This window comes from Amphiura filiformis, chromosome 14, assembly GCF_039555335.1.
Source record: "Amphiura filiformis chromosome 14, Afil_fr2py, whole genome shotgun sequence".
Lineage (NCBI taxonomy): Eukaryota > Metazoa > Echinodermata > Ophiuroidea > Amphilepidida > Amphiuridae > Amphiura > Amphiura filiformis.
The window spans coordinates 26,509,517-26,581,605 of NC_092641.1; the positions used below are offsets into that span (position 1 = coordinate 26,509,517).

At 36.1% G+C, this 72,089-nt stretch overlaps 1 long non-coding RNA gene across 1 annotated transcript; it reads right to left on the reverse strand.

Annotated features, from left to right (window-relative positions):
- Nucleotides 1-44,236: 44,236 nt before the first annotated feature.
- On the reverse strand, nucleotides 44,237-45,156 carry LOC140168985 (uncharacterized). The gene is made up of 3 exons (XR_011861310.1): nucleotides 45,011-45,156; nucleotides 44,653-44,726; nucleotides 44,237-44,322 (listed from the first exon to the last, which is right to left on the reverse strand). It is a non-coding gene; the product is annotated as an uncharacterized lncRNA (long non-coding RNA).
- Nucleotides 45,157-72,089: the final 26,933 nt, after the last annotated feature.

A 72,089-nucleotide genomic window follows, 5' to 3' on the forward strand; every position in this document is an offset into this window, starting at 1 on the left:
CTTGGAAGAGTATGCTGTATGCTAGCATACGTATGGTCACGGTGTATCCCGTTGTCAAAATACCACGTACTTTAGTACAGAAATAGCGCCCTCTGTTGGTCATAATTCACTTTAAAACGTATTTTCAACGTAGTGAAGAAATATTTTAGGTAATATAACACTATAGAATATAAAAACTAGTATTTTTAGAAGTTACATTTCAAGGTCGTTACATTAAGGTTACTCAAGGTTTTAACATTAAGGTTAGAGACAGCCCGTCACCCTTAAGGTTACTCATTGTTGTTTGTTGATGCTGGGGCCCAGTATCAACCAAAAACATCAAGGCCGCAGAGTCGGCAGGCCCGAGGCCGGCGACTCCCATACGACGACTAAACACTCCAAGTGGGACCCCAATATAAGGGCCCCGCAGGGCAAGAAAGCAAGAGTAACCTTAAGGATGACGAACTGATAACGAAAATTCTGTTATATTTACGGACAGCTCGTCACTCATTTTTTTTACTCTTTACCCCACAGTTTCCCTCATTCTTCAGGCCTATTTTTACATTTTTTTTAACTCTTTACCCCATAGTTTCCCTCATTCTTTAGGCCCTGCCCTCTATAGGTAGGGGGGTGTGTTATTTTGCGAAAATGAACTTTTTATTTTGGGGCCCCCTTCAAAATATGGTATGACCATTGGGAAACTAGAATATGAAAAAAAATGTGAAAAAAAGTTGCAGAACCCCCCTGTACATGCCCCTTGAAAATTTTGTGACAAGGTTTCCGAATTCGGAAGCCTTGCATATACATTAGCACAGAGCAGATGACATATGAATGGTAATATGATGTTAATTTGGCATCATATCAAATGATGGTGTTTGTTTATGTTTTTTTACTTAAATTTAGGTGTCTTTTAGATCAAGATATATTTATTTGACCTTCTTTGTGTTTGTTTAGAGGCTTCTATGAAGCTTCTATGAAATATAGGCCTATATTACATGACCATAATTGTAGTTAATAGGCCTAAGTATTCATTGTATACTTAATTTTTTGCAAATTTTATGACCAAGGTGTATGCTAAAACTCTCTATCATCTATATAGATGACATTGCATCATTTCTATGTATGATCCATCCAGCTTGCCTGTACTGTAGGCCTATTATATGTGTATTTTGGATCTATAAATAGGCCTACCCTACTTGAAATTCTGCTGAAGCACTGATTGGATCATTACACTTTGCTTAGCGGGTCATTCCTGCCTTTAACAACATCAACAAGCACCATTACTCCATACTAGCTCATACCAGCTTAACAGCAACTATAATATGATGGTTGTTTCATTTTGATCTAGAGAATCTTCTGAATGTCTTTGCACCTGCTTTCTCATAGCCTATGCATGGAAAGGGTCCTGCAAGTCAGATACATTTAAGATGAGGATATATGTAAAGCTAAGATAATAGGCATACATATATAGAAGCATTAAAACCTGAAGCTACTACAGGATGCTACATACAGGTTTCCAGAAGCAAAATATGATATCTTTGGCTTTGGTGAATGTAAAGATAAGCCTGCTCTTTCTCAAATGGAGACACAGGGGCTTGATCAGGTCCCAATCCATAATACTACAGCTAAACGTATAGCATTGGGTTTGTGAACTATATGAGCTATCAAGGAGAAGGGCAAAACAACTTGCCAGTGCACCATCCGTCTAAGTCAAGGGAAGATCATATGATCTCATATAGACAGATGACCATGAAGAGACAAATTTCCTGAAATAAGAGCAGCATGAACTCTTATATGAAGAACTCAAAAAAGAAGGTCTGGAAACCAAAGAGATCACAAATATCACAGTAGGCCTAGATGGCAAAAAAGAACCTAAATGAGCTCAAGACCATGGGAGGACCATTTACATCAGCTGCAGGTTCAGCAGGAGCCCTATTTGACAGTTACCAGGCCAGGTTTTGATGAATCTAAAACAGCCCGTCTGTATTATAGCCCTGCAATTATTGATGAATCTGAAACAGTAGCCAGTCTAGCTGGAGATCTCATGCTGAATCGCTGTCCCGCCCTAAAATTGATGACATCAGACTTGCAATAAGCTTTATGCTACAACACAATCATTCAATATGAAACTTCTCCTTTAAGAATGTGACCTCAGAGGTATTCTAAATAACTTGAACCAGACCATGGCTTTAATTCATACTGAACAAGTGTGAAGAGTCCTTTTCATGTCTGGTATAGCATACATACATAATAGGCCTATATGATAATTTTGTTGTTACATGGACTTAATTATACACAAAAAAAGGGTTAAATTAGCATTTGTACACTCAAAGAAGTTAGCTTTTATTCAGGTTTAACCTTTACAATGCACAAAATTGTCAAATACACAGTTATAATTTCTAATTCATCGATTTTTCTCTGACTGTCCGTATTAAGCATTATGCAAGGCTGCCGAATTCGGAAACCTTGTTTAAAAATTTTCAGAGGGCATGTACAGGGGGGTTGCACTACTCAAATTGGATTAAAATGATTATATTCTTGTTTAGAGGGGTCAACACCATATTTTGAGGGGCCCCAGAAAAAAATGGAATTATCACACCCCCCTACTATAGGGGGCTAATTTATAGTTTAAGCTTGTTTGCTATTGTTTTTGGATCAACATTGTTTCTTTATAAGCCTGCGGTGCAACCTTGAACAATATTGTCTTAGCAATATTGTCTTTTGAGATAACGCCCCGTAGCCACCCCCAGCCAGCCCCATATCTCATTTTGATTTTTAACATACCAATATTCTGCTTTTTATATTCTATGGGGTCGCATATTACCTCAAATATTTCTTCACTACGTTGAAAATGCGTAATTATGACCAACAGAGGGGCCAACCAAAGTACGTGGTATTTTGACAACGGTATACACCGTGACAATACGTATGCTAGCATACAGCATACTCTTCCAAGCACGGTCTTCACCGTGACAATACACTACGTATTGTCACAGTGTTTTCCATGTACATACGTGAGGATCAGGTGTGATGGATTAATCGTTGAAATTGCTATGAACAGTGGAAATATTTAATATTCTTCTTCATGAAACATTACAGTATTACATAGGTCAAACTATTAACCTACATCTTAACATCCTCCTATTTTGGTCAATACATCATCTTATAATCAATATGATAGGTTTTGTGGCAGTTCGTTATCGATAAAACAAATTAAGTACACTCTCATTTTCACGATATAAAATCATTAACCAATCTTATACGCGCTGGTTACGTGGCCCTCTTTCCTAATACCCTATTCTATTACCCCTCACCAATTTCGTGCAATATGGCACGAAATCGCTTAATATGCATGTACAAATATTTACACAAATAAGGTCTTATCATTTGATCAGGTTTGAATAAAAAAAACTTTTTTCCAATATAACTACCATTTACACATCACAAGTTTCAAATGTTTTGTAAAAAATCATGACCATATCTTGAATCAGCATGAGAAATGTATTACGAAGAATACAAACAAGCCTATTATTGGCTCAGTGGTTCTTAAGATAGCTCTTGAAAAATATTTCAAAACGACTTTTTATGTTGAAGCCTATGTCTAACACGCAGATCAAGCGCATGCCATGTTCATTCAGGCTACACCTTTCCAACAGTCAATCTGCTACTCCTTGTTTCGTTTTTTTAAGGGGACTCAATCTTTTGTGCGTAATTGTAGAGGGCCAGGGGATTCACTCTATCATTTAAAAAATTATTTGAAGAAATTAAAGAACCCTAAGAATAAAAAACTGCCAGACACAATTTCTTTATATGACAAAAATTAATTTTTGTAATCGATCAAAAACAAACGTAATTTTAAATTTAGCCTGAATCGGTAAATATGGTACCTCTCGCCCTTTTTTAGGCCAAGGCTGTTTTTACCATTATGCAGCGAACCATTGTTGAAGCTATTTCACATACATGTACAAAACATACTAGAGAAAGTATGAGGCCATATACTGTTGAAATATCTTTTGTTGATTTCGAATGATAATGTCATGAAGTCGTAAACTTTAAGGTCAAATTCCTAAAACCAAAACAAAACATTGCGACGCAGATATTTCCCGACTTACGCAATTTCATCATCACATCAGTATCTTTATTATTTGTTTGAAACCTTTCCCAAACGTTCGTGCTCTTTATGCATAAAACGGCTAATCTATCTTTACAAAACGCGTCTTTTTTTAGTAAACAAAAGGCTAAGATGGCATTATGATATTTATCATTTATCATTACACTCCTCCACTCAACTGTCATCGTGGCCGAGCGGTAAAGCGCTAGACGCGTAATCAAAGGAAGTTCAGAATCGCTGGTTCGAATCCCAACTAAGCCTGTGGAAACTTTTTTCTTCTTAATTCTTCATGATCGCATTCCGAAATGAATCACTTGTCGGTAAATCATGTATCGTATCCTTAATGCATGTTGTACAACATAAAATATGAATACGACACAAACGTTTCCAAGAAACTGAGCACTTTTATTAAACACAAAATACAACAATTTTCACAAATAATACCATCTTGTTCTTTATAGTCACAGCAATACATTTTATTTCACAATGCAACACTATTCACCAGTGGTAACATGTATAACAGCTTGGTACTCTTTGATTAACTGATAAAAATGTAATTGATTGTTCAAACCCATCATGATCTCAACACAAAATTAACACGTATCTGAAATTTTTGGTCACAACTTTGACCTTCATCTGGAGACTGGCAACCCATATTCGGGGTCAGTGACCTTTTGGACACTTGACCTCAAATCTCGGTCAAAGTTAAGTGACCGATAATTTGAGGAACTTCTTAATTTTTTGTTGAGATCATGAGTTTAAACAATCAATTATGAAGTTTACCAACCCAGATGAACTTTCATGCTAATAAAAATTTACTATACCAGACTGCTTGATATTATGCTTTCCAAATATACAATATCATTGTACCACATAACATTGGACAATATGTTTGTGCTCATTCAAATGATAGTCATATAACGACTAATACTCTCAGTAGCGTAGCGTGGGTCATCACATGGGGGGGGGTGCAAATTTCAGATCGATTGGGTATATAGAGAGTATAGAGTATACATATACCACACATTATTATATAGTCATTAGTGTCTGATGACAGTATGCATTCCACTATGCACAATGTAAGCCTATTCGCTTGCGATGATGTAACAGGATTAACTACCATGGTAATAGGTGGATACAATTTTGGAATATATCGCACTGCACTAGTACGTTACCGCGGTACCTCTGTGTTTAATAGCTCTGTCACACTACGACGAACTGGGTTAACGAACATCACCGTATACAAAAATATTTTATCCGTTGGAAAAATCACCAGTCCGGCAGGAGATTCGGTGGGATTTGTGGTCCGATTCCCGTTCGTCTCTCTATGCGTTGTGGCCGCTTATAATCCTGCAGGCGTCTCACACCGACATCGCCTGGCTAATAATTATTTGGTGCAGCAGTGACATTAAAATTAATACACGGGATCGATACACGTGAATTGCTATGCACGATTTTGATATCAGACGAAAATCTTCGGATACTGAGTTAGAAAATGATGAATATCTCCCGTAAATAAATTTTTCTCAAGAAACCAGATGTGGTCTCATACACTTGAAAATACGTGTTGAACAGATGGTGGAGAGAGTATAACCATTGACCGCAATGTCGTATACAAGCTTGCTCACAGAGCGAGAAATCAATTACCCCGTCTATGTCAGTAGCCTTAGTCAGGTCACTTCGCTAATAATATGCATCTCATAAGGTCCGAATAAAATGGTCATGGGTGGCTGTGGATTCAACCTACCATGGCGATTTCTACTATGAAGATATCGGGGCGATGTCACTGTGCGTCTTACATACGATCGTTCAACGTCCGACAAATGACCGGATTTGGGGGTCCGATTCTCGTTCGTCTCTCTATGCGTTGTGGCCGCTAATAATCCTGCAGGCGTCTTATATCCGATCGTTCAACGTCCGATAAATGACCGGTGAATCTGTCCCATGTGGCACCAGCAGGGACGTCGACCCTATCAGAAAAGTGGGGGAAGAGAGGGTGTTTGAGAGGGTTTGAGGCCCCTCAGAGGCAGTGGCGTAGCAAGCACGTTTTCAGAGGGTGGACAAAGTGGGGAAAGACAACTTTTAAGGGGAAAACTTGAAAATGGCCAAAAATGGGCTAAAAAGTACAAAAAGGGCTACAAATCTTACATATCAGGGCAACAGCGTCCGGGGGACAATAGAGGTGAGAAACCTTTGGACAATGAAGGCCCAATTGAAGCCATTTGTGGATCAATTTTAGCACTAATATTGGATACTATTTTAGTTTGAAAAAGCCGCAAATTGGTGAAACGAAAGCCTAATTGAAGAAATTGAAAAGTTTTCACCATTATTGTATAATATAAACAATTGTTCTAAACATAACACGTGGATGTCCAAAGCAGAAGCAAAAAGACAGATTTGTCCATTTTTCAAAATGAAGGTCCAATTGAAGCCATTTGCATGGGGACTGTATTTACATTATTAGGCCTATTGTGTAAAAATTTAGTTTTAAAATGGAACATTTTGGAAAATTGTTCTTTGTTGCATCATTTTTACACTATTATTGCCTTAAACAATAAACAAATAAGGCCCGAATTGAATTTGCAAAATTTCAAATGTTACACGGGTCCACTGACACTTCGATATAAACTTCAGACTCGTAATTTCAGGTAAAGCATGCATGGATTGATATGTTAAAGTCAGGAATAGACCTAAGTCCGTCTTAAATAATGACTTTGGTGACAAAATATCACGGGCCCTGCATTTGACTGGCCGGCAGTAATTTTCACAGGCTTTTGGGCCAAGGAACCACATTTAAGCACTGCCTATATTAATCACAGGCCTATACTTAGGCTTACTACTATCCTGGGCCTACTCAATAACGTACAATTTAACCTTTTCCATGTTTTCTCTTCTTTTTTCTTTCTTGTCAATCACTAAAACTGGTAGGAATTTGATATTGCGTCCTCTACCCTTCAGAAAGTGCCCCTCCCTCAATACCACTTACATGCATAGGCCTACTAATTTACGTGCAATTTAACTTTTTCTCTTCTCTTCTCTCTTCAACTTTTCTCACTTTTTTTTTTTTTTTTTCTCCTTTCCCCCTTTTTTCTACTTGTCAGTCACTAAAGTACTGGGGGAATATGATATTGCGTCCCACACCCTTCAGAAAGTGCCCCCATGTTCGCCATAGGCCTACATCCGGCACAAGCGCCTGCGAAACCTTCCAAACACCTGCGGTATATAAACGAAAGAATAACGAACAAACCCAGGGTATATATACAGAACAGTACGAACACACATCGGACAACTTCCGAACATGTGTATTCGGCACACTCCGTTTCAAGTTTTGTACATGCACAAAACTTAAAACGTATTGTCGACGGACTAAACAAACATCACCTAACACGAAACGCATTTGGCGGATAATAGCAGGACATATGAAGAACATAAAACGAACACTGACGAACACTAACGGATTTGCTAAAATACCATCCGTTTCTTATACGGAAGACCGATCCGGTGTAGTGTGACACTAAGACGGTCTGGGTCAACGTACATCACCGAATGCAAAAATATGCTATCCGGTGGCGAAATCACCAGTTCGGAAGAATATTTGGGGGTGAAGGCCTCACAGGAACGTATTTGCAACGAACACGGGCCGAGTGCAACGAACAAAGAACGAACATGCACGAAAGGAGAGCGAACAAACTCCGGCAATATGCAGCACCATACGAACACACATCGGATAAATACCGAACATGTGTATTCGGTACCCTCCGTTGCCGACGGACTTAACGAACATCACCTAACACGAAACGCATTTGGCGGATGATAGCAGGACATAAAAAAAAAACATAAAACGATCATTGACGAACAACAACGGATTTACTAAAATACCATCCGTTTCTTGTACGGAAGACATATTCGGTGTAATGTGACAGGCGCATAACCATAAATATTAAAGAACAAGGATAAAGATCTGGATCTTAATTTACATACCATGTTGATCACTAGCACATGTAAGATTATTATTTTTGAAAAGAGCGGTATTGTATTCAATCTATGATTGCAGACATACACAGGTGATTAGTGCAACATACTTGAAGTGCAGGGCGATATATTCAAAAATCGTATTCTCATACTACTATGGTAGTTGATCTTGTTACATCACCACTTCTACGGCGAATACACCGCCAGTTTTATTTCACTGAAACAAATCCCAGAAATTGCTTAGCACAATACGCCTTCGCGACTAGCTTGAATGATTTATATTTAATAGATGCGCTTAATTCCAGCTTCTCTGGCACAGACCTCACATCACATAAAAACCCTATAACGCCATCTATAGTACAGACTTGACATTTAGTATGGAATATTTTTTTCGCAGAATTCTAAGACTGGTCTGGAATGGGTCTGCATAAACCGCACGGGTAAATATTGATTGGAGTGTGTCGGGAGATGGTGTAAAGCAATTGTTTGACAGAAAATGGGCTTTCCATTAGTTTACATTATGGCGCTCATAATGTAGTGGATTAGCCTAAAATGGCGGATTTAAGAAGACTGAATTTGATTTTCGTGGGGGTAAAATTTCTGAATTTGGGCAACATTATTCTGACATTATCAAATTTATTGAGGTTTGAGGTGATTTTGCTGAACCTAAATACCAATAAGTTTTCGTCAGAACTGAAATGCACCTGTGATCTACCAGTTTTGAAAGTGGGAGGCGCTTTACAAAATATGGCTCTGAAAAGTGGTACGCACTCAGAAAGTTTGAATGGCCCCCCTGTGGCCAAATGTTATAAACTTACTGTACACAAAGAAACAGCATGAGTTCATTGGACAACCAATAATCCGCGCAGTTGCTTTGTACCGTAAGTTTATAACATTTGACCTCAGGGGACCATTCAAACTTTTTGAGTACGTACCACTTTTAAAAGCCACATTTTAAGCTCCTCCCATGTTCAAAATAATGATACATTACATGTGTATTTCAGATGTGATGAATGCCAATTGAAAAAGTAGTTTAGGAAATATCACCTCAAACCCCTATAAATTTGATAATAACAGAACAATGTTGCATAAAGTCGGAAATTGTGTCCCCCACAAAGCTCAAATTCCGCCTCCCTTAATCCGCCATTTTAGGCAAATTCACTAAATTGTGAGCACCATAATGTAAACTCATTAAAAGCACATTTTCTATCAAACAATTATTTTACATCATCTCCCGACACACCCCAATTAATATTTAGCCCGTGCGGTTAATGCAGACCCTTCCAGACCAGTCTTGGAGTTTTATGAAAAGATATTCCATACTAAATGTCAAGTCTGTAATATTGGATAAGTCAGTGTTCTGGTATTTAAAGAATATCTTTGGCAAATTCATCAATAGTCACATCATAACTACTGATATTTGAACACGCAACCTATAATTATTTATTTTGGTACTGGGTTCTGGTATTTTAGCACGTTAATTTTAGAGTATTTTGACAAATAACCTTGGCAAATCCGTGTATAGTCACATTATAACTTCTGATCTGTTAACACAATTTTTAACGCATCGCCGCCTATAACTAATATTTGATACATTTTCAACGTAGCGTCACCTATGATTATTTATTCCGCTACTGAGTTCCGGTATTTTAGCAGGTTATTTTTGAGAAACTTATTTTGGGTCCTTTGAAATTGGAACTTGAAACTGGAGGTATGAGAATAATTATTTCAGTACAATACTGTGTAAATGCTACTTTGGCGCGCAAACTGCTGCGAGATTTGTACTTGCCGAGCGCACCACGCTCTTTATGTGTCGCGATTTGTGAAAGTGGACAAACTGCAGCTGTGTGCGACTGCGACGAATGCCACGGACCAAACATCAAAATAGACAAATAAACGTCACATTATGATATTTCCTCTTACCCTGTTTCTTTGTAAGTCCTTCGGGAATGCCAACAGCTATTTTAGAGTCACCCTTACATCTTATCATTTTCTCACACTTCCCTTCGACGTAGTTTTTCTTGTCAATTTTAGAGACCTGCTTGTTTAAACGCTTCCACTGTTTCAACCATTAGACTTTGCTCTTTTTCTATCATCAGCTGGACTGCTTCTGTCATGTCCTCCCACAGTTTATTCACATTACTCCTAAAACCTTGTGTGAGTGCATTTAACAAAAAATGTTGGGATTTTTATTCGCCACGGTTAGGTATATAATAATCCCAGGTGTGTTTTAATGCTGTTGGCCATCCCTGATTGACGATGTGATGACGTAGTTTGGTCCGTTTGCGAGTTTTTAGGAATAACCACGATGTTCTTCTCCACACACCACGGAGGTTTTAAAGGTTCATGAATAAGTATAGTCCTCTTGCTCTATGAAAAAGGATGTTTATCCAGGACCAATTACTAGTAGTTATTCCCTTTGGCCAATTTCACTCCCAGTTGGACAAGCCCACCCCAATGATAAACCACAGTAGAGAAGCCAAAAAATTGAAAATTGTTATGTAATAATGGTATTATGGAATCTGTTGGCACACTTTTCACACCATGCTGATAGCTCTATAATATGATTTTAGCAGGAGCTAATTGGAGGGATTAGTGGCTTTTCGTAGAGCAACCAGACTATACACAAATGTACTTTAAAACGTATAAGTTTTCTGAAGTTCTACATAACCTCACACCATTTACACATTTAAACACCATTAATACCTACTTACAAAAATTACACTGCCCTAAACGTCTACGAGTTAAATACTTCGTAAAGGTGGATCACTGGACATTTTCTTGAAATTATTGAAATTGAGTATGTTTCAACAGGCTAAACGAGTGAAACAAAGTATACTGATCAATATACCTGTTTTTTGTATTGTTCTTATCACTAGCAATATAGTTAATGAGCTCAAATGACTAAAACACTCAGGACTATTTCAGGGTAATTATGCCAATATTTTGCATCAATGTATACATGTTCTTGCAGAGTGCATTTAGTATGCAGCATTTTGCACTAAAACTTGGTTTAAGTATTTTAATGTATACTTATAATCTCTAGCCGCCATCTTATTTGCATATTTGAATATTAATGCGGTAATTTGTATAATTATAATAAAGTATGCATATTATGGCGACTAGCTAATAATTATTAACTATATATATGTACTATCTTAAAGTCATTTTTGCTTGGCTTTTAATTTCATCTGTTTCAAAACTGCGAGTTATCTTGGGATGGAAATCGATGATTAAAAAGAATTCTATCATCAACCTGACAATGATGTATAAAGCCAGGAGCAAATATTTTGTAAGCATATTTAAAGCATAAACGTGTATAATTACGTAACACTAACCATCACAATTTTATACATGATAAACATTTTAACATTGATATCAAAATATGATTTTTTTAAAATTCTTAGACGCTTTCTTTACACTCTACGCCCAGTTTCAATATACAACGAACAGTTATCAGTCTGGTCCGACTGCATGCCCAGGAAACATTGGCGGACCAGGCAGCATGTTGACTGCGCAGGCAACATGGTATTCCTGAATGTAATGGTTTATTGCAAATTTCTTGATTTAGAGTAAATAAGAAGGTAAAATACATAATATTATCAATGGATGTACAATTAGTGGTATTTTTTATTTTAATTAAAACATTTTTATTGTTTAAATTAAATTTTCAAACAACGGATATAATTCAATAAAAACTGTCAAATTATATGTAGCTGATATAAGAGTGTAAGAGTAAAGTTTCCCCGATCTTTTATAAAGTCACGGTAAACAATTTAGGGCTTTAGTATACCAACTTCGGAAGAGAGGCCAAAGTATATGTTGCCTGCACAGGCAACAAGCTACATGGACCATCAATGTTTCCTGGTCAGGTAGTCGGACCGGACTGGTTCTTTAGCAAATTATTATTGTTATTATTATTATTAGTTGCACATTTATATAGCGCTTCTTCCAAAGATCAATACGCTTTACATCGCATAAAATACAAAACAAAAGTTTTTAACATCAATCCAAAGCACAGAACATTTTTAAACATTACAAAAAAGACCAACTAAAATTTACATGTATATTAATAATAATCACACCAGCACATTACACCAAATTATGCATCTAATTACAATTCAAAATACCACATGTCAATAACGTAACTACAACACACGGATTGAGTTAAACATTTCAAAAATTACCATGTTAAAACATGACAACAATGCTGATACAAAGTCATGTATCACACAATAATTATCAATCAAAACACGTCAATACCACGATCTAATACAATTTACAACATTTGCTAATACTACGTATCCTAGATTATTGAGATTTCCGCGAGAAAATTGCCATGTGCAATAAAAGTTATTATCCATCATTATTGGTTCACGAAAGCCGATCGTTCCATGACGTGCGACAGACAAAAACGCTACCATGGCCACGCCCTCTTTAAGCCTGTTGTGGCGTATTTGTCAAAGCGCAGTCTTCTATCGGTTAAATTATAGACAAGGGTGATACACGGTTCCAAAAAGTCCCCCATACATTTGGGCATAACTAAACAAATTGTCAAGCTCCTTAAGTTGACTAAAACTTTCAGTCTACGTTTCACACTTTAAATCAACTTAAGTGGCCTGGCAGTTTTTTAGTTATACCCACATTTATGAAGAGGCTTACATTTTGGAACCGTGTGTAATGAATGCATACAATTTCAAAGCACGGGTTTTTGGCTACTTGGTGTTCTATGTTTCTATGTATTAGTCTAGGTGCACTTTAACGATGCGATGACGTAAATTGGTTTCCCTTGCAAAATATTTTGGGCATTACCAAAATGTTCTAATCCCAGTATCAGCATATTTCTAGCGGCACATTTACATTTACAAGAGATAAAATGCAATTTTAAGCACCAGGACAAAACACAGATTTTTTTTGTAAACATTAAAAAAATGTCAAACAATAATATTACACATACATGTAAATGTGAATACGTTAATCAGTAATTCATCAAGCGTTAAAACCTTACAACAATGCAAATACACATTAATTTTTACCATACCATCAAATATCAATAACATGCTCTGATACATCTACGTAATTTGTTGGATACTGCTTATTACGAAAATTAAGATTTGGCGTAAGACACTTGTACTTGCAATGTGTATTACAAAGTTGTGCATTATGTGCTACAAACTGAGCTAAACGCATCCCAAAAAGAAAGTATCCAGTTTGATTTTGGTCCATAAGTCAAAGATGTGGTCTTAAATCAAGACCTACCAAAAGTATGTTACAGATCAATTTATGTCGCAGAGTTTGATACCCTATTTGTCCAAATCTATGCAGAATTGATGACACAATGACCTTTTGAATGCAATCACTTCAATTTCAAAAGTTGCAGTAAATTCCTATTGATTTGGTACTGCTACTCAATATGGACAGCGATAGATCAAGGCCAGGGCGCATCAGAAGTCTCGCTGAGAGCATGGGCCGCAGATGTCTGGCAATTATTGATGCAGCAGGAGGACATACGAGATATGGACTGTGAAGATTGAACGGGAAAACATTGAGGAAGGAGTAAAAGAGTATTTGTATTGAATAAAACACATGAAGTGGAGTCAAACAGCAGACCGTCTCTGTTATTGTGTACCTTTGTGAAGAATCTTGAGAAGCAGGTAAACAACATGAATAGGAATTACTGCAACTTTAAAAATTGAAGTGACTACATTTAAAAGATCACTGTGTCATTAATTTTGCATCGATTTGGACAAATGATTTGGTAGGTCTTGATTTAAGACCACGTCTTTGACTTATGGACCAAAATCAAACTGGATACTTTCTTTTTGGGATGCGTTTATATGTTTTGATAAATATTTCATTTGGAATTCTAGAGACACCAATATTGATATACCAGAGCACTTGACGGCAATAAATATCTGAATACTTAACTTTAACTTTAATACACATTTCTACAGTTCTGCGAGAAACTGTAAGCCTGTTATATTGTTATGCCTGATATTACAAACTATAACTACTTTCCAAATCATACAAATTAGACATTACCGGCAAATGCGGTAGATACCATAGCCTTTTAAATTCTTTCTTATTACATCATTTTATGTTTTGTAACTTCAATAAGCTCATGTCCCTCCTAGGTGTCGGTTGATTTCTGAAAAATTAACAAATTAAAAACCCAATAATAATACAACTATAATAACCTCTGATATTCTAAAAACTCGTTAAATTCGTATCAACATTTTATAACTTTTCAATTAGAGAATTTGCCACAACGTGCTAATTGTAATATAGTGTTCGTTTTCTAGTGTTCGATGCGTATTCATATAAAGTCTGCACAAAAAGTAACTCAGCTGTTATAAATACGCCTATAGATTCAGAACTAATAATTGTTTTCACAATATTTCAACATGAAAAGAGGGATGATTTATTTACGCGCGTTTTGATATCCCATTTGTCCAATTTTGTTCAATATTGACAATACAGCAGGGTTTTGAAAGAAAAATACCCCAATTTGAAAGTTGCAGTTATTTGTATTGATTTGAAGTAAGCGCGAAGAAAATACGTCTTTATAGTGCTGGCATTATAGCCATTGATCGCTGTAAACTGCAACTTTTAAATTCGGGTACTTTTCTGTAAAAGCACTACCGTGTTGTTACAATTGAACGACATTTGACGAATGGGGTATCAAAATGCGCGTAAATAAATCATCCTTCTGTCTATGGTGAAATATTGTGAAAACAATTATTAGTTCTGAAGCTATAGGCGTATTTATAATGGCTGAGTTACTTTTTGTGCAGACTTTACTTTCATATAATGGTTCTTTGAAATTACAATGTAATAGTACTGTATACCTCCCACACTATACCAAACTTAATTATTCTGAAGCCATACTGATTAGACATCTTTAAACCTTTACACAACGGGCTCTGTTAAAATTAACAGTAGTTCCGTTACATTAGTTCGGGAGATAAATAATTGCGCAAACTGCATCAAATAAGGGTGTAGATTTATACGTGTTGGTAGTAGACATCAAAGAGAAATTTAAAACAAGTCAACAACACTCTCGTTTTAGTCTGAATAATTTCAGTAACCATACTCCGTCATTCACCAGTATCACACCGCTGATCACGGAGAATGGTGAGTGTTGTTGACTAGTCTTAAACTTCCCTTTGATGCATCAAATAAGAACAGACATGCATGGTATTAACATAATGGTAGTAAATATTATTTTTGCAGTGATTTACACGATGACAACAACTTACCGAAACGCTATTTAACGGCACTACTTGGTTGGTATGCCTCCCATAAGCTGTCATGATATGGCCTTTTACCTTTTAAAATGAGAAATAATCAAATAATACTAAAACGCAGGAATACTATTTTGTGTTTGCTAGGTAGCTATACCCAAATCAATTATCATTGGAAGAATATTTAAAAGTAGTGCATGAATCGTTGTATATTAAATATCTTTAAACTGACATGTACACTCTGCTGCGAGTGCGTTTTTAGGAAGAAGAATGCGAAGAAGATCAATGAGGAGAAACTTCAAACAGGAATTGTCTTTAAAAAGACGAAGTTCATAGATCAGGTGTACAGGCTGTATCAAAATGATTGGTACCCATCTGTTTTCAGTGATTATGAACTTGACTACCACATCAAAATGCAACATAGGATCCGCATACTTTGTTGATTAATGTTATAAACAGTGATATATACAATATACGAGGGGCAGTCAGTATGTTTTAAGAGTTGACTCGTGACGTCATATGTGGATTGTTTTCATGGCATTCCTCAATGATTACATAAACACTGTACCTTTGTCTTTCAAACAACACACGTAAAAAATATATCATACACATGATTACGTAACAGCATCAGCATAAAATCAATATACTTGGGACACTGCCATACAAATCACGCAAAAAGGCGGGCCTTTTAAATTGCAGGAAAAATACGTGTTTACAATGTCCGAAAACAGCAAAAGTACAAGGTGCATATGGCTAGTTTTGCGCAGGAATAAACACTAGGTCCTCCGTTTGCATGTGGTAAAATATGAGACTTGCTATTAAACTTTGGTGGAAATGGGACGTCTGGAAAAAACTATCAAAACTGCTGAATACCAATCTTTTTGATGCAGCTTGTATAGTAGTTTGCACTAAAATTGCACAGATATCACCATAATATTCAATTATACCATTCAGATAAGGCCCTGATAAGATGCTTACTTATGCCACTATCATATCTAATTGTAACATGCATGTAAGGCATTGATAAGATATATATTCATACACAGCGTAACAGTGACATTTATCATAGGCCCATACTTTCAAGTTGGGAGATGATAGAATTAAATGCCCAAATTCGTCATTATATAGGACTCCTGTTATATAGGGCTCGAGAAATTATAAGCAAGCATTACTGGGTAGATATGTATTCAAATTTAAATTTAAAAAAGGCACAGGTTTCTTAATACTTATATCGTGTTCAACAATAGGAACTCAGTTTTATTTGACCCGGCTGTTGGCAGTAAATTGGATTTAGTGAAATATCCAGTGTATTTTCCCTAGTAATGCTCAGCCTTATCACTTGGTAAACAATAATGCTCACCAATCAGTAACGCCTGTTATAATCATGTGATGGTTAGAATCCAATAGTAAACATGATTAGAAAAAGAAAGGCTGTACAGTCTCATTGCCAGATTTAATGCTAAATAGTCCTTGACACGTGGGGCAGGATTAAAAACAAGGCATACAAACGAGGATATGGTTTTATCGTCATAGTTTACCTCTTTGTTCAGAGCACAAAATAACAAGCAGATAAAGAATCCTTGCAGTGAGTTGAAGATAACAAATAGGTATTGGAAAACTATGGCAGCTCCAGTAAATGACATGTAGCCAAAGGCCCACGTTGTACCTAGTAGAGGTGTTAACACAAGCGATCCTCTCAAAGATGCCCTGTAAGTACATTAAAATATTACAATTATCAAATCATGTGGTCGATTTTCCTCTCTCTCCTTGTCAAATACTGATTTTTTTTCATACATGTAATTATACTATCCATGCAATTGGTGAGGCTTTCAAGTAATGACTATTAAATTATCCGTCCTCTTCGATACTGCATTTGGACGGTTGACAACGATGACCTCGCAGCCAATTCCGAGTTAGTAACACTGAGCTGTTCTCACACCTTGTCTGGGCATCATGGGCAAATAGTATCTGAATAATGAGCACGGAATGATTAATACTTACCTGACGCCATCAGTTATCCCGACGTTTACTGCGTTGGACGCCTTGAAGATAATGCGCCCAACAAGCACCAAGAGTACCGAATTAAGCTAAAATAAGATTGAATAAAATGATGTCCTTATTTTGTCCTTAAGAGTTACTAACTGTGGGTTGCACCAATCATAACCAATATTCTGTACATGAGGTCACTACCAGTGCGCCCTTGCAAAATTAAGAATTCTGGCTACATACAAAACATATGCCGCATATTGACTTAATACCGTATAAACATGCAATTTTCACCGGATCTGTGGCTTATAATCGAATTATTAAGGTTGAACTCAATATCACTAGCGAGAGCAAGAATAAAAATCATTGGATCTCAACGAAAATCTAAATTTCTTAGTTTGATCGATCAACTTATCTCCTTAGTAATGTAGTAGGACCATTTCTTTTTTCGCTTAAATGAGCGCTAGGGTTGGACGTACGATTCAGTCAGGGGCGTAGCCAGCTTTTTTTGGTCGTAGAGATGTATGGCTTCGAGCTTCATTGGGACGATGTGCGCGCGTGGATTTTGGTATTTTACACTATTTTCGCTCAGGATGGAAAGGGCTTGATCTTTACAATTTTATATTTTAAACCATTTTGGCCCATGATCGGGCTGAATTTTGGTAGAAAAGGGGCTCCTTGCCTCTTTTCTTTTCTGATTTTTTTTCTTTATTTTTTTGTCAGAGGGGCAATTGTTTCTTTAATTTTTTTTGTCGTGGGGGGGTCCCTGTCACCCCTCCCCCATTGGCTACGCTATTGGATTCAGTATTTAGTTGAGATTCAGTAACATTCAGTTGAGCATTTTATTACACCTGTAACATCGGTTAGGAAGACTAGAGTTAACATCTAAAATTACAATTATTATACAATTTTAAATGGTAAAAGTATGTTACCGGATTTTGCAACATCCAATTCATTCAATTACTAATAACACTATCAATATCATAGCATGAATGTCGTTCATCTGATAGGCCAGTAATTTTCAGCAAAGTGAGTTGATTATCTACATTGAGCTATTCCAGTTGAAATCCACATACCCTATGGAAGACATGACCTTAATCTTCCACACAAGATGTTTGCATATTAAATTGGGTGACTTGAATAGGTGACTATATTGAAATCTACACCCCCTGTGTGGGTCATGTCTTAACGCTTTATGGATTTGAACCGAAATCGCCTATTTTTGATAATCAAATTATTATTATAGCAGCTCATTCAGAGTGCATCACCACGTCATTTTATAAAACCATCTATCCAGTCATGGGCGGATCCGGCGGTCCCTCAATTAAAAAAAAAAGGATAAACTTCAACATTGTTGATGATTGTATTGACGATTCTGACCTCATTTTTGCTGAAAAATATCCCGATAGCCAAGGGGTTACCACTTCGCCCCTCCCTAGAAGTTTTTAATAGGCACTGCCTTAAAAACCTGTATGTGCCCCCACCCCGTATTCACTGACGACGGTTGAAGGCATTGCTATGGACCCCATAAGGATATAAGAACATATTTTTATCATGTTCACACCATAGACTCACCAGGATAACAGCTGCAGCTGGTGCACCAAAGGCCCATATGAGGCCAGATTGAACGTCCAACCAACAACTTGAAAACAAACAAACAAACAAACAAAGTCGAAGTAGCATGAAAAGCGCTGTTTTTGCAATACTGGCTACGATACGAGCCAGGAAAAAGGATTTGCACTGATGCCACTCCCCTCTGTAGTCAATAAAATATAAAGGTTTGTTTGCGAGTGACAGGGTGGCTCAAAGTTTTCTGCTATTATGCAGTAATACACGACGACTATAATATAGGAACAAAAGAACAATAAATAAAACAAAACGAACCAAGCAAAAACAATATTAATGATTAATATTATACATTTCGGCTTTCGAAGTGAATATTTACCAACCATAGTAAATGTTTTTTTGTTTGTTATGATACAAAAGATGAATTATACCTCATGGTCTCTGCTGCAATCTACTGACTAAACTCCAGTTAACAAAGAAGTAGTAAAGCAAGAAGTCAATACTGTGTAGTAGAGTGTCAGTGGTACCCCGTATTTAATACAATGACGGATTCGATTCTTGTGTTTAGGTATGAGAGGGAATTTCTGCGTACCTTGTTGAAGAAGTGTAGTTGTTGTATTTCACAGCGCCACTGATGGTCACAATGACAGCCGGTATGCCATATCCAATGCCAATATATAAAGGCATTCGATTCTTCTCTGATCCATAAACAATGATGATCTTGTAAAACAGACTGATACCTTCCACCAACATCCATCCAAATACAGAGAGGAACAGAAAGTGAAGAATCATGGCAATCACTGTACATACAATCTTCAGGGAAAGAAACAATAAGAATGACACAAGTAGACAAAGCGATGCCGCTATACATATGTAGCGTACAGTACCTACCTAGTACCAATACCCAGGCCTACATCAATTACGCCTGTTTACATTAACCGCATAAATGCATCTAAAATAATGTTAGGAAAACAATAACGCAAAATCTGTGCATGCAAGAAAATATAGCAAACAGAAGTACAATTATGTTTTGTGCATTTGATAACTTATAATTTTTTTTGAATTAATGTATACCGATAATGCCGTTGGGAGGGATGGTGGTCGATGGTCCTGTTTGGGCTTTCAGAAAGAGAGAGAGAGAGGGTATATTCCTGATTTAAAAGAGATTTATTGGTCAATATGCGCCATACAGATTTAGGCTTCTTTCCGTTTTATTCCCCTATGTTTTCCTTTCTTTTTTCCCTCCTTCACCCTTTTCTTTTTTTTTCATACGGTACCAATTTTCTCCTTCGAGTTAATGTCAGGTTTACTCTATCTGAAAGGCTACAACATGTACAGTCAAGCATTAAAATGATAGTGATAATAACATTCCTACCAATATATACCTTGTTGTTTGTCATGTCGATACCCATCGAAAACAAACATAAGGCTACCATCAATGTAGCTGCTAAGTTGATGTGAATTTGGTATTGCTCCGAGTTCCTCAATGTCCTGCAAAATAAATAGAGTTATTTACGTTTAGCACTTTCTCTACAATAATAGTCTTCTTTGGGATGTATGACGCCTTGTAATGTTTTGTATTTATATGTTTTTTAAATTTAGATTATTAACTGAATTTCATAGAACCATCATAATCACCGAATGGACCGAATTAATAAATAAATAAATAAATAAATAAATAAATAAATAAATAAATAAATAAATAAATAAATAAATAAATACATAAATAAATAAATAAATAAATAAATAAATAAATAAATAAATAAATAAATAAATTAATTAATTAATTAATTAATTAATTAATTAATTAATTAATTAATTAATTAATTAATTTATTTATTTCGGCATAAATTGACAACAGGACAAAAAACATCATCACACAATGAAGTCAATTAGCCAGGATAATCCATAAGTTGGCTAAATATGTCAACGTAATTGGGTGCATAAATGAAAAGGTGTCTCAAAAGGTGAAGAAAACAGGTTCATAAGTACTGCATATTAACTCGATGCCACAATTAGGCCCAATGTGATACAAGCAACAAAATTAGCCTAAATTTTCCTTAGGGAGACACATTAGCCACTGTTAGCCCTTTGTGCAATCCCAGAATTTGGAGGTCAAATGTCAGAGTTGCCAAACTTTTGCTAAAACTTATTTCAAATATAAGGATTCAGAAAATGTATAATGTATAATGCTAATCTGCAGTACTAAAAGTGTCAAATCGAAAATGACGATATTTCTTTAAGTTTAACTGCAGCTATATCTAAAACATTAGGTATATATTATCAACCGAGTGGGATAATATGTTAAGGAGAATACACGAAGAACTGTTGATTCTTGAATAATAATCCACGAGGCGTTAGCCGAGTGGATTATTTTCAAGAATCAACAGTTTTGAGTGTATTCTCTGACTTAAACCATTGCTTTAAATACTAACAACTTAATATTTTCTAAAACTGTGGATTCGTAAGTTACTAGTAATAATAAATGGAAAAAGCAAACATTACATTGTTCCATTGTAATTTCTTTATCTGTTGATTCGTATTATTGATATATTACATTTACAAAGTATCTCACACCTGTAATTTCTATATCTGTAGATTCGTACATAATTAGACAATCAATAGTTGTTTATATCATGCACTTCTGATGTATAGTACTGAAGTAGATGCGTTTATAGGTCTCTATTTTGCATAACAAGGAAAATTGCCATAATAGTCACGGGTTCATATCAAATGGCCAATAACAAAATCATTGCAGTGTTACACCTGAAGATAGCTAGACCTGTGCTGTGTTCTGTATATTACTACACACGATTTTATTGAAGATGAAGGATGTCCTATCTTCATGATGATTTGCAGTTATTTACCATATGGAAATTATCGAAAATACTCAGAAGAAAGGATACAAAGCAATGAAACTCTTCTTCCGTAAATCGAGTGTTCGGTTTAGGAACAACCATGCAATTATGGAAATTATTTGTTATCTTCGTTGAAATGCATCCCGTATTCATAGTAATTTGGATAATTGCAATTTTTCGATGGAATCATTCAAAGGATATATTGTTGATTCATGGGATTTGTTTTGAAGATGTCTTTCAAAAAGGGAAAAGGACCTAAAACATGATTCTACATTTAGCCGAACAAAGGTAGGCATATGTCCATTTTAAATGTGTAAACAGAGGAAGAATTCGTTTTATTTGGTTGGTCCTATTAATAATACCTACTGTCCCTGAATTTCAGCAGCAGCAAAAAAACAAAGAAACAAAAAAGAAACTACAACAAAACTTCGCCGCCTTCGACGCGGAAAAAAGCCTCGACCTCAACTTCCAGCCCCCTGGAAATCAAATGGCGTGTCCCTATAACCATGCTAACATTATAATATTTAATTATCGGATAGGCCTACTGATCGATATAAGTAAATATTCAAGCGTGCCAAAATACCACCAGATGAAACAAAATGCAGTTTGTACACGAAAGACAAATAAAAATTAAACAGAAAATAGATCTACAATGGCTTTTATCATTACTAAACATGTGCAAAACAAACAAATAAATAAACAAATAAATAAATAGGCCTAAATGCATTGATACAGAATGTGTATTATGTAGCAAAGTTTCCTAAATAAAAAAACATGTAAGCGACTGAAATGAAAAGGAAGAAAAAGAAAAAAGAACATAAAAGAAAAAAAAACCGACAAAAGATAAATTTTTAATTAAAATAAGTAGAAAAAACAGAACATATAGACAGCGACTGCCTTTTGAGGAAAGCAAGAGCAATTACTCTCCTAATGCTCTCCTTAAATCTGATATTGGAGAGTGTTTTAGCTCTCCTTAGTGAATCATTCTGTCCCTACATTCTAGTATAAATGCTCCGAACAGCTCTCCTTGATGGCCCAGAAAAAATATTTAATGCTCTCCTGAAAATTTCAAATGCCAGTCCCTGCATAGGCCTATGCAAATCTTGGTGGAATAATAGATTTATAACACAAATGAAAGTGTAATGGCCAAGTTACACTAAAAATGCAAAATTTGCGTTGTTATTTTGTCATGTTTGTAGGCCTATACAAAAGCTCGGTAGGCTATATAATTTTGGAAAACGTAAGATTAGCGCATGTACAAATAAAATACCACGGTATTCATTGTATTTTTAGTGTAAAATGGTTTCATAATTTTTGAATGTCGTTCATTTTATTTTATTTGTTCATGATAATGTTCCTTTTCCTATCACTTAATTTAGAAACAGCCGTAATTCTATTTAATAAACTGTAGATTACATGTTCAGTACGAATCCACACTTCTCTGTACGAATCCACACTTAACTGTAGATTCGTGCAGAAAAGTGTTGATTCGTAGAAAATAATCTACAGTTTATTGAATAGACTGACGTCACAGCAATGGTTTAATGAAAGGTAGAACCTACTCGAACTTAAGAAATATGCATATTGTAATGAAAAGTGATATAATTGATATTCCTATAAAAGCTTTCGTCATGGCGTCCATAACACGGGCGTGAACTTCAGGTATCTGAAATGAAAGATATGTTATGATGATAATGATGGCAGTGATGCTTATGATGACAATAATAATGATGATTAGGTTGATGATAATGATGATGATGACGATGATAATGACTATGACTTGATGGTGATTATGATGATGACAATGATGATGATGTTGATGATGACAATGATTACGGGAATGATGTCGATGATGATGACGATGAATTGATGGTGATTTTGATTATGATGATGCTAAAGATGATGATAATGATGATGATGATGATGATGATGAAGATTATGATGATGATGATGATGATGATGATGGTGATGATGATGATGATGATGATGATGATGATGATGATGATGATGATAATGATGATAACAACAACGTTTTGTCATAACAACAGAGATCATACCGGGTCTCCATTGAATTGCAATAATACAGCAAAGCTTGTAGTGTGATTAGATTGACATGAGACGAAATTATCAGATGCCTCGATTTCAGTCTGACCAGTTACAGAATACATGCTGGAATTTTAATAAAACAGCAGTCAGTGATTGTTGAACCAGAACGTCCTAAATCAAGTGTTGTGATGGGTAACGTGTTGGATATCGTAAACGACAAAGAAATCTAATACAAACATCTGACAACATCCAGGTTTGATACCACTTTATTTACTACTCTGCACCTCTCAAATTTGGGCTAGATTAACTATAATTATGATCAGTAGATTTCACACTTTCCGGATATCCTTGAAAACGAGAGAGATTTGAGACATACATATACACACACACCTGCTGGTAGGCGCCTCCAAACGAGGACTGAAATTGTGTAATCGCCAACCAAGGACACCGAGTTTCAGCAGTGAGTCGCCTTACCGTGGAGATACTGTGACATGGTACTATCTAATCGGGGACATACCCTATACCTACAAGAGAGGTCGTGATATGAGCATGCACTAAATAGCCTTTTTACGTTATTTTCATCATACTGCACCCCTTAGAAACCGTGGACGTTCACGGTTGGAAGTGTAATCCTCGGTTGAAGGTGTGTAAATTTAAGATTTGGCTCGTTTGAAGGCGCTTACAGGCTCACACACTCACAGACAGACATATGCACAGACAGCAAGAAAAAGAAAGATAAAGAGGGGTAGAGAGAATAGAGGACGCTACAAAATCCAGGGACCGACACCAGACTACTTTACCTGATTGAAGTATCCCAAAATGAACATAGCTTCTTCCATTCATTATCTTCATTTATTGCCCCGTTTGACAAACCATATTTTGGTGCCTGTTGGTAAAAATAATTTTTCACCTATCAATTAACAAGTGCTTGAAAGAAGAAGAGTGCCAGAGATGTCCATAAAAGATCAGTACGTATCCATATTCTAGGTTAATATTTATGTCAACAATTTTGGTAACATAATTTATTATGTAAAACAGATTAATTAAATTTGAAATTAGAAATTTTAAAATTTGAGCTTAGTGAATCATAAGATATATTATCTAATCTATTATGCATGATGCAGTTCTTGTAACAATTAATCAATCAATATCATAGCAAAGTAAAAAACCTCTCCTGGTTCCAATCTGTCAGATCGTCTTAACCCAATGTAACCAAAATACACCTCAAATTTGATTACCATATCCCACAATAATTCAAACACATGTCGAACACTTTATAAAAGATAATTGGTGACAGCAATTACATGAATGTTATCACATGAGTATCATACTAAACAATAATATCATCAGAAAGAATAATGGGAAGTTGTACTCCCGAGTGACAGAATAAATTGATACTTCCGGTTTATACACACCTGAATAGGCAGCCCATAGATGGCTGGAATAGACATGATAGAGTGTCCATCATGGTTGATGGTCAGCCGTACACTCATGGTTCCGCTCCCTATCTGCCATAATCTATAGACAATACTTATCTTGATAAATAAATTTCATATCAAGGGAGTATTTCGTGATTCTAGTATCCTCTTTTGATCCACGAAAAAAAACCCACCGTATTCCCAAAATGTCAGTTGATTCCGATTTTGTGTTTTTGAGTTATGCATGGTTATTATGTATTATCACTGCTCCATAGGCCACTGTTTTAATTTCGTTCTGGTACACATTTCGTTCTGGTACACCAGAACGTAATTTAAATTTGATAATATTTTTGCTTAATGAAGTAATCTGCAAGAGATCTGTTTTGTATATAGCCAGAGGTTTCTAGCGGCGTAATTAATTTTGTTCAGAATAGAGTGGGGGTGTGTGGGGTGTGTGTGTGGGGGTGGGGGTGTGGGTGGTGGGGTGAGACCGTGTATCACGAAATGAACTTTTAAGATTATGTTATTATTATACTCAACTATATCTGTTTGCTTATATACGTATGTGTCCATGCATTCAGTATGTTCACTTTCTCAAAATTATATAGTTTAGTTGGAAGGAGGGCCTAGCGTGCACCCTGGGAAATATACTTCTAATCAACGTTTCTAGATCACAAAAAATGCGTAGAAAAAGATAAGCTATGGTAACAACTCCAAAAAGTGACTCTAGGGGTCAACAGGGGCCAAAGCTCATACAACAGGGTTTAAATTTAAAAATTGCTCAGATTATGTCCAATACCACGCCCAAGTATTCCTCTGGTCATACCGATTCAGAAAAGGTATAGTTTGACCTATTTGTGACTTAACGCGCTTATGAGTTACAAGCAGAAATGTCAAAATTGGGTGGTAGTCAGTTTGTTGGCCACACCAGGGTCAAAAACTAAAAATGATTTGTGAAATTTCAATCCTGTTATATGAAAGTTGACCCCTGTTGACCCCTATGGATACTTTTAGGATATTCCTATGCCTGTTTTCTGAACAAGAAACGTTGCGTAGTAGTATAATTCCGAGGGTGCATACTAGGCCCTCCTTCCAACTAAACGAATACCCTTTATATGTTTATTCTAAAACAAGAACATATAATTTACACATTCCGATTGCTGAGATAATTAGATTGGTTCGATGTTATTAATTATATGATTGATGTCTAGTTCAGTTCAGCCCCTCATAATATTCCCCAAAGAGCAAAATAGTCATAAATAAAGGAGCAAAACAGTTACAGCTTCGGCAACTAAGGTGTAGTTAAGTTCTAAAATGGAAATGCTATCATTTGTTAATTCTGCACATATTGGGGAAATCAGCCTGAGGCTGATACCGATCTATGTGAAAAGAACAAAGTCTTGATAATACACCCAAAGTCGTGGACTTTGTCTTTTTAAAGACTTTTCTTGTTATCAGATAACAAGTTGAGCAACTTACCCCGTAGCACCTGTCACGTTCACGGAGACATTCATCTTCTCGTTGCGAGGCTCAATGTATGTTATTGTCAGAACTTTCTTTCCTTTTGAAATGGAAGAACAATAAGAATAAACCTTGAAATGTATGCCCCCATACAGAAAATCATCAAGCGCCGAACCTTACCGATAGCGGAGACTAGTAACCTTGGTTTACTAGTCTCAGCCGATAGTAGGCGTGAATTGCAGATGAACACATTTAGGACTGGTATAGACGAATCCAACGAGCCAAGTGATAGTCAGAATTCATTCGGTCATTACTTGGTCACCGGCGCACCAAACTGGTGTTGCGACTGCCCAATTGGGTGGATTAAAGCCGCTTAAAAATCGACGTTATTTTGTATTGTGTTGTAAACTTTCATCATTATTTTGTCCACGTGTAACACGGGTGATGGAATGCAGTTTAAAATTCCCGCCAAGGACATTTCACATTTCTGGTGGGATAGACTCAGGGGGACCCACCTATGGCTGCCATTGAGGTGTAGGAATGCGTGACATTGGATTCGTCTATATTATTTAATAAAGCTTGCACAGTTGGTATGAAGCTTCCCATTCTGTATAATCATATAATTTCTTCCACCCACGTCCATGACACCTTGGAATTACGATCATTGCATCGCATATATTACAGTCTTACATTTCTCTCTGTGGCTGAAGTATTTAGGCCGTGTACTTGTTCAAAGAAGTCCTTTATTTTTTCCTTACTTTACTGTTAATTAGCACAAGTAAGTAATTAAGTTAAGTACGTAAGTAAGTAAATGAATAAGTATTAAAAAATAGATAAATAAATATAATTCGTTTAAAAAATAATATTAATGGCTGGATCAGTACCTTGTGGTAAATTTGTCAGTGTATCTCCAGCAATAGTAACATATGCATCAGTGGTGTTTTCGAGGTCATCGCCAAAAGACCATTTGAATCCACCTGATGTCTGGCGTGCTGACATACGCATTCCAGTAGTACCTTGGACCAGACAATATCATTGATAATATCAGAAAACATATATGTGATGCGATCAAGCAAAATCAGTCGGAACTCGGAAATATGAAATTTTCAGTTTCTTATAAAATAGTAAGAGGCATTTACAGAATTGTGCAGAAAACCCTATTGAAATTGAACAACCTGTTCCAAAGATAGGAGCGATTAAAGAGTTTCCAAAACAATGGGAAACAAAATGAAATAATTAGACCTATATCCTTTGTTTAGCTATATCTCAAAATCGATATTTCCGAGTTCCGACTGATTTTGCTTGATCGCATCACAAATATAATTTATTTATTTATATATTCATATCTATGATAATGATCATAATTATTATCGTCATACAGCTGCCACCACCACCATCACCGCAACCGTCACCGCCATCCCCGCCGCCACCACAACCAACAATAACAACAACAACAACAACAACAAAACTAACAATAACAATACCAACACCACTAACAACACCACAACATCCACTTTCAACAACAAACCCAGAACCAACACCACCGCCATACCTGCCACTACCACCATTACCAGCATTAGCATCATCAACGTCATCATCGTCATCATCAACCTCATCATTATCATCATCAGCATTTTACTACCTTACATTATCAGCATCGTCTTTTATATCATCATCATCACCACCACCACCACCACCACCACCACCACCACCACCACCACCACCACCACCACAACAACAACAACAACAACAACAACAACAACAACAACAACAACAACAACAACAACAACAACAACAATAACAACAACAACAACAACAAAAATAACAATAACAATACCAACACCACTAACAACACCACAACATCCACTTTCAATAACAAACCCAGAACTAACACCGCCGCCATACCTGCCACTATCACCATTACCAGCATTAGCATCATCAACGTCATCATCAACCTCATCATTATCATCATAAGCATTAGCTCGAGATACTCTAGCTATAAAGACAGGTTTACATTTTACTACCTTACGTTATCACCATCGTCTTTTATATCATCATCATCATCACCATCATCATTGTCAGCGGCAGCAGCACTAATGTTGATTATCCTCATCAACATCATTGTCATTACCACCACTAACATCATCAACATCTTATGCTTGGGGCTTACCTATTCCTGGTCTGTTAATGTTGACCTGCAGCCAGTCTTCTATTTCTGTTTCACCATTGCTTTTTACTCCGTTATATTCTGGGATGTGCTGCGAGATTGCTGCTGTGACATCTAAGACTCTCTCCGATAACATAATCGGATTTATCGACTGGAACTGAGCCTGTCGAATTAGAGTTTGTTTTATGAGAACTTCGTGTTTAATTTTTATAGTTCCACCGTTTTACTGCATTAAGGCTACGGGTATTTTTGTCATGTGTCCTAAAATTGGATGGGATTTACTATTCGCTGTCGAAGTTATGTAATAATCGCATTGACTACCATAGCAATAGATGGATACATTAGATCGCCCTGCACTTTAAGTAGGTTACACTCATCACCTGTGTATGTCTGCAATCATAGAATGAAAACAACACCGCTCTTTTCAATGATTCTAAACAAGTGATTAGCATTTCTTTGACATGGACAATGCATAGGTACAAGGCGATCTATTCAAAGATTGTATTCATCTATTGCTATGGTAATTTATTCCGTCACATCATCACAGCGAATTAAGTTAAATATCAACTTTTGCCTAGAAATGAACTTCGGATATGTTGCGTCGTAATGTTTTGTGCAAGTTGACCGGAAAATACACGAATCCATAAAATTATCATTTGGAATCAACAATAGATATTTGAACAACATATGGCCACATATTCTTTGGAATGTTTGGAACATGTTTGGAACATGTGATACCATCAACATTATTGTTAGCGGGTGCATAGTAAAAACGGTCTTGACTTAAAAAGACTATGGAGGGATTTTGCTTAAGGGTCTTATTTTACTTAGGCAAAAGTTAAAGTTGTTAAAAAAGATTTGTTTTATTTGTGATGGATCCTCACCCCTGGCTACCTACACTATCATCCTCTTTAGTCTAAGCTTGGAATATTTATATCACTTTTACCTACCGTTGATTTGCTTGCCTTATTTGTCTCATTACCACCATTACTACCACCATTACTACCACCATCACTACCACCATTGCCACCACCATCACCATTAGTAGTAGTCGTACCAGCACTTTTATCATCACCACCACAGTGCTCATCACTCGGAGGCGCAAATATGCTGTCAAAGATTTTCTGCACAACAACATAAATGAAATGTTTTATTGTAGCAACAAATTTGTTGGTCAGATCAACTTTCAATGCACATAATTGTAAAAGTGACATTGAACATATACTTTTTATAGTCAACGACAGCATCGTCACACATACGACAGATACGTGCGCGTCTAGTATTATCAGGTTTAACAAAATAATAGTTATGTTTGTTTTTCTCTTTGAATGCAAACGAAAATCTTTATCTCTTGATAACGTTTTAATAAAACTTGGAAAAAAGACTTTTCTTAAATTAAAGACACATGTAATATGAATCAATAATTTTAAAAATCTAATTAATGTGTTACACTTACTCCACCGATCTCTTCAAGTTCGCCGATAAGTTCTCCGTTAGTAATGTTTTTATTAAATGCCAGCGCATTAATTACTCTAATTGCTTTGGCCACTCTTTCATCCAGTAATTCTTCTGGGGACTTGTGTGCTGAAAATTAAACATTATTTAGACTCTTGAAGAACCTGAATAACTTTTAATGGTCACTTTTATGAAGGAGCCCTACCCGTATATGGTTTAATAATATAAATTAATTGGTAAATTTTAGGTAAAACTGTGTAATTTTGTGCATGCCGTGAGACTAAAAGCTTTTTTGAAATGTCGGTGTTGAGAAAATGGGGGAAAAGTAGACTGCTGCCCTCACACGTCAACTGTCTGGGTTGACGACTAAAAAATCTATTTGGAAAAATAGTGACCGACTGTGCAACAAGATTCTTGTTGCATAGAGACTGCGCAGTTGTGTTTGCTGTTTTTAGAACGTCAGAGCGCGATCTTGTCACAACGACGCGGTACACTGGCGTGCCGCTAGTCAGCCGCGCATAAACGATATGAACTGTAAGATAATCATTCTTCATTACGAAGCATATCACAAATACATAGTCTTAGTTATAGGCCTAAATTGTTTAATGAAGGCTTAATTAAGTGAAGGGGGTACTATACCTCTCAAATAAATTTGTGTCTATTTTTACAATTTTCTCAAAAACTAATACCACAGTGGTAACAAAAGTTATGTATATTACAGGGGCAATAAATAATATACATAACTTTTGTTACCAGTGTGTTATTATTTTTGAGAAAATGCCAAAAATAGTCACAATTTTACCAGAGGGGTGTAGTGCCCCCTTAACGTTAGTGTTATCAATTTTATTTTCCCATTTCACAACGCAAAGTGTAATGAAACACAATTTCTTTTTTGATTTTTCTTCCTTCTCATTCTCTTTCCCCTTCCCTCCTATTCCCGCTTTCCTTCTCCATATTCTCCCCTCCCTCACCCTCCATCTATCCTCGTTCTCTTAAACTTTATCCCTCCTATAATACACGACACACACTCACTCCAGTATACATTCCCTCAATGACGTTGTCAGGGTTTTTTCTATTAGGAAGGCATGGGGCAGGTTACTTTCAAGGGGTAAACACATAAAATATCATGACGGTTAGGATCCACCCGCGGGAGGGTCAAGAAGGAAGACATGATGTTCCATTGGGGAGCTGTTCCTCCTTTTTGGCTGCCGGATATTGCACCTCCATGTCCACTTCTAAAGCCCTCCTCTCCTCCCTACCCCTTTGTTACCAGGCGCAACCTATGGCATGTTCTATGTACTTGCTATACTCTTCCAGAATTATGCTACACTGCTCACTGCAGTAAAAGTCGGTCATTTGTACGGAAACTTAATCCGATTGCCGTTGATGTTTTTACAGAACGAAATTTTGCAAACTAATTTCTTTACGACATGATCACACACACAAAAGTATATACCAAGCTTGACGTTTGGAACAAGAAATATCTTAACCTAATTTTCAACAACAAGTGGTGTTTTTTTACCCAAACCAAACCAATGATTGGTATTTTAACTAGATAATACATAACGGGTAATTTTGCAGTCAATGAGGAAATATAGTAAGTATTGTTCACAAATTGACGTATTTTCTTTCAAAATATAATGCTCACTGCCACTATTACACTTCTAGAAGTGTTTTTTGGCAAAGTGGTTGTATATACAGTAAGCCAAACAATTAAGGTACGAGTTGTGTTCACCCCTTTATATCCTAAATAAAGACAAATGTGTCAAAATTAAAACAAGCAGCCGATGCCTGTACTCTTTAGCTCTGATTTAAGACCTTATTGTTGAAATTAGTTGAGAATTAAAGAAACGGTAGTCCAAAACCTGATGAAGATACCAAATAAAAAGTTGCACTTTTGTGTTCTAATCAATGAAAGCACGACGCTAGTTTTTCGTGCTAATCAATGAAAGCACAGCGCCAGTTATCTTGTTCACGAACGCTGTGGTACAAATCAATAGGGCATGTAATGTGGCAAACTGCAGCTTTTATATTAGCATTTTCCTTGGGTTTTTGGATCATCGTGTCTTTATCTTTTAAACAATGTCAACCAATGAGATCTTAAATTCGAGCTAAAAGATGCAGCTATTGGCTGTTGGTTCCAAATATTACATATCTGCCTTTGTTTAGGATATACAGGGTGAACGTAACTGGTACCTTAATTTTTGGCTTACTGTTTATAATACTCTATAATCCTCTAGACTTAGAAGTTTGCGCTTCTGAATCGCATTTCGCAAACTCTCTAATATGTATCAACCACCAGAAACAAGAATTAAACTTGTCACATATTGAAGACTTTTAGTGGAGAGATGTGATACATGGAAGAGATCAAGAGAAAGGAAGAAGAAATCAGGAAATATTTGATGAACTTACGGACAGTCGTATGTGAATTGTGTAGATGGGAGCAGATCACGGACGAGGCAGAACACTAAAGTATTGAAGTAAAAGTATGTGATTGGGATGCCTGTACGATTACCATAACTGATAGGCTAAAAATACATTTAAAGCAGTAAATAGAAATAAATAAAGCAGAAGTGAAAGCTGTCACTGTTTTAGAATGCCAACATAATGTAGGCATAATTATTATATCAAATAATATTGCTTGGATGGTTCAATATTCGTTATTTGTGTAATAAACACTTACAATCATCGTCCAAAATCGTGACTTTGACAGTCCGAATTCCGTCCCCTACATCCGTCCCGTTGAGCTGCACTTCAAACTGCTCCTCTCTCTCTATTACTGAATCGTCGTAGATAACGATAGACACGTTCGTGGATTGTCCGGGCACCAAAGATATCAAGACGCTGTGTCGAGGTTCATAATCATCATTTGCCTTCGTGCAAATGTCTTTTGTCCGCAGAACTGTCATGTAGGAAAAATATCAATAACGTATTTATCGACGATTCATAACCTCATTAATAAACGTGATGCGTGCGATCCAATCATATTTTATTATTTGTGAAAACGCGAACGCAAATCGAGGTCATTAATATCTCACAATTGACCGCAAAATGCGTAATTGTTCCAATGTCGCACACTATTGACTTCTGCGTGGGCCGTATTGTGCGTCCAACGAACTGCGCGCGCGCTGTCTGCCGTATTTGGATTGCGCGCTACCATATTTGCACAGATTCGTTTTGTTTTAGCCTGATCGATTTTGGGAAAGGGAAGATGTAAAATTGTTTATATTTTACAAACTTGAGGAAAATTTTGTGTTATTTTGTAAAGTTAGAAGATCAAAGTGACGGTTATGAATGAGGTTAATAACTTTGCATCGGTTATATACCGGGCATTGTGAAAAATCTAAACATTTGCTTTGGACCTCGGAATATCCCTCGGGGCTGCGCCCTCAGGATATTCCTCGGTTCCAAAGGCAAAATGTTTAGATTTTTCTAATGCCTCCAAATAACCGATGCGCAGTTATTAACCTCTAATTAATGGTAGTGTTCCTTGAAAATATACGTTTTGAATGCCTTGCATATATCTGGTTACCCACTGTGATAAAATCTGGAACTATAAAGTATAATGTCGTCGGATGCATTACACATTGTTCTAATTATTATGAAAACACGAGAAAATCGCGTGTGAAAATCATTGTGAAAGATTTTGCTTTAAAATACCTGGTTATACCACGAAAGCTCTTGAAAAAAGAAATTTAAGAAAGACACATTAAAGATTTAATTTATCACAGATATAAATCCTTATCATCCCAGTAACATTGTGTAATTTCCACAATAATAAACCAATAGATCTGTATGTAAAACAATATTATTTTCGAATACCTAAAACGTTTTCTAAAATAATACGTAAATAGATCGTTATGTGAGTCGCGTCCGCGAAGTTTAAATAGCACATAATATACCAACCTGGTCCCCAACTAAACTGCCTTATATAGTCAGTTTACAATTGATCGTAAACTGACCATATACGGTAGTTCATGAGAAAGCGTGATATCACCCCCTGTTGTTATTAATTGACTTTAGCACGTAGTTTAATGTTGTGATTAAATATTTAACACCACAGAATATAAAAACTAGTATTTTTATAAGTTAATTAAGTTATTACTTTTAGACACAGCCCGTCATCCTTAAGCTTACTCCTTGCTTTCATGCCCTGCGGGGCCCTTAAATTGGGGTCCCACTGGGAGTGTTTAGTCGTCGTATGGAAGTCACTGGCCTCGGGCTTGCCGCCCCTGTGGCCATGATAAGTTTTGTTGATACTGGAGCCCATAATACTCACAAGCCGTGCCATTTGCAGATCCAATATTTTGAAGAGTTAAAGTCACTATTCCAGTAGGTTCCGCAACAGTTACTGCTGACTTTGCAAAATTGATGGAAGCTGATTATATTATAAATAAAAGTAAAACTTTTGGATTTATATAGTCGACGGCTGTTAATGAATTAAAGGTTAAATTGTAAATTAATGTCACAAGTTAATTTTCACATGAAAGCGATGCTGCATCAAAATCTTAGCACGTTACCACCTTACTACGCGCGCTACTTCTTTAGTGGGTACTCCACAACACTTAGGTACTGCTAAGCATCTTGCTTAAAGCTACTAAAGTCGCATTTCTGGGACTTAATCTGACGAATAACGACAATTGTTATTAGGGCTACACTATCTTTTGACAAAACATCCTAAAATTTGGTGCAGCTAGCCTCATTAAAATGATTTTTCTTTGTGTTTAAAAAAGGAATATAACAGGAAGAAAATTTACAGTGCATCTTAAAGGTAAAGGTCTAAGGATTCATGTTTTAACGTTTTATTCTGAGCGAAAGGGAACATTATTTTGTTGCTAGTGTTTGAATTTATACTTTTTAGATTCAAACACCATGTCCTTTTAAAATTAATTTTGGAAAGCTTACTATTAACGAATTTTGTTAAAATTTTGAATACGCGTTGTTAACACAATAGAAAAATAATGTTGATGTGTTAAATGGGAGTACTGACTTCATGAACTTTGTGATTTTCAAAAACCGAATTGGTTAAGATGATTCTCTTTTTAATATTGAGCTATATTTTGCAAGTATATTGTATTCTTCATCAAAAATGCAAACGTACCTAAAATAAAAATGTTTACTCACCATCATCATCCTTAATGGTAACCTCCATGACCTTAATCCCATCAATACCCACATCATCACCAATTAGTTCTACTTGAAAAAAATTCGTCAAACTCCACAAGGTTGTCGTCAAATAGTTGGATCGAAATAGGTTCACTGCCTCCTGCTTCAACCGTCACGGACATATTTTGTGTAGAGTTGAAATCTTCGTTTGCAGTAGCAGTTACGCTTAAAGTTGAGAGATCTAATGGAAAGGTAACGGGTATAAATGAGGGGCAATTCGATTTTGAAGGGGCCGCATTTGACAAAAATGGTAAGAAAATGGAAAAAAACCCACTAAAATATCACAGCTGTCAGCATCCAATAGGGGATAAGATGTCCCAAACGAAGGACAGCTTATTTCCCCATACCCGTTGGATACGCTACTGGCTATTCGCTAATAGGTCGGTTACATAGAATAAACAGGTTCGTCCTTCAACATTTTATCCTCTGTTTATACCTTTTTATGAGGTGTCCCACACGAAGGACAGCTTATTTCCCCTACCCGTTGGATACGCTACTGGCTATTCGCTAATAGGTCGGTTACATAGAATAAACAGGTTCGTCCTTCAACATTTTATCCTCTGCTACCTGTTTATGAGTCTACTTACAAGTTATTCCAATTTCAAGGTATTTCATATTACTTACAAGCGATTCCGGTGACGGACCCATTATTGGCGACATAGAGCTCGACTACATTCGCTGATTCATTTATGGTAGAACGAGCCTCCACAAATATAATGGAAGCTGTCGGTACATGTTAAGAACAGAAAATACAACGTCATGATCACAGTATTTGATTATTTGACGACGAATCGCGCCAGACATTTCAAGGTTATATATGCATACAGGGTGTCTCTTAAAAACCTAGGCCGTCGGAAACTTTAATTTTGGTATTTAATACTCGAATTAAAAATTACAGAGAGATATTTTGTTTGTAAAAATATAACTCTTCATGAAAAGTACAAAACCAATGTGTTTTCTAGCAGTTTATTTAAAAACATCCGGGCATTTTTGCAGAACTCATCATCACAAAGTATACCATGGGAATATCCTATCTTTGTCCAGATTGATTTGACATGTTTTGGCAAGTTATTGTTGAGTAATACACTTTTAAACAAGGTCATAGCAAAAGGGGAAAAGGTGAATAACCTTTGTCCATGACTAGTATACATTCGGAAATACTCAGACAACAGAACACTGTCTGCACTACTCAGTGATGAAGTTACATATCACTAAAACACACTGCAGTCAGCACCACGAGAACAAATTAATAAAGAATGTAAATCATGATCGTCAGTTACCCTTTGTAGGGTAGTGAACTGCTATTCGGTGTTATGCAAAATTCCGAATTATATTAGTCAATCATCTTGACTGCTATCTAAATAGTAATCCTTAATTTTCATTGATTACCTACAAAAGTTTGATAGAAAATACAGGATTTTTTTTTTTCATTTTATAGTATACAAAAATTTAAAGCAATAAATAAAACAATGTGAATAGATAAATATATTTTTAAAATACGTCGACAACACTTTTCATTACCATCAAACTGAAAGGGATTCTTTAGATCTGTTCTTGTCAATTTTTTACGAAGATCCATTATCACCATTGAAATGATAATTATTTCCTTTGCTTGCAATGTAATGTTTACTCACCATCATCATCCTTAATGGTAACCTCCAATATCTGAATCTCATCAATATTCACATCATCACCACTTAGTTCTACTTTGAAAGTTTCGTTAAACTCCACAAGATCGTCGTCAAATATTTGGATCGGAATAGGTTTGCTTTCTCCTGCTTCAACATTTACAGAAACATTTGTTGTGGATTCAAAGTCTTCGTTTTCAGTAGCAGTTACGCTTAAAGTTGAGAGATCTAGTGTAAAATTAATGTTATCGCTAACGTCTTTAGGCAGATCTTTAAGCTCATCACTTCTGGTGCCCATTAATTACTGACCAGTTTATTTCTACATCGTGTATTTCCTTCCATGCATCAAACGAATACATTGTCGAATGAGACTTAGATTGCACGGCATTTATTTAATTTAAAAGAAATTCAGTAATTTTATCATAACTTAATTGCAACACATTATAAAATACGTTTTCTATGGTGAAGAAGTAAATCACTTACAGGCGATGCCAGCGACAGGACCATTGTTGGTGACATTGATCAGGACTATATTAGCTGATTCACTAATGGTATAATGTTCCACTACAAACCCAAGGGAAGCTGTTGGTAGGAGGTGTGAGAAAACAAAAAGTGAAGAGGCACAGGCAAATACACATAAAGAAATCGTAAAATATTTTGTAAACGGTAACATAACAGTAATATTTGTTTGTTAGACGACCAGAACCGACGGCTTACAAATGGAAGTTAAACGTTTTCACAATATATTCTTTGACAAGAACCTACAACAAAGTGCTTAACACTCACCATCATCGTCCTTAATGGTAATCTCCATTACCTTTATCTCGTTAATACCCACACCATTACCATTTAGTTCTATCAGGAAAGTTTCGTCAAACTCCACAAGGTCGTCGTCAAATATTTGGATCGAAATATGTTTTCTTTCTCCTGCATCGACCGTCACGGACATATTTTGTGTAGAATTGAAGTCTTTGTTGTTAGTAGCAGTTGCGCTTAATGTTGAGAGATCTATTGACAAGGTAAAGGTTGTTCATTTCTGAAAATTCGTTAACTAACTATTGTCATTGGTATTAACAGTAGTTGTAATAATTTGAAATACTCACTGATATATATATATACACCACCATTGTAACAACTATATTTCTAATGATTAACCCTCGGCTTACTAGGATCATTATTTTCCACCAGGTACAACGTTCATCCTGGTACCTTACTTTGCGCTCAATTTACCCAGGGGGAAAGTACCAGGCGTAAAGCGTACACTTATACTTCTAGGGTAAGGAGTGAAGACCGTGATATTTATTTGTGCTCTAAAAAAACACCTAATTAGGTCTAATTAAAGAGAACATATCTAATTAAATCATTTTATCTACCACTACGTATGAATATACACTCGTAGTTCTTTTAAGTAACATTTGAAGCCAAAGTTTCATTATATATATATAATATAGATAGATTATTTTGCCATCGTGCATTTTCTTTCATGATTGAAACGAATATGTCGTCATATGCCGCTGAGTTAACACGTCATGTATTTAATTTGTAAGATTTGTTTAGCAGTAGTCACATTAAGTTTATTGCAACACTATCACGTACGTAAAAATGCTATTAAAAAAAAAAACCGGGCACTTACAGGCGGTTCCAACGACGGAGCCATTATTGGAGACATTGAGGGAGACTGCAATAGCTGATTCACTAATGATAGAACGTGCCACGACAAACCCAAGGGAAGCTGTGGGTATGTGGTGTGAGAAAGCAAAATAATTATTAAATAGTAAAATAAATCGTGCTGACAGTTCGTAAACGGTTATCAAAACCCACGGTTTCGTTACTAAACGATTTTGCTAATATTCGTTTAGATATTTTTTTAAAATTTAAATACCATTCTGACTGATCTTTTTCCCGACCAAAACTTTAACGTCTAAGAAAAAGGGCAAATACGACAGTCAATTATGTTCCACTTCCTGCAAATATTTTAAACTTTTTAAGCTCACTATCTGCACAAAATTAAATGAGTTGAACGTTGATCTTGTTTTTCCTTTAAGGATTCTGGCACCTCTGGCACCTAATACTTTAATACTCACCATCATCATCCTTAATGGTTACCTCCATGACCTTAATCCCATCAATACCCACATCATCACCAATTAGTTCTACTTGAAAAATTCGTCAAACTCCACAAGGTCGTCGTCAAATATTTGAATCGAAATGGGTTTACTTCTTCCTGCTTCGACCGCCACAGACATATTTTGTGTAGACTTGAAGTCTTCAGTTGCAGTAGCAGTTGCGCTTAAAGTTGAGATATCTAGTAACAAGATCAAGGTTAATTCAAGGTTGCAGTCGTATTGTAGTACTTATAGACGTAACAATGTGTAACAATTGGTAGAGTAAGCACAATTGCATAACATACTTTAATATCAACTATTAACCATAGTCTTACTAAGAGCGTGAATTCCACCTGGTATATTACAGCACGTTAATAAGCCAATAAATGGCGTTAGCTAATCCTGGTTTAATCCTTTGAGTTTATTTCATCATTTGATACGGATGTGCGAGTGGCCACTTAGTAAGAAAATAGCTATTGAGGGACGTTTTGATGTTTTTCAGTTTAAAAAAAACCCTGAAAAACATCAAAATATTACAGAAAGTATGTACCTTTTCTTACAAGCTAAAACGAGAGCGCACCGACAACATTCCTATGAGCCCGTGTTTTGTTACTGAATTGTAGCAACGTTTGCTACTGCCTACAATATGCTACTGCCTAAAATAAGGGATAGTTTGTGCCCTCTCTTGTGTATGTAAGCAGAAATTACTTACAGGCAATTCCAGCTACAGAACCATTGTTGGCGACATGTAACTGGACAACATTCGCTGATTCATCGACGGCAGAGCGAGCTAACACAAAAACAATCGAAGCTGTTGGCCAATAGTGAAAAGACAACCCTCTAAAGCATTAGTGCAAATCATCTTAGCAATGATTATGGTGACCGTTGATTTCACTTTTATCAAGTCTATGGCATGTACCTATCCCGTTTTTGCTTTCATGGATAAACAATGTTTTATACCTATCCCAGTAAAGAAGGCATTCATGAGGCAAATGTAAATGGGAACAAATTGTATATTCATTATAATCAATTGACAATTTTATCAAATGAATATGTAGATTTTCCATTATTGACTGCACGTTACCCATTTATCAATAGATGAAGCTACCACTCTACACTAAATTGCTGCGTATATGGGCATAAAACGTTCTATATACATGCCAGCGTTTTATTTAGGCTTAGATGTGAACAAGGGCATTTTCCTTGCATGAATCGCTAATTTATATCGACCAAGGAACACCTTATCCGTAAGCTTAAGACTCCTACCATCATTGTCAATAATTGTGATGTTGATACTACTGATTCTTTTGCTCAATGCAGCACCAGTAATCTGCACATTCAGTTGCTCATCCTGCTCCACCCGATTGTCATCCAATATTGTTATAAACACCTGCTTAGAACGGTAACCATCAACACTAATGGTAGCATTGTTTAAAGAAACGTAGTCTTCGTTTCCAGTCGCAGATAGATCCCATGTCTGGAGTTCTTGTTGAAGAAAAGCAATCTTAATTATGGGAATGTTGTTATACACGCAAATGCATATTACATAATGGGGAAAAGGTTGGAAGGCTAATAAAGGTTGATTTATTAACATATGGCATGGTTATAATTGTTAAAACTTTACCTCTTCTTCTCAGATGCGCCAATATATATTGTTTATTTTGAGAACGTTACTGCAATCTTATTGGTTCTTCCCCGTGTAATATAAAACACTTTAGCGCGTGCGTGTCGAGGCTATACTCCTACCCTCAATTTCAACCAATCGGAGGTGCATTGCAACAGCAGGACTGACCGATTATAAGGTCTAGGTAAGTTCCTTGCAAAATATAGGATTTGATTTGATTTACATTTGGTATACTTATGATTAATATATTTATTTGAATTGAAGGTTTAATAATGAAAATAAAGGTATTGTTTTAGCCGCTGTCGTGCATCTATCGTCTCATAACACGTGACATAATTATTTTGGACTTAAACAATAACATTATTTTATGTTGAGGTGTTATCGTATTATTCTCAAATTATATGACGCGCTCTGAATTACACCCCACAATTAACGCAATATGGTCGTTACGGTAATTAGCATACCATTTGTACTTATATCATAATGTCATAGAAATTCACATACACGTGTTGTTTTGAGCTATGTAAAATGCAGGATGCGGGTCATTACATTTGGAATTTTCTAATAATCGGATTTTTAAGGAAACGAAACTTAATTGTATAGACATCACTTACGGACATTTCCAGCCTTTGGACCAGTATTTTTCAGTAACAATATTACTACACCATTCCCTTCGTCAATACGGTGAGTCGCATTTTCTAAACTGATGTTGGCTAAATGAAGAAACACAAATATTCAGAATAAGAAATATATGCTGTACTTACTTTAAGAAATCGATTGATCGAATGATTGATTAATTTATGGGGTGATTGAGATTGATTGAGAGAGTGAATGAGTAATTGGGAGAGCGAGTTAGCTGACAAGTGAAGGGGTAAGTTATTGATTGTGTAAGTAATGAGGTGAGTGAGTGGGGAGGGAGAGAGTGAGCAAGTGAGTGATTTTTACGGGACATAAACATAACTTAGTGAAATGGCTATGATTTAGTACTTACGGACATTAAGAATCTCGCATATGTCTCCAATGTAGTCACTGGTACAGTTACAAACGTTGAGAGAAATGCAAAAGCCGCCATTTGCGCAATTCGGAGAGCATAGTTCTAAATAATGAGATACATTTACAGTTGTTATATTGTTGTCGGGAGATTATACCACTTCACAGACGCGTGATTTACCTCTGATAATTAATCAGGTAATGATTATTTACATATGAAGACCTGAGCGCAAGATGACCGTAAGTCCACTTGGCCCCTCAATATACACTAAAGTTACGTATAGTTTCTTAGGGTTTTATAATGTTTAATACATGTTCCAGGGTAAAAACATCATAAAAGGTTGTGAAAGAGATTGTTTTGGCCCCTGAACATGTAGAAAACATTATCAAACTATACGAAACTATACGCAACTATACGCCAGGTGGACTTCTTGCGCTCAGGTCTTCATATATTATTATAATTAGCATAGCCTATGCTTTTCCCTAGCCAGAGAGTAAAATATTGCGAGACATAATAAAAGATAATCAATCATTTAGTTTTAGACAAGTCGTTTTCTTACCTTGGACCAGCAAAGTCACACACCATTGCTCACTGGATTGGCTAAATAGATTAAAATAAGACAGATGTTACTTACTCTAGAAACACTTCTGCTAGCCTCTAGTAAAACTAAATCGGAATATATTACAATAAAAAAACTGCTTTTTCTAAGCATACTGAGAAGTAAAAACAATAAAAACAACAAGGGTGCACATTGTATTGACCTTATATATCCTCACGGACTTTTGACCAAAAAAAATATACTCAGTCTATTTTAACATCACAGCTCAACACCAATATTTGCTGTTAGACAGCGATCAAAATTCATACTTTGTCACCCATGGAGCTGCAATTTTCTATATCGATGAATTTCTCAATATCTTATGATTATGATGAATATCTTTTATATTTATACATAGCCAAACTATGCATGTAAAACACGAACATTGCACAGCTATATGTTCAGCTATTTACTTATTCATGAGCCTCATTTAAATGCATGGTTTTAACAAAGGCGATGGTCACTAGTGTATTGCCTGTTTAGATTAACACTTGAATAAACCGGGCACTTGGGATATTCGACAAAGGCTGGTGATGCATATAATTCCAATTGCGTGATGATTTTGATTTACAACTTTTAAAAATGCACCAAATATTAGGTACTGGTATCAATCGTTGATAATTTAAAGCTTTTGGTAGCAGATCGCAAATTGGAGCTAAAAAGATGCCGCAATACGACCGACGACCGTGTCTATCAAATTGTTATGAAATGAGCAGATTTAGGTTTATGATGGGTTATGTAAGTGCGGAGTTTCTTTTTGTGTTGTGTTTAAACTGAACTTTACAAGTACCCGTATTTGACAGGCTAAATAATACAATTCTTCAATTCGTTGTCCGTGAACATTAGTTAACATGCACAGGTGACATATTTAAAAGAGTAATAAGGCCACACACAGCCTTCCTATTCTAAATTCGCATTAATTGCATATATACATGGATAAGACTGCTGTATTTCTTGATTAATTATGTCATACCACTTATCAGATACAGAAAAGCAGAGTATATTGGGTCCTTCTTGAGACACTTCCGGAGTCCAAGTAACGGTGATATACGTCTCGTTATCTTGTCCAGACATAATAGCTGACTTAGTCAATCCTCTGGGTGAAACGGTGGCAATATGGGTGATTCTTTAAGAAAAATTGAAAAGTAACACAGGTAATAAATTAACGTTTTTATCAAGAATGTAACATGAAAGAAAAGAACTCAAACTGTACAAATGTAATGTTACACTGGTCCACGTTCTGATATATACTTAAAGAGGTGTCATACTTGCAAATATTAAAAAAGGTATTTCCCTGAATTGATATTGAAGTCAGTATTGAATCCGTCTCAGTGGCGTAGCGTGGGTCATCACATTGAGATGGGGGTGGGGCACTGACCATGATTGGGGGTACCGGGTCTGATGGGGGGGCACAAGCCATTTTTCGGCAATTTTGCTATGGGATATTTTAAAATTTCAAATCGTTGGGGGGTACGTTTCCCTCCCCCGTGCCCCTATGACGCTACGCCACTACTCCCGTCTTGCTGACTCTGCTGAACAAAATTCGCAGGGTAGCATCTCGGCCGTCCTAAAGTTAGCTTCACGGGCAAAGCACTTTTATAATGTTTTAACTTTATATAAACATTTTTAGGTTTGCTGGGTGGCATTGAATTCTATAGTAATAACTCTAATAACTCACGGAGTGGTGGCTGTTGGCTTCCCACGTATTTCCAAGGTGAATAATGCTTCTGCGTCTATTAGAATCTCAGACCCATGGACTGGAGAGGGTGCAATCAGTGTAGGCTTAGTATTTGTACACCCAGGCGGTAGCGCTTTCACATGAATCAAAAACTGCAGTGGGGCTCTACTAAGAGGAGTTGTTGAGGTACTGGTGAGGAAATCTTCAATATATATTGCAACACCCCAGATGCTGGTCTTGGTGGATGTGAACGTTATGGTACAGGAAAACTGAAAATAAATTATACAATGTAAATACGTTAAATTAAGGTTGGCTGTTAGGGATTACGTTCAATTGTTATTGGTTAAACAGGAACGTGCATATAAAACATTGCCATTATAGTTACCACAATTTAGTACCTTTATCTGACCAATATAAATTATTTAAAAACGCCATTGCCAAAAGTACAAAAATTACGCAAAAAAAGAAATTAATACTTCCATTTAATTGGAAGGTCGTTTTTCATTGGTACTTGACAATCCAGATCCTATCACTTGGGCAGGCTCACATCATCGTATGCAGACTGATATTGTGACATGTACATGCTTCTCTCCACCTACCTGATCGAGACTCAAAGCACTTGTTGAAGGCTGAACCCATCGACATCTTACAAAGTCTCCGTCTGCATCTGCAGCTGATAATGGTAACATGATAAACAGATTAAGTTAAACTAACCAAGTAACTATCTAACCAACTAACTAACGAACTAACTAACTATAACAATGTATAAACATACCTACACCTTGTAAGTTCGCTGATAATGGGAACATGATAAACAGATTGAGTACTAGTAACTGTTACTAACTAACTAACTAACTAACTAACTAACTAACTAACTAACTAACTAACTAACTAACTAACTAACTAACTAACCGACTGTATGTAGTTAGCATACCTAAACCTTGTAAGTTTGCTTACTTGGTATGACTATGGTTGTTGTTGTACCAGGAGGTACAATGACTAATGGTGTTATGCTGGTCGTAGGTGATGTGTTTATTGGTCTACCAATTATAGGTGGAATAAGATTCACATAAGATCGCAGATCCCAATCACCGTCATCGTTGTCTAATGTTATCCAACAACAACCATCATATCTTGTGGTGTAAATAAAAACGAATTCAGAAAAGAGTAAATTTACAGGGAAGATTGCTTATTTGATATTTTGGGTTTTTGGGCGTACGAAATCCAGTGTGTACGCTCTGTTTTAGGTTAACTTTTGACACGTCATGACCTATAGTATTAGATGGAATATTTCGTCACCTTCATGATATTATACGCAGCAGTTACGACGAAGTTTCTGTTTACTATTAGCCACTGTTAAATTAATGACCCGTTGCATACAAGCTAGACGCGGTGGCAAAACTATGGTAACATTGCAAACATTTTGGGCGCTTCTCGTGCACCAACCCATCGAAAACAAAAGTCCGCAATGTTAATCGCAAGGAGGTTTGTCGGCGTAGCCTCAAAAAAGCAATGACGTCATTACCGAATTTAAGGTGAACTAAAGAATAGTTCCAAAGTGTCATATTTTCTATGAGTGCATGGGTTGCATGTTGGCATAAGCTCATTGGCCTAGGTAAACAGTTCCTAAATACACCATCGGACTTAGCGTAGCAGATGAAATAAACAAGTATGATCGACGTTGTATGTACATTTTCCCATTGCAACATACAGTGCGGAAGAAACAGAATGTCAAAAACAACAGCCACGAACAAAGCTTGCCAATTGAGGGCAAACCGCAGCGGAGAGTAGACAACACATCGTTTGTCGTGAAAAAACACGTAAAAAAGCAGGCAAAACGTCGTTGTACGTAGTATAATACAATGGCCATAACCATGGGCATTACAGTGAAAATTCTGTCACGAAATAAATACTTACTGCAACTCAAATGACGTGGATGTTGTAGTAAACGTTTTTGTTCTTGTCCCACTAGACCAATTATCAACTTCATTGAAATCATTGCAATATGTTCTTGCATCCAAACAATTATTGGTACCCATTTCGCATATTTCGCCTGTACCTATGAGACCTTTAGTGTCAATGGTCGTTTGATCGCAATAAACACTGCCTCGATTCCAGGAAAATCGCCACGTGACAGTTATCTAACCGGGGAAAAAGAAGACATTTGCAAAGATCTATCGCTCAAGAAAATATTGATTTCTTATGAACGTTTGGACAGTATTTATTGTGGGACATTAGAGCACATCAGACATATCGAATTGCATTTTGAATGCGAAGAATGTCCTTTTGATATCAATAATTTTGATTTTTGCAATGTAATACACATTTTATGGCAAATGATTAAAAATTGATATTTTTGATATTTAACAGTACTCGAAGTAAATGTTATAAATCTAATGATATTTTCTTAAAGAGAATGTAGGTGGGATGAAAAGCCGACGATCAATTGAAAATTTTGACCTTTCATATTGAAGATATGGATTTTTTTCCCAAAACACCAAAAAAAATTAGGTCTTTTGGGAAAAAGTCCATATCTTCAATATGAAAGGTCAAAATTTTCAATTGATCGTCGGCTTTTCCTCCCAGCTACATACACTTTAAGAAAATATCATTAGATTTACAAAATTTACTTCGAGGACTGTTATATATCAAAAATGTGAAAAATATCAAATTTTAATAATTTGTATTTCAAAAAATGAAAAAATTTTATATCAGAAAGACATTTTTCGTATTCAGAATGCAATTCGATATGTCTGATGTGCTCTCATGTCCCACAAAAAATACTGTCGAAATGCTCAATACGCTCATTTCAGATCCCTTAAAGATGCAGCTAGAAAGTATATGTTTTGGAGCACAATAGGTTTTATTTTCACGTAAGTCTACAACTTGAGTCATGTTTCAAAGTTAGCTGAAAGGCATCATTCACATTTTCTCCTTCTCTCTTGCTCTCTCTCTCTCCTCACTCTCTCTCCCCTCTTAATTGATTAATTAGTTAATAAGTGAATTAAGGGATCTGGAATGAGCATTTATGGCGTTTCGACAGTATTTTTTATGGAACATGAGAGCACCTCAGACGTATCGAATTGCATTCTGAATACGAAGCATGTCTTTCTGATATCAAATAATTTTCATTTTTGAAAATCACGATATAATACAAATTTTATGACAAATTATAAAAATTTGATATTTTTCAATTTTTGATATATAACAGTCCTCAAAGTAAATTTTATAAATCTAATGACATATTTTTAAAGTGTATGTAGCCGGGAGGAAAAGCCGACGATCAATTGAAAATTTTGACCTTTTATATTGAAGATATGGATTTTTCCCCAAAAGACCTATTTTTTTTGTGTTTTGCGAAAAAATCCATATCTTCAATATGAAAGGTCAAAATTTTCAATCGATCGTCGGCATTTCATTCCACCTACATACACTTTAAGAATATATCATTAGATTTATAAAATTTATTTCGAGGACTGTTATATATCAAAAATATCAATTTTTAATGATTTGCCATAAAATGTGTATTACATTGCGAATTTCAAAAAATCAAAATTATTTGATATCAGACAGACATTCTACGTATACAGAATGCAATTCGATATGTCTGATGTGCTCTAATGTCCCACAATAAATACTGTCCAAACGTTCATACCCCGGCCCTTAAAGAAATGAAATATTCAACAATCAAATGCACAAACCTGTTTGGGTTGATTGTACACTGGTGCCCAAGTGATCATACCACCTCTAAAATGAGAGGCCCCAACGGTGTCTAGAAAGCAGAATAGCCATGGTAGATAAATAAAGGGCAACAGTAACATTACGCATGGATATACTATCCCCATTGCCATTGCAAATACTAATTTGTATATGTTGATTCCATCTGGATGGCAAAAAAGTAGAAAATAAAGCATTTTAAAAATACTATATGTTTGGAGGAAAAACCTGGTAGGTTACGGACCTATCACCCAAACCCAGATGTGCAATGGTTTTTGGGGCTGCGGTGACTACATGTAGGGGTGGTTTGGGGTTAGCGCGTAGGGGCATTCATCGCAACGAACGAAACGGAACGTAACGGAACGGAATGGAACGAAATGAAGTTCTCACGGCTATTTTTAAACGAATTGTGAATTTGTTTTGATTGCAAATTATGCAGATAATCACAGCGGATGTTTTGATACCAATTTCAAAGTAGTCACTCACTCCTATAGCAGGTGCAGTGAGCCCTTTCCGTTGATAATAACTTTTTGCCAAAAGTGATAATCAACGGAAATAAGTTCCCAAGGCTATTTCTGAATAAGTTATAAATTGATTTTGATTGCAAAGTATGCAGATAGTTACCATGGTTACTTTTAAAGTTGTCACTCACTCCTAACAGGTATGAGCCCGTTTCGTTGATTATCCCTTTTAGCCAAAAGTGATAATCAACGGAACGAAGTTCTCAGGGCTCTTTCTGAATGAATTATGAGTTTATTTTGATTGAAAATTATGCAGATAGGCACAGCGGATGTTTTGATACCAATTTCAAAGTTGTCACTCACTCCTAGCAGGTGCAGTGAGCCCGTTCCATTGATTATCACTTTTTGCCAAAAGTGATAATCAACGAAATTAAGTTCTCACGACTATTTTTAAGCAAATTATGAAATTTATGTTGATTGGACATCATACAGATAATCACAGCGGATGTTTTGATACCAATTTCAAAGTAGTCACTCACTCCTATAGCAGGTGCAGTGAGCCCTTTCCGTTGATAATAACTTTTTGCCAAAAGTGATAATCAACGGAAATAAGTTCCCAAGGCTATTTCTGAATAAGTTATAAATTGATTTTAATTGCAAAGTATGCAGATAGTTACCATGGTTACTTTTAAAGTTGTCACTCACTCCTAACAGGTATGAGCCCGTTTCGTTGATTATCCCTTTTTGCCAAAAGTGATAATCAACGGAACGAAGTTCTCAGGGCTCTTTCTGAATGAATTATGAATTTATTTTGATTACAAATTATGTAGATAGGCACATCGGATGTTTTGATACAAATTTCAAAGTTGTCACGCACTCCTAGCAGGTGCAGAAAGCCCATTCCGTTGATTATCACTTTTTACCAAAAGTGATTATCAACGGAACAATGTTCTCAGGGCTATTTCTGAATGAAATTATGCAGATAGTTACCATGGTTACAGCGAATGTTTGATACCAATTTTAAAGTTGTCACTCACTCCTAGCAGGTATGAGCCCGTTTCGTTGATTATCCCTTTTAGCCAAAAGTGATAATCAACGGAACGAAGTTCTCAGGGCTCTTTCTGAATGAATTATGAGTTTATTTTGATTGAAAATTATGCAGATAGGCACAGCGGATGTTTTGATACCAATTTCAAAGTTGTCACTCACTCCTAGCAGGTGCAGTGAGCCCGTTCCATTGATTATCACTTTTTGCCAAAAGTGATAATCAACGAAATTAAGTTCTCACGACTATTTTAAAGCAAATTATGAAATTTATGTTGATTGGACATCATACAGATTATCACAGCGCATCTTTTGGTACAAATTTCAAGGTTGTCATTTACTCCCACCAGGTGCAATGGGTCCGGATTGTTGATTAAGACACACAGTTTTCACGGATATTTCTAAATGAATTATGAATTTATTTTGATTGCAAATTATGCAGATATGCACAGCGGATGTGTTGATGCCAATTTCAAAGTTGTCACTCACTCCTAGCAGGTGCAGTGAGCCCATTCCGTTGATTATTACTTTTTGCCAAAAGTGATAATCAACGAAATTAAGTTCTCAGGGCTATTTCTGAATGAATTTTGAATTTATTTTGATTGCAAATTATGTAGATAGTCACAGCAGATGTATTGATACCAATTTCAATGTTGTCACTCACTGTTAGCAGGTGCAGTGAGCCCGTTCCGTTGATTATCACTTTTTGCCAAAAGATAAATATCAGTATTGATTCATTTTATTCAGCAATATTAAGGATAACTATCAAAACTCTTTTTGAGCTTTTTACTTATTTGGTGCGCGATCTTAGCAAGTACTTTTCTGGTGGCTGTGTCTCTTACAGGCACACTCCCTCTGGAATCCAAACTAGGTTCCCGCCCTTTATACATCCCTTAAACAACGTAATATGTACTTACAATAGTCTTGTATTCTGCCCACGATTTACATAGTGCTACTACTGTTACATTAATTATTAACGATGAAGAAGGCATCTTTAAACTGGGTTTTGAGGTTAGGTGACTTAATTGGTAGTTTTTCAGCCAATTTTTTATGCCGATTCTGCTATTCTATTGTAATGGTCAAGACATTGCTCTAATTCTAAAATATACCTACACGCACGTGATTTTTAGGTGTATGGTATACGTACTCTATACAATTTTTATTTTAGTGTTGAAACATCACATCTCTGTTTTAAAATACAGTTTCAGATAGACCACATTCATTATTCATTATATAAATTATCAATGAACATGATCTACAAATGCCATTAAGAGATAAATGCATTAATATCAGGTATAACGTAGCTAGAACACATATCCACTATTATACACAAACCTATATAAACATATCAAAAAAAAGTAACTAACCCCCCTTAAATAATGACCATTTATATTAAAAAACGGGTGATTGTATTACAAATCTGTCAAATGCGTTGGAAGCAGAATTTATTTCTGCACATTTTGACACCTCATTGTAGCAATTTACTAAAAATTGACGCCACAGCGTACATTTAAACCAATGTAGCAAGATTTGAAAGTTGCAGTAAAGTCTATTGATTTTGCATTCAGTGTAATGGAAGGAAATCTGTGTAATGATATCTGAGTGTTTTTGTATTGTCAAAATTTGTATGTAAGTGCAACTTTCAAATTTGGACCTCACTACATTAAATTGACCGGTGTTTTATTGTTTTCTGGGCAATCGTATCAAATGAGGTGTCACAATGCGCAGAAATAAATTCTGCTTCCAAAGCATTTTACAGATTTGCAATACAATAGCCCCTTTTGAATAATGGCTATTATTTAAGGGGTTAGTTTTTTTTGAGATGTTTATTTGGAATGCTAGTTCAACATGTTCAAGGCCGTATTTAGAAAGGTATAATTTTTTCCATGTGAAAAGTAATGACTCATTCCCTAAATAAAGTTGTTATTTAAAAAAGTTATCGTAGAAGAATGATTGATATCATGCATGGTACGGGCACTCCTTTTCAATCTTTGAAGTGGCCAAACGTCATCCGTGAAAACGGGCACATTTCTTAAAAAGGGCATATCTTCAAAAATGGTGAGCCGATTGAAATATTTTTGTCGGTTTATTAAAGCTAGCGATTAAATGTTTTTTTTACATGCCAAAATAATGTTTGATCAACTTTCCTGAAATAGAAGTTTTTTTCGGACACCGTATACAACTTCAAATACAAAAGAAAGAAAGAAAGAAAGAAAGAAAGAAAGAATGAAAGAAAGAAGGAAAGAAAGAAAGAAAGAATTGAAGAATTAATTAATTAATTAATTAATATTGAGAAATGTACAGAAGTTACTAACATTATAGAGTTCACTAACATTATATAAAAGAAACAAGAAAGAAAGAAAGAAAGAAAGAAAGAACTAACTGGCAATATTTCTTGACTCCCAGTGGAAAAACAAAGAAAGAATGAAGTGACGAAATAAAGCAAGAACGAACGAATAAATTCTATTTTTGGCCTAAAGTGATGTCCTCATATTTTAGTTTCTTACCTGTTAATTCGGGTACATTATTATCATTATTATTATCCTTCTAGATGGATGGAATGCTAGCTCATGAAATAGTTGCGTCTCTAGTTTTGACTATTCAAGTTAAAATGCTTGCTGATACAATATTTTGTTTTTCTCTTCTGTTTAATTAAAAGATTTGATAGTCCAAAATTGTAGTTCCAAGTCATCCGTTAGTCTTGGCAGAAACAAAAAGAATGAGCGCTCTTGAATTTTAGCTAATGTTCAATGCCCTTGATAATATAAATTAGATTTTAAAAATTAAATCAATTGCTTTATAGTACAGCTGCTAAGCGGAGTCATTGTGAACTTTGTGATAAAAGCATGAGAGTTCCCACACATGACGTACATGGTCCAAAGTTTATTTTAAGATGTAGCGCCATCTCGGATTTGACCCCTAGTGACCTCTAGCGGTCACAAAAGTCACATAGGGGTAAAAATGTCAAAATGATCCAATCTTGTAGACGGATACACAATAAATTTCATCTTCGTGAGGGAGCTGTTCGAAATGTAAATGAATTGTGAGCTCAATTTTTTGGATATGCATTGTATTTATCCTCTATATAGCATCAGTGACAACAAGAAATAATTGATCTGACAAAAATGTGAGTTTACAAAACATTACATTTTTCTTGCATATTTAATGACCCCGTGACATAACGCGTAATTACAGTAAGTGTGTATACAAGGTTTCAGGCCTCTCTCTCTCTCTTTTTATAAAGAAGGCACAGACTCCCAAATATGAAATTTATTTAAAGGACAACTTTTGGGTCCAAATTTCGGGCCAAATTTAGCCTCCCCTACTCCAACTTTAAATGGCTGCCACAGAAAATCCGTAACAGCTACAATAGGTTCAACATTGCCATGAGTAAAATATAAAGCAAATCTGAGGGGGTCATGTGGGGGGCTCCTTGATATGATATGGAGTGACCCCAAGGTAATTCCCAGACATCATAGACTTCGAGGGCCAGTCGTAAAAAATAATCACGGTCAACCTATATTTTTACCCACCCAGAGGGATCAGGCTAGGGCTAATTTCAACCATCATAGCTGTCGTTAAGAACTGAGTCGCTCCTGTGAAGAAAAAATAACGTTTTCTGAAGGCTAATTTAGTACATATCTCTATAGGGATTTATTTGGTGGTGTGAGATCATAAACTTTGACTCTGAATTGCCGAAGGGTGACAATTCTACACCCACCATAATCTTATTTTGTACTACCTATAGAATATTAATCAGCAAAGAAAAACGCTTTACCTGGCAAATCGATCTAAACTGATAAAACAATAGCTTGCAGCCGGACTATCTTTGAAATAATCCTGTCGGCATGTGCGCCGACTAATGTGATAAACGTGAGGTCATTAATGTGGAACGAAATCAATAAGCCACCACTTATTTCTCTACTACATAAATCATTGTGTAGACATTTTAAAATGCTAAAGAGCTCCCAGAACTAGATTTTCTGAACTGTTTATATAAGTAATTTGACATCCACCAGGAGCATCAGACTTTACCTATATTGTTAAAGGGGGAAGGGCGCGCGGTTCATATATCAATATTTGGCAAAACTTTGACATCAGTTTTAATTTAATTTAAATGAGATAATAGCATGGTAAGATTATGTGCAACATTTTACCCGACTGAAGTCGGACAACGAAGATATAGCAATATGATTTAGAGCTCTTCATATCCACCAACTTACAGACCTTAATTCTTTCTAATTAATGAGATATAAGGCTTTGATTTTGGTATATTTGCTGTTTGTTTAAAATGTTGTGTTTCACATACAGCGAATATTAGCTGGTAACTATTCTTAATTTTTATTTGTAACACAGTTTCAACATTGTGTAAATGTCCCTTGTGTATGTTGTATGGACATTTTATCGCCCTACTGTTTTAGTTCCATGTGTAATGCAATGTAACATAGCGTCACCCTCATAACCAAAGTGCCTAAGTCATTATAACATGTTTCTCATTTGCAGTTTTGATTTTCTGAGGAATAAACCCAAAATTAATCACATTTCCAGCCGCATTCTTCAATAACTTGTGGAATTCATCTCTTTTGATGTATTCCACATGTTAATGAAGAATGCGGCTGGAAACTTTATTAATTGTGGATTTATTACTCAGAAAATCAAAATTACAAATCAAAACATGTAATAATGACTTATTAGGGTGACGATAGGTTAATACAAAACACCAAAATATCATTATCTTCTTCCGATGCGTGGTCATTAAATACGGGTCTTGTTTGATATAATTTAATTATACTCTTTACACCTGTTAACTCGGAATAGGCCTTCAGTACTTTAATCAGTCAACACTTAACCTCTGGACACTCAGCAATCAATTTCATATCAAGAAATTTGATTTAAAATGTTCATAAAAGATCCGATCATACAGGAAGATGAACAAACATAACAAAGGACTGCTAATTTAATGTGTTCCAGTGAAACGCTAAAGTCAGTTTGGCGAATCACCATGATCATTTGGATTTGGATTTGGAAGATACCTTCTCTTAAATAACAGTATTGCGAACCACCAGCATACATAACTCGATGTAGAGAGTCTTTCCTATTCAGAGGAAATATTGCAATTACACACCTTATTGCCTTTTAACAATAACCATTGACACTAGCACATATCAGAGAAGATGTAAGAAAAGGATGGAGAACAGAATTATATCCTTGAGATAATCCCGTAGGTAATCCTGTTGCACCTATCATAGTCCTTTATTCTCAAGTGGTGGGTTAACCAACAATTAACAATGAGAGGAAATTCCTGAACCTAGTTCAGTTGGGGATGATTTGAAGTGACCGAAAATTATGACCATTTGATATTTAATACCAATGAAAAAAAAGAAATAATGTAGTGCCAAAATAATGTACCCTTTTACGGAAGGAGCAAAGTTTTTAAACAAGTTATAACTCCGCTTCTGAAGCACGAATGTCAGCGGCGAATGTCAGGTTATTATTTCCCAGTCTTTAAAAAAAAAATTGCAGGCAGAGGTGGGAATCGATCTCGGTACCTCCAGGTTAAACAGCACTGTGCAAGACCACTAAGCCAACTAAATATCTGTTGTGAGATGTGTGACATTAATCTTTGATATTGCTTAATGGAACAAATCGTGGAATTAAATCAGTAATAAAAGAAGTAGATTCTTATATAGCGGTCAAATTAGATAAAAGGGGAAATATTTGTCCCTGCTCTAAAGAAAATATAGGTTAGAAAATTATCAAATACATTTAAATTAAAAATTGAGATTTTATATTTCTTTCTTTCACGAGGCGGACAAACACTGACAAACACTGTATAAGCTAAAAATTCGACCCTTATCACGAGATCCTGTCATAGCTCAATGGTAGAGCATCAGACTGCTAATGTCAATATCGTTGGTTCGAGTCCTCCATGGTTATATTTATGATTTTAATACTACGCTACAATTTGTTCAATTTTTTTCGTTTATTTATTTATTTATTCATTTATTTATTTATTTATTTATTTATTTATTTATTTATTTATTTATTTATTTATTTATTTATTTATTTATTTATTTATTTTTGTTTATTTATGTAAATAATTTGATATATTTGAAAGAGGTATTTGAGCAATTGAAATTTTGATTTTATAATCCTATGGGGTCATTTTGAACCCCATCCCCACCCTCCCAAATTGCCAAACGCACAAAACCTATGAGTTTGCATCATACATGTCATCATCATAAAAAAAAAAAAATTCTATGTATACCTGACGCCGCCGGCAGCCTATATTAATTTACTAGTCAACATTTGCATAGGAACCGCATAGATTGGAGATTATATACGTATGTATTAGTATAATACGTTCATGGGACCTTTGGACGTCCAACCGATCGATTTGAACGTACCATTGGCCTGGAGAGGAGGCATCTTTGTAGACGATAATTCAATATGACCTTCATCAAGTGAGGATCAGCCAAGCACGAAAAGTCTCTTGTTTAGTGTAACTAGCATAATATCTTTTTTACCGTAGCCCTTATAATCATATAACACAGGCCTGCCTCGTGTGTAATGTGCGAGTAGGAAAAAAATCTCTGATATTCTTCTTGATTTGATCAATATTATACTTATTATTATACTTGCATACCTGTACAAATAACCCACCATCATTAACAAACTTTAGTACTTCTCGGACCTAAAGATTATAAGAGATTATACTCTTGGATGATATTGTATTCATACTTGCATCTACTAGCATCTATTGCGACGTCGCCCGAAGATAGCCTTTCGAATATGCTTCTTGTGTGGTGTGTGTAAATAAACGAATTAGGTATGAAGCATGCACGCAAGGTTAACATTGTCACACGTCTGCGCATGTCCATAGGTGCTAGGCCATGTATAAACTTTCATTTAACATTCTAACCAAGCACATGCACCTCAAATCTAACCTTCTACCTCTCTTCTGGCAAATTATTATTATTATTATTATTATTATTATTATAACACATTTATAAAGCGCATAAACGAAAAAAACATCTCAATGCGCTAACAAGCAAAATGACAAAAGCAACAAACAAAGAGTACTCATTACATTGCAAAATAAATAATGTGGGAAAACATGACAAAAGTTAAACAAGGAAAGCAATTCTGTACAGGTGGGTTTTTAGCTGCGATTTAAATTGAGCAAGATTGGGTGATTTGCGGATCTGTTCCGGGAGGGCGTTCCACAGTATTGGGGCGGCAACAGCAAAAGCCCGTTCACCATAGGTCTTTGTTCGGGAACGGACAATTTGCAGATGGTCATTGGGACGCACATTACCTGACCTAAGGGCACGAGGTGGAATATAAAGGGTGATCAATTCAGACAAGTATGGAGGAGCAATACCGTGGAACGCCTTGTATGTGAGGAGGAGGATTTTGAATTGAATTCTCTCCTCAATTGGGAGCCCGTGAAGTTGGTCGCGAAGAATTGGAGTGATGTGATCCCGCTTTTTTGTAAGAGAAATTAGACGAGCGGCCATGTTTTGGATTCTTTGGAGTTTGTTTATATCTTTCTGTGGGAGACCGTGGAGGAGTGAATTGCAATGATCAAGCCTGCTGATGACAAAAGCCTGGATGAGTTTGTGAGTGGAGTCCTGGTCAAGGTATTTGCGCAGCTTCCCAATCTTGCTCAATGCAAATGTAGCGCCGCGGCACAAGTTATTGACATGCTTGTCCATCCTAAGATGTTGATCAAGAACTGCACCAAGATTTCTCACTTGGGGTGTAGGATGGACAGCAGCATCACCCACACTGATAGAAGGCAATTGACGAGGCATTGCAAAACGAGAAGTGAAATGAATAATTTCTGTTTTGCTATCATTTAAAACAAGAAAATTAGAGGACATCCATAATTTTATGTCCTTGACACAATTCTCAATTTTCTCTATAGCGCTGTCCTGATTTTTAACATTGAAACTGATATACAGTTGAGAATCATCAGCAAACTTCATACAGGAGAGTCCATGAGCAGTAATTATGCTCTCCAGGGGGGCAGTATAGAGAATAAAACAAATGGGACCACACACCGACCCCTGTGGCATACCATAATCTATCTCAACAGGATGAGACAACACTCCATCAACAAGGACACTTTGACTCCTGTTTTGAAGATACGAGGAGAACAAGTTGAGTGCAGAGCCTCCGACACCATAGCGTGATTTCAGACGATTAATGAACACCTTATGGTCTATGGTGTCGAAGGCTGCAGTTAAGTCTAGGAGGACCAAAATGGTCTCACCACCTTGTTTATCAAGATCCATGAGGATGTCATTATACACACGAGTTAGGGCAGTCTCAATACTATGGTACTGCCTGTACGCCGACTGAGAAGAAGCAAAAAGATTGTTAGAGTTTAAATACTCAACATACTGCTTCATAGCACAGCGCTCAATGACCTTACTCAGAAATGCCAAGTTAGAAATAGGCCTGTAATTTTTTTTTGTTTCTGGGTCGAGACTGGGCTTCTTCAGAATCGGCGTAACAAGGGCAGATTTCAGAGCATTGGGAAAAACACCCGTTTTAAGAGACATATTGGTAATTGTAGTGATATGTGGCAAAAGCAAGTCTAGATTGTCTGCTATCAAACAAGCAGGAAGGGGATCAAGAGAACATGATTTAATTTTTGATCCCTTGATAATTTCAAAAACCTTGTCTTCGGTCACTGGACAAAATTTGGTAAAAGAGCTACTACACGATTCCTCGTTGAGCCCTGCAACAGAGCAATGACTCTGTTGTTTTGCAGCAAGAGTACAACGGAGAGTCCTAACTTTGTTGTCGAAAAACTCTGCAAAATCTTGGACAAGGTTCTCCTTAGAGCTGTGGGAAGGGAGCACCTGTTTTGGTTTGTGCACAGACAATCTATCAATGACACGGAAAAGTTGTTTTTGGTCACAGTTTTTGATTTCAAGTTGATGATATTCTCTCTTGGAAGCATTAAGTGCTTCTCTGTATACTTTACATTTTCAGTAAGTATTTGTTTGTGAACTGTCAAACCCGTCCTTTTCCACTTGCGCTCAGCTGCACGTTTAACACGTTTGAGGCTGTGGAGGTTCTCATTGTACCAAGATGTATTTGGTCTTGGAATAATACTATGTGTAGTCAATGGGGCATGGTTATCCAAGACTTCACTTAAAACTGAGTTGTAATTACTAACATATATGTCTAAATCATTACAAGGATCATTGAGATTAGAAGACAGAATGTCATTACGAAATTCTTCAGTGTTTATTTGGCGGATCTTGCGAAACTTGATCTGAATACGCGCAACTGGAGGACGAATAAGATTGACATTAAACCTGATAACATAGTGCGGTAAAGGCATAGTATGCACCACATGAACGCCACCTATGCAGTTGTTATTCTCATTAGTAATGAGAAGATCAAGCCAATGTCCTGCAGTATGCGTTGGTTCAGATACAAGCTGGACAAGACCTGCTGAGGCTAGGATCTCATTTAAGGTTCTAGTGTCACTTAAGTCAGGTATGTCCATATGGAAGTTAAAGTCACCACAGATGATCATGGGTGTAGTACACAGACATGCAGTTTCAAGTAAGCTGTTGAATTCTTGGAAGAAGACAGATGGTGGAACTTTGCTACACTTGCTGGGCGGTCTGTAGATGGTTATCAGCTTCAGATGATCTTGCATTCCTGAGGTGATTGACAATTCAAGGCAATCAGATGATTGGAAACTATGTTTTTCTCAACAGTTTCAAATCCGTCACGGAGGATAACACAAATGCCTCCACCTCTCTTGCCTAAGCGGGGAAGTGTGTGGAATTTGTAACCAGGAGAGTGTTTGATATGTCTGCAAAGGCATGATCATCTCGGCTATCACCATAGAGCCATGCTTCGGTTAGTGCAAATATGTCCAGTTGCTCAGATTCTATGAAATCACAAATGTCAGTGATTTTGTTCATCATTGATTGTGCGTTCCACACAGCCATTTTACACGCGCTGGATTTACTTTGATGAACAGTGATAGGATGGGTTGGTTTTAGGCTCTCTTCAGTAGACTTTTCCCTCGTCTAGTGGGCTTTTGGGCATTTAGACCAAGGGACTTGATCTTTTCCCAGTCAGCTTGGGCAAGTCTAGCAGTAACAGAGTTGTACTTGAGAAGTTCTTTCCTAGTATATTTGACAGGTCCACACATTGTTTTGATGATGTAGTCAATTTGATAAACAAACTGATAAGTGGATACTTGAGAGTGGTAATCAATGAGATGAGTACTCACTTGAGAGTTAGACTGATCACAACTTGAGATGGAACCAGTTGTTGTCACAGATAATGCAATAATCAATATTGCAACACTGTAGTAACCAGTATATGTAGTAGCCATTGGCAGTTTTAAGCTTTCCCAGATGAAATGATGAATTTGACAAAGTCAAAATATTTCTCCTCTTAGTTATCAGAAAGTCACAGGAACAAGTAGACGACTTCAGAACAGCAAAAGAGGAAGACAGTTAACTTTGTAGGGTAGTCACAGTCCTACCACAAGGCCAAAACATAACTTTTGACAGAGAGCTGTACAGGGTGCTACCAACCGGTGCACACCTAAGCAAACATAGTCCAAGGGTCCCTTAAATGTACTTTTTATAATAGACAAGTAATTATATATATATCGTGTGTTTGCGATTTATTCCGTAATCAATAAGTATGATGAACAAACGCATTTCTGGCAGAAGCACTCACAGCGTAGTGGTATTCGATCTCGACTGTTAATCAAAAGGTTGTGGGTTCGAACCCTGGTAGAATTTTAATTGGAATAAATTTGTTTTTCTTTTGTTAAGGGCTGGGGTATGAACGTTTGGACAGTATTTATTTTGGGATTATTAGAGCACATCAGACATATCGAATTGCATTCTGAATACGAAGAATGTCCTTCTGATATCAAATAATTTTGATTTTTGAAATTCGCAATTTAATACACATTTTATGGCAAATCATTAAAATTGATATTTTTGATATTTAACAGTACTCGAAGTAAACAAATCTGATGATTTATACCTAAAGTGTATGTAGGTGGGATAAAAAGCCGACGATCAATTGAAAATTTTGACCTTTCGTATTGAAGATATGGATTTTTTCCCAAAACACCAAAAAAAAAAAGGTCTTTTTGGGAAAAAATCCATATCTTCAATTTTCCTCCCAGCTACATACACTTTAAGAATCTATCATTAGATTTATATAATTTACTTCGAGGACTGTTATATATCAAAAATTTGAAAAATATTAAATTTGTATAATTTGTCATAAAATTTGTATTATATTGTGATTTTCAAAATATGAAAATTATTTGATATCAGAAAGACATGCTTCGTATTCAGAATGCAATTCGATAGGTCTGAGGTGCTCCATGTCCTCAAAAAATACTGTCGAAACGCAATAAACGCTCATTCTAGATCCCTTAAGTAAGAGGTAATAATTATGGCAATAAATCCGCCGTATAAAACTGAACACAGCTCAATCCAGCCTCATAGGCCTATATCATGTAAATGTATTATGTGATGCAAATGTTGACTAGGAAAAAAAAAATATCGCACGCCGGCAACTAGACTACTATACAAAAAAATAGTATCACATCTTTCCTGCTCAATCAATATATTATAATACTTGCAAATAGATCATAGTTTACTAATCTAATCCTGTAATATAGACCTGTTATATCACCTTTACATGGTTTGTTATGGTAGGGATTAGTGTCCGATCTCTGTAATGTAATGTAAATGAAGCATATTGATATGCAGGAAGAATCGATCAGGGTGCTATCTATTAGGGAAAGATAAACACTATTCAAAATATCAATAGACAAGAAGAAAGGGATGTAGAGATTTGTAATTGAGTCATGCATGATTTAACAGAAGGTTCTTTCCAAAACCCAAACGTAATGTGTAATCAAATATTAATGATGCGGTGCTATAGCGCGATCGGTATTTTATAGCTTTATATATTTCTTCATTCAACAGTTTAATGGTTGAAACAATATTGCTTCCAGTAATATTATTGTGCTCCGAATCATGTGATAGATGTTGTTAATTAACAGGTTTGATACATTTCCGAAATAGGTCAGTGCATCACTCAAAAATATTAGATTAATAATATGGTTTATAGCATGATTTCCAAGCATCAGGATTTGCCTCATTAGCCACTTGATATTTTAGCAAAATATTTTACATCGCAATTAGGAACGATAAATTGCAAAATCGGTATGAGAAATATAAGTAGGTTGTCAAATTTCCCTTCTCCTTTACAACGCTGTTGGTGAACAAATCATGAGTGAAATCGAAAAAGGTTTTCCAGAGAGATTTGTTAAAGTATTTGGAGGTAGAGTGATCAGGACTATTATATATGCAGATGACACGGTACAACCCTAATTGCCAACACCAAAGAAGATCTGAATAATATGACTGAGTAGCTTAGTATAATAGTGAGCAAGGATTAAGAAATTTTGATCAACAATTCAAAGATTAATATCAGGCCGGGTTAGAGAAAAGAGCAACAACTGAGCTTGTGGAAGAATGGAAGTCCAAAGATTGGAGTTTGAATTTGATGGTGAAATTAGTAAATGCCCTGTTTTTTCCCAATATGGACTTCAAAAAAGTCATAAAATAAGAACACGATACAAACGCCCGTCGATTCGTATCCAAGAATTAACAGTTTCTAGTGTATTCTCCTTAACAGAATTATGTTTACTACAAAGCTGAAATGCTTTGAGGTTAAGTTTGAAAAAAAAAAACATATGAAAAATATATCAATAATTTTGATCCACAAGCAAGTAGGAACTCGTATCTGTACATTGTATTGTCTTGAACGCTCCGTCGCACTAATTTGATAAAATATATTAACTAGCTGGTATACATATAAATATATAAATACACAAAAATGAGGACAAGATACTTGCTTCATTAAAGACACATTCTATTTTACTGGGCCAAACAGTTTTAATCCATTCTCAATTCTGACATTTTCAAACTTGGTATATATGCTTATACAGGGTGTATCAAAATGATTGGTACCGAAGACTAATTTTTTGCCGAATTTTTTCACTATTTTTTGTGCCAGTTTGGGGTTAATTGTTTAAATATTTGTAATTATAGTAGTTTTATCTTCTCTAAGAATTTTAGATCATAAAGATAGCACATTCTATTCAGAAGTTACATGATTCTATAGGAAAGTAGGTGTTTTTACACTTTTCGTCGTAACGCTGGATCAGTAGCGCACCATTTTCAAAGCTCTATTTTACTGCAAATACCTTGTGAGGATGATATGTTGAAAATCATGGACATGTTTAATATTTTCCTTGCCTATTTCTTCATTCATAATATATATTAATGTAATAATCAATATTTATTGCTTGAGAGTAATATTATTGACTTGAATAATTTAGGTGGGGTGAAAGAAGTTTGTGTATCAACACCATCCAGGGCGGTAATTTAAATTGTAAATGGTGCGGTGTGGCAGAATGGCTATAGACTGTAGACAGTGCAGGTTAGTTTAGACCTGGTAAAAGTTATTGGAATGGCTCCACAGTATTCCACACTTCAGTGTGCATTCATAGTTAAGAAGCACTGGTCGACACGAAGCTATGGAGAAGTACATAGAAGATTTAGGAGACAGTTTCTAAGAGCAAGGCGTATCCCATGCAAACATGTTATAACTTGCAATGCTTCAAAATTTGATATGGGCAGTTACAGAATGGACCCATCCCAGTTGTTAAGTTCTTTCAAGATAGGGCTTCACCTCACACTGCCAGAGTCGTAAGGCAGGGACTTCAGGAACTATCTTTCTAAAAGCACATGTAAAGCAATTTTATGTTATGTATACTGAGGTGAGATATTGAAGAATATGTATGCAATAAATGGTACAAGCAGTGAACCTATTCATCTTGTGTTGTGTAAGTCAAACCATGATTACGTCGATCTTCGTTTAAATGACAATAGCTTCCAGATGCATCAACCTATCAACTTCAGATTAATACATCAATAAGTTAACATATGCCCCTTTCTATTTATAGTACAAAAAATATATTAATTAGCAATTTTATATTTTTGATATATTTTTGAAAATGTCACATAGCCCGGTACCAATCATTTTGATACACCCTGTATCGAATATCGAATCATCACCAGGCAACGGGCATAACATCAAAATACTAGAAACTATATTATGAGTAAAAATTAAATTTCAACGGGCGATACTATTTCATTTCTTATTTGATCCTACACTCTGAAAACTACCTATTTAAAACTGAATGCATTACGAGAGACACCTAATAATGATCGGAATTTATTCAAAACTGAAAATAATTTATTACGAGTGACATCCAGTAATAATAGAATGTATTCAAAATAAAGACACATTTGGAGGTCATTGTAGATGCAAAAGGGTGGGGGAGCTTAGGGTGATATGATATTGGAGAGTTATTATCTGCTGTTTAAAATCTCACTAAAATTATTTTGAATAATTTTATTTAAAAATGTTATTAAAAAATATTTTAATGAATTAATGACATTTGATGCAATTTTAAATGTTGCGACGTCTATTAAATAAACGATTGCAATATCGTTGTTGGGCAGGAATAAACTCCTACGTGTTTGTGGCCCCTGAACATGTTTAAAACAAAATTGTCAACCAGTTACATAGGGGGTTTGCTTTAAACATGTTCAGGGGCCAATGGCAATTTGACACCAGGTAATCTGTGTAAATTTTCAATTTTTTGAATTGCACCACTTTACGTCAAATCGTTGGAAGGTTTCTATTTCTAGAAACCTCCCTATCCCCTTCATGTGGCTGTCTGAGGGCGCCTGCAGGTTGTATCAAAGTATTAATCGTATCCAGTCTCCTATTGTATTGTATTGTACTTGTAAAGTAATACAATTAATGCGTTGAAGTGTTAGAAAAGTATTAGCACTTATTTTAGAGTGTATGGCAACAGTGCATCAATCAGGAATATAATTCGCCCGGATAATTCGACGTTTTTCCGTTGTAAAACACTCTATGTTTTCGGTTTTAAGGTGCAATATTTGGTAGTCCTCTTCGATTGGGGGGTACTCCAGTTAAAATTCATACATCTCTTATGAAAGACATGATCTTAATCTCCCACAGAGAGGGTGTAGTTTTCAAAAGGAAAATTCACACTCCCTTTGTGAATGTTTAAAATCACGTCTTCCATAGGGGTTGTATTATAGATTACAACTGAGAACTGTCGGGGTCTTGGTTTCCGTGCGGAAACACGCTAACTGCAAAGTTGCTGTGTACGTCTTTACTTGCCGTATCGTCTTACATATGTCAAAACGGACACAAAACTGCAAACTATGCATTAAAATAGATTTTATTGGTTGATATATCTAAGGGGGCCTTTTTTTGTATAATTAGAAAATATAAACTAGAAAATATGATAATGTTATCATGCCCAGTAATGTTGTATTTGGAAAACATTTCAATTTACTTCTAAATGTCTTAAATTTAAGACTGCTTTAAGTTTCTTAATGTTTTCTGTAAGCAATTACGTCTTTTTATTTGTGACGAAACCTCTTGTGCGCAGTTTATAGGGAATAAAGCCGAATGATAGTGTGTATTGTCCTCAACTGTACTTTGCAGTACAGCCTATACAGTAAATGTAAAACCAGAGCAGGAAGGCGTAATTTAAGGACAAAAAAAAATCGAACTCACCTATCAGAAGAAGTTCGTCTTTCCGTTTATATTATCATTTTAACGATTCGAATGAATTATAGTCCTTTTTGAGATACGTGATGTAAGTATTGTTTCGGTGTTCTAAGTACAGTATTGCAGCGTCTAGCGGGTGGAAAACACATAGCTTAAAAACTGCGCACGCCACGTAGATGTTAAAGCAATTGTTGCATTGTTACATATTTCTGCAGAGCATGCGTGATGTAGGTTATATGTTCGGTGAAAAAAGTCGATTAGACGTTGCGGTATTATACAAATACTACATGGTTAGAGGGATAACTAGAAGGCTATATATTTGTACACAAATACGGCTATACCCGCATGTTATCGGTTTACACAAACTTACAGTCCTTATTTGCTGAGGACTTAGGTTGCTGTTGTCAGTCTCTCTAATTCACAGTGAAGCTATGCAATTTGATAGATTGAAATTCACAATATGCAATTTGATTAGGGGAAAGCTATTCCAGAGGGAGTATGTAAATTAAATGGAACAGCTATTTTGGAATCATTTCAGAGGGAGTATGTAAATTAAATGGAACAGCCAAAGGTATGTTATTTGAATGGAACCGCCTTAACGCTTCACACATGGTATTTCCAATTATCATCATCTATAATAGTAATGCAATTTGATTAAGGGAAAGCTATTCCAGAAGTAGTATGTAAATTAAATGGAACAGCCATTTCAGAGGGAGTATGTAAATTAAATGGAACAGCCTATTTTGTGGCCAGTTCAGAGGGAGTATGTAAATTAAATAGAACAGCCAATGGGTATGTAATTTAACTGGAACAGCCTTAACGTTTCTGTCATCTATATTATTATAATTACGTTATTGTCTCTGTGAATGGGGTGGGGTGGGTGTCATTAACAATATAATTCTCAGGTGTAATCTGTGTACAAACTCTGAGCCCTGAAGCTGCTTTATTTGATGATAAACGGACGACCCTTTTTAACATTTGGGGCCCTGGGCCCATAATATTTGACTTATGAGGCTCATGTACACATGTTGAAGTATAATTCTCAAGTGCTATCAGTAGACTTAAGCTGGGCACTGTAGCTGCTTTATTTACTGAGTAACGGCCGGCCCTATGTGTTAGCGTTTGGGGCCCTGGGGCCCATATTTTGTGACATATGGGTCTCGTATGTACATATAACAATATTTCTCAGGTGCAATCTATGTATAAACTCTGAGCTTTAGAGCTGCTTTATTTGATGAAAAACGGCCGGCCCTTTGCTTTAACATTTGGGGGCCTGGGGCCCATAATATTTGACTTATGGGGCTCATGTGCATATGTTGAAATATAATTCTCAAGTGCTATCAGCAGACTCAAGCTGGACATTGTAGCTGCTTTATTTACTGAGTAACGGCCGGCCCTATGTTTTAGCGTTTGAGGCCCTGGGGCCCATATTATGTGACACGTGGGGTTCATGTGTACATATAATAATATAATGCTGAAGACCTATTAGTGTACCAAATCTAAACCCTGTAGCTACTTTATTTGCTGAGAAACGACCGGCCCTTTGTTTTAACATTTGGGCCTCTGGGGCCCCTAGCCTAAACCATCTGGGGCCAAAATGGGCAAAAGGCACATTTACAACTTAGGGCCCATACATGTGCCACATATGAGCCCTAGTGCCCTTGTAGTTTTATAGCTAGCCTTGTCAATCTGTTGCCCCTTATTTTAACATTTGGGGCCCTGGGGCCCATAATAATATATGACATGTGGGGCTCATGTATACTTGTATATATAGAGTACCCCTGGATCTATCAGTATACCAACTCAGGACGCTGAGGTTGCTTCATTTAATGAGAAACAGCATGCTTTGTATTTTTACATTTGGGCCCCTGGGGCCCGTGACCTTTGAGCTCTGGGGCCAAGATGTGCAAAGGATAAATCTACGGGGTAGGGTCCATAAGTGTACCACATATGGGCCCTGGGGCCCTTGTAGTTTTAGCACTAGCCCTGTCAATCTGTTGCCCCTTATTTTAACATTTGGGGCCCTGGGGCCCATAATATATGACATATGGGGCTCATGTATACTTGTATATATAGAGTACCCCTGGGGCTATCAGTGTACCAACTCAGGGCCCTGAGGCTGCTTCATTTGATGAGAAACGGCATACTTTGTATTTTTACATTTGGGCCCCTGGGGCCCGTGACCTTTGACCTCTGGGGCCAAGATGGGCAAAGGATAAATCTACGGGGTAGGGCCCATAAGTGTGCCACATATGGGCCATGTGGCCCTTGTAGTTTTAGCGCTAGCCTTGACAGAATGGTGTGTTTGATGGAGGAGGAAGAGGAGAAGAAGGAGGAGAAGAAACTAGAAGGCTATATATTTGTACACACATACGGCTATACCCGCATGTTATCGGTGTACCCAAACTTACAGTCCTTTTTTGCTGAGGACTTAAAATAAAGAAATTGTATGTGTAAAAAGTGAAATTCCAAGTCACAAGCTTTAATTGAATGTAGGTTGCACTGTCGTAGCACTTAAAATAAAGAAATTGTAAAAAGTCCCCTCTCAGGGGAGTCGTCACTCTCTCTTACTCTCCATAGGTTGCTGTTGTCAGTCTCTCTTACTTAGGTAGTATGTAAATTAAATGGAACAGCCATTTCAGAGGGAGTATGTAAATTAAACGGAACAGCCTTTTTGGGGCCATTTCAGAGGGAGTATGTAAATTAAATGGAATAGCCAATGGGTATGTAATTTAACTGGAACAGGCTTAACGCTTCACGCTGGTATTTCCAATCATGATTATGATATAATACGATCTGTCTGTTTAGTCCTACGTGTGTGGGGTGGAGGGGTGCGTGCGTGTGTGTTAGTAACAATATAATTCTCAGGTGCTATCTGTGTACAAATTGCTGAGGACTTAAAATATAGAATTTTGGAATATATCGCACTGCACTAGTACGTTCCCGCGGTACCTCTGTGTTTAACCATGAATATTAAAGAACAAGGATAAAGATCTGGATCTTAATTTACATACCATGCTGATCACTAGCACATGTAAGATTATTATTTTTGAAAAGAGCGGTATTGTATTCAATCTATGATTGCATGGTGATTAGTGCAACATGCTTGTAGTGCAAGGCGATATATTCAAAAATTGTATTCGCATAATACTAGGGTAGTTGATCTTGTTACATCATCACTTCTACGGCGAATACACCGCCAGTTTTATTTCACTGAAACAAATCCCAGAAATCGCTTAGCACAATACGCCTTCGCGACTAGCTTGAATGCTTTATATTAGATGCGCTTAATTCCGGCTTCTCTGGCACATACCTCACAACACATAAAAACCCTATAACGCCATCTATAGTAATATTGGATAAGTCAGTGTTCTGGTATTTTAAAAAATAACGTTGGCAAATTCCTCAATAGTCACATCAGCTACTGATATTTGAACACATTTTTTCAACGTCGCACAACCTATAATTATTTATTCTGGCACTGGGTTCTGGTATTTAGCACGTTAATTTTAGAGTATTTTGACAAATAACCTTGGCAAATCTGTTTATAGTCACATTATAACTTCTGATCTGTTGACACAATTTTTAACGCAGCGCCGCCTATAACTAATATTTGATACATTTTCAACGTAGTGTCACCTATAATTATTTGTACTACTGAGTTCCGGTATTTTAGCAAGTTAATGTTTGAGAAACTTATTTTGGGTCCTTTGAAATTGGCGCACGTTTCCGTGGAATTAAAAACAACAACAACATTGCTGTCTATAGTCTATCAACTCAGAAGTACAAAGTAAATAGACTCGGAAACTGGAGGTATGAGAATAATTATTTCAGTACAATATCTGTGTAAATGCTTCTTTGGCGCGCCAACTGCTGCGAGATTTGTACTTGCCGAGCGCACCACGCTCTTTATGTGTCGCGTGTTTTAAACACGCAGTGCGTGTGACGCAAATCGATGACCCCCGATACCACAGATTTGGTTTGTACTTCAAAGTGGACAAACTGCAGCTGTGTGCGACTGCGACGAATGACAAAATATAAAGAAAAATGGCCTCTTTCTAAAAAAGAAAGAGCAACGTTTACTTCATTGTGTGCTATCCACATTTCGCAGTTTATTTAGGCAGTTTGCCACGATCCACACTTCAAAATAGACACATACACGTCATATTATGATATTTCCTCTTACCCTGTTTCTTTGTAAGTCATTCGGGAATGCCAACAGCTATTTTAGAGTCACCCGTACATCTTATCATTTTCTCACACATCCCTTCGATGTAGTTTTTCTTGTCCTCTTGAACAATTTTAGAGACCTGCTTGTTTAAACGCTTCCATTGTTTCAACCATTAGACTTTGCTCTTTTTCTATCATTAGCTGGACTGCTTCTGTCATGTCCTCCCACAATTTATTCACATTACTCCTAAAACCTTGTTGGGATTTTTATTCACCACGGTTAGGTATATACTAATCTAAGCCGTGTTTTAATGCTGTTGGCCATCCATGATTGACGATGTGATGACGTAGTTTGGGTCCGTTTGCGAGTTTTTAGGAATAACCACAATGTTCTACTCCACACATCACGGGGGTTTCAAAGGTACATGAACAAATATAGTCCTCTTGCTCTATGAAAAAGGATGTTTATCCAGGACCAATTACTAGTAATTATCCCTTTTGGCCAATTTCACTCCCAGTAGGACAAGCCCACCCCAATGATAAACCACAGTAGAGAAGCCAAAAAATTGAAAATTGTTATGTAATAATGGTATTATGGAATCTGTTGGCACACTTTTCACACCATGCTGATAGCTCTATAATAGGGTTTTAGTAGGGGCTAATTGGAGGGATTAGTGGGTCTTCGTAGAGCAACCAGACTATACACAAATGTACTTAAAAAATGTATGTTTTCTGAAGTTCTACATAACCTCAAACCATTTACATATTTAAACACCATTAATACCTACTTACAAAAAAAAATACACTGCCCAAAAAGCGTCTACGACTTACATACAGGGTGTCCCAAAAAAAAGAGGCCCCTCATTGCGCCCTCTTTTTCTCCTATTTTTGAAAAGTTGATCAAGCATATTTTGGTATGTAAAGAAACCTTGAGTCATTAGCTTTAATAAACCGAAACAATTATATCAATCGACTCACAACTTTTGAAGATATGCCCTTTTAAAGAAATGTACCCGTTTTTCACTCTGTCCACGGAGAAGGTTTGGCTACTTCAAAGATTGAAAAGGAGTACACATACCATGCATGAATATCAAACATTCCTCAATGATAACTTTATAAAATAACTTTATTTATGGAATATGCTTTACCGGTGGTTTTATGGGCAATGGATTTTGTTAATAGTGATTATTTGAGGGTAAAATGGATGCCGAATGGGACTTCTTTTGCTTTACTTACAATTACTTATTTTTCTTGGTTATGTATGCCTTTTTGTTTTATTATGTTTCTTACTTTCTTACTTTTTTGTTTCTTGCTTTTTTTATTTTTTATTTACAACATAAGTCATATCTCTTTTTAGGATAAAAGGTAGCCCTTAAAGGCTGCTTGGTCTGTCTTTGGTTCTTCTGAAGTGAGTTTACTGTGCTGCTCTGTCCTCTACCTGGTTACCTCCTTGGCGAATACAGGTTTCAGCCCTGGTCCTCATTGCATCAATTGCGTTGAGTACCATCCTTGTGCGCCGGATACTTGCGAATGCATTCAGTAATACGTTTGCGAAGATCTTGGATTTTGCCACAAAGGAAAAACTCAAGTGGTGTGAGGTCTGGTGATCGTGCAGGTCACTCCACTGCATGAGCCATCCCAACCACTCTGTTTGCTATCCGTGGACAGAGTAAAAAACGGGTACTTTTATTCGAAATGGCATATCTTCAAAAGTTGTGATCCGATTGAAATAATTATTTTGGTTTATTAAAGCTAACGATTAAAGGTTTCTTTACATATTAAAATATATTTTATCAACTTTTCAGAAATAGGAGAAGAAGAGGGCGCAATGAGGGGCCTCTTTTTTGGGACACCCTTGTACTTCTTAAGGTAGGAGCATCGGTCACTGGACATTGGTCACTGGTCACTGGTCACTGGATCACTGGACATTTTCTTGAAATTCTTGAAATTGAGTATGTTTCAACAGGCTAAACGAGTGAAACAAAATATACTGATCAATATACCTGTTTTTTATTGTTCTTATCACTAGCAATATAGTTAATGAGCTCAAATGACTCAAAAAAACCTCAAGACTATTTCAGAGTAATTATGCCAATATTTTACATCAATGTATACATGTTCTTGCAGAGTGCTTTTAGTATGTAGTATTTTGCACTAAAACTTGGTTTAAGTATTTTAATGTATACTTATAATCTCTAGCCGCCATCTTATTTGCATATTTGAATATAAATGCGGTAATTTGTATAATTATAATAAAGTATGCATATTATGGCGACTAGCTAATAATAGATACTGCACGATTTAGGGACCAAAAAAAATCGGACATGTTTTTAAAATATCATCCAAATTTCCTCACTTTTCTAAAGTATGGAAAAGAAACATCATATAGTGGACAGATTTGGGGTTTTGGGGGTAAAACAAGCATCATCAAGAAAGGCAGATAATAATAAGACGTCAAAAGACATCAAAGAAAGTTGAGACTCGAGAAAGAGACGAAAACGCCAATTTCAATTGGCGCCAAAAATGGAAGGCTAAAAAGCTGAACAAAGACTTCCTGAGATCATAAGGGTACACATTTTTTCAATAGAATACAAAAGAAATAGAATAGTCACTAAAATACATGAGAGTTTTAATGTTTAGCAACATGATGAAAACGATCCTCACACATTTCCTAATTTTTCAATAGAATACAAAAGAAATAGGTAATTCAATAGAATACATAAGGAATTCTAAATTTATCAAAGTGGTGAAAATTATCCTCACAAATTTCCTAATTTTTTGATAGAATACAAAAGAAATAGACAATTCAATGAAATACAAAAGACATTCTAAATTTATCAAAGTGATGAAAACGATCCTCACAAATTTCCTAATTTTTCAATATGATACAAAAGAAATAGGCAATTCAATAGAATACATAAAAAATTCTGAATTTAGCAAAG